General features: G+C 51.1%; 3 protein-coding genes and 2 non-coding genes across 5 annotated transcripts; 3 read left to right on the forward strand and 2 right to left on the reverse strand.

The window, feature by feature from the left end:
- Positions 1–9,007: 9,007 nt before the first annotated feature.
- On the forward strand, positions 9,008–38,621 carry LOC100898979 (QRFP-like peptide receptor). The gene is made up of 7 exons (XM_003741594.1): positions 9,008–9,371; positions 21,542–21,729; positions 31,769–32,038; positions 34,818–34,919; positions 37,329–37,488; positions 38,098–38,220; positions 38,500–38,621. The coding sequence occupies exons 1-7, from the start codon at positions 9,008–9,010 to the stop codon at positions 38,619–38,621; spliced, it is 1,329 nt and encodes a 442-aa protein (XP_003741642.1).
- A 3,389-nt stretch (positions 38,622–42,010) lies between these two features.
- On the forward strand, positions 42,011–42,112 carry LOC114828122 (U6 spliceosomal RNA). The gene has a single exon (XR_003777092.1). It is a non-coding gene; the product is annotated as a U6 spliceosomal RNA (small nuclear RNA).
- Positions 42,113–43,029: 917 nt separating this feature from the next.
- LOC114828123 (U6 spliceosomal RNA) lies at positions 43,030–43,131 on the forward strand. Its single transcript, XR_003777093.1, has one exon. It is a non-coding gene; the product is annotated as a U6 spliceosomal RNA (small nuclear RNA).
- Positions 43,132–54,355: 11,224 nt separating this feature from the next.
- On the reverse strand, positions 54,356–58,773 carry LOC100899266 (nose resistant to fluoxetine protein 6). Its single transcript, XM_003741596.1, has 17 exons — positions 58,762–58,773; positions 58,271–58,358; positions 58,053–58,180; positions 57,862–57,963; positions 57,637–57,743; positions 57,403–57,523; positions 57,049–57,234; positions 56,772–56,948; positions 56,533–56,678; positions 56,203–56,314; positions 55,949–56,069; positions 55,741–55,849; positions 55,570–55,659; positions 55,340–55,442; positions 55,031–55,111; positions 54,823–54,951; positions 54,356–54,711 (listed from the first exon to the last, which is right to left on the reverse strand). Exons 2-17 carry the CDS (start codon positions 58,276–58,278, stop codon positions 54,356–54,358), a joined length of 2,076 nt encoding a protein of 691 aa, XP_003741644.1. The 5' UTR covers positions 58,279–58,358; positions 58,762–58,773.
- Positions 58,774–62,895: 4,122 nt separating this feature from the next.
- LOC100899410 (nose resistant to fluoxetine protein 6) lies at positions 62,896–69,734 on the reverse strand. The gene is made up of 13 exons (XM_029110975.1): positions 69,686–69,734; positions 69,476–69,579; positions 68,283–68,416; positions 66,278–66,411; positions 66,040–66,185; positions 65,781–65,886; positions 65,240–65,357; positions 64,795–64,903; positions 64,591–64,677; positions 64,363–64,468; positions 64,166–64,246; positions 63,360–63,488; positions 62,896–63,176 (listed from the first exon to the last, which is right to left on the reverse strand). Exons 1-13 carry the CDS (start codon positions 69,732–69,734, stop codon positions 62,896–62,898), a joined length of 1,584 nt encoding a protein of 527 aa, XP_028966808.1.
- Positions 69,735–70,353: the final 619 nt, after the last annotated feature.

A 70,353-nucleotide genomic window follows, 5' to 3' on the forward strand; every position in this document is an offset into this window, starting at 1 on the left:
CTCACTTCCGATAGGTGTGCCGACTCGATTATGCTCCAGACAGGAAGAAGTCTGTCTAATCAAGAGCTCACCGCTGTTCCGGAACGAAACGCGACGGGCGGGTGAGGTCATTCGTCTCGGAGAGAACTTTTTCTAAATAGATGATGTCCGTACTGTCAGGAAAACCAGGTCGAGCTCGACTGACTCCGACGAAATCACCGAGTGGGGATCGACGGCCTCCGAGTTGGGAGCCTGCGATCCTGCAAGCCAATCTCATCTCACGGAGTATTGCCGTGATTGTTCCCGCTCCTCAGCCCTTTTACAAATGCTCGAAGCATTCGGAACCGAACGTCTCCACACGCTGCTAAGCAGGCGACGGGCAGAATCATACGTGGGAAGCCTCTCTAGCTGAGGGCTCCTTCCTGTCTTAGTATCCACAATAGCCAGTGATCATACAGCACATGTTGGCCGCTAGGTCGAAATCAGCGTCTAGTCCGATAGTCTCGCGCCCATCGGAACGTGTTTGCTACTGTTGAGCGAGCTACCTCGTTCTGCGATGGTTGGGAGATGCGTCTCGACCACTGCTCCCATGAGCCAATCGACTCTTTCTCCCCCGTCACGTCGGAGACCACTCCGGAATTCTCTAGAATTCTGATAATAATCGGTGAATGGACTCGCTACTCTCTATTGTCTCGCTGAAACTGATAGGAATCGGAGGCCATTATGTTCGACCAGCAAAGCTCGTGTGTCATAGTCATAACGTCATGACCTCCCGTCGCACGTGATTCCCGAGATGGAGCAAACTCCCATGTACACGGGAATAATTCACCGGTCACGTCCGATCATTTTTCTTCCAACAAGCGGGAAGTGTTTAATCTTGGTTGTGGAGCTTTCTCCGCATGACCGAAATACCGTCTGCAAAGAGTTCCTGGACTAGCTCGAGTCGCTCGAGTACTAATTGTTCGTGATTATTTCTTCCCGTTGACTTTGCTCTCGAGGGAATCCGAAGAAAAACCTCTAAAGAAGCCTGATGTCCGTGAGGTTGCTTTTTTCCCCGGAATTCGTCCATGCGCACCACCTCTTCGACTCTGGTCTCGGGAACGACCACGGCGAGGCCCGAAACGACCTCAAGAGTATAGTTTCGATGTCATTGAATGGGATCCGTCCACCTGGGATTGCAGGCTAAAACCCCCGCTCTCAGCTCCGAACGACACGGGGTCCTCTCGAGCCAGATTTGGTAGAAATATTCGAATCTCACCCATGAGCTCAAGCTTGTCCGCTCGAATTCCTTGACCGTCTGTGCGTACCTGACATATTCATTCGGTGCGCTCCCGTGTCGCCACTCGCTCGGGGTCTCTGAAGCGGGATTCGCTGCCCGATGGCATTTTTACCCACCTCTGTATCCATACCGCTGAATCCCGACGGAGTATTCACGATGGAGGCCCCTACGAGGTTCGCGGCGATCTCCAGGGTACACCAATCATCTGTCTCGGCGGCGGAACTATATTCGGATACGGATACGGGATTTTCCGAACCTTGTCCTTCAGAACAGAGTGTAGGATGCTTCTATCCACCGCGTTTCTTCAATTCTTCTTCTCAGAACGGTTTTGGATGGCTGCTACTCCCAGTCCTCCCCGGTTCGATCAACGGGACTCACCGTCGGTAGGAGCGTCCTCACGGCCGACATGATAACCCTGAGTCTCAGGGCTTGAAACTCCGAGTAGAGATCTGTTCAATCAATCGGGGCAACCGTTTCCGTCGGCAGTCAGCGGTGATACCGCATCTCTCTGGAATCGATGACAGTACCGATTCTGGGAGCTTGATTCCACCTTGTATTTTCCATGACGCCGAAGTTTCATAGGTACGCCGAAATCGGGAAATTCGGTCGCCGCCGGTCCTCCGGCCTCTTGGCAGAGACGAAAGACTCATTTTGAGGCGACCCTACTCACGACCTCTACTGAATTTTATTCGATGAGGAGATAAACCTTTCGGAGACGATAATTCAATCAGCTCACTCTCACAGTCGGTTCGCGGACGAGAGAAACTGTTATGACGGAGAGAAGAAGCTCATCCAGTCTCATTTTGAGGATGCACATTGACAAAGTGCAGAAGTCTTCTTCAAAGATTTGAAGCGTTGACAGTTGTTCAATCGAAGAGCTCCATCGCACGGACAAAAGCAGCAAAAAAACTCTGATCCCTCGCCACTCCGGAGATTAAAGGATCAGACATGACGCCATCAACTTCCTGGAAATCTCCGATGATAATTGTCTCCTGTCACCGGAAACTCCCGGAGACGCATGTCGGTTTCCGGGAAATCTCATCTCGAGAGAAATTCGAATCCTCCGAACCTACACGGAGAGAGAGTTCGAAAGTTCTCCGACACCTCAAGATTCCTCCCCCTACGGCGCTCCTTCACATTTCTCAGAGTCAGCTCTTCCCGGAATTGCATTTCGGGCGAAGGATCCTTCGACACCGAGATCTTCGCAAGCCGTGACCCTCAAGGAAGATCACGGCGCGTTCCCCTTCAGGATCATGGCTGAAATTCTCTGATGAGCCAACGTGATCGATGCCCCTGTCTAGATTCCGTCACAGTTCTACTCACATTGTGAGTGAGCGAAGAGTAGCGGGGGAGCCAGCGAGGCTGCGTCGATGGAGGGACGAGATCCCCCACAGCGGGTGAGGATCGTCGTTCGAGGTAGCGGCTAGCAATTCTTGGTCTCCGGTAGAGCAGGACCGCAATTCAGAGCATCAAATTGTTGATGCTTGCAGACATAGATCGGATGCTAAATCAGCTCTGATTGAAGGGAAATATTCTAACCATCCTTGAAATTCCAGAGAATTGTCGGTGAGGCTAATTTTAAGGCAATTGCTGACCCCAGGAGTTCCCTTGCCCAGCAGCCCGGTCGCGGCACACAGGGTCAGAAGCGAGCAGAGATATACAATACGTCCAAATGTGTTCCCGCATCTGGCTCTCGCATCCGCATTGTGTCTTTGTTTGGCTTTCGGCTGTCGTTTATCGAATTTCTTTCGTTTACTTGTTTGCTCTAGGATTCGAGATACCTATGTATGCTCGAGCTGCAGTAGGAGGCTTCTAGGATGTGTATGATATTATCAACCACATACCGTGTAAACCCGAACATAAACTCAGGCCTATATTCTCCGACACTTCGGACACGACACGAGAGCCTAGGTGAGGTGAGCGGAGCTGAAAAATCTGTCATGGCAGGTATTAGGTTCCCATCTTATTTACCATATCCATTCCTTCACTCAACAAATGATACTTCGTGTTTTTCTCTGGGACGGGAAATACCTCGAACACCATCCTAAATTGTTTCTTCTCCAGTCGATTCCCTCTCCTGAGACATCAACGTTTTGGGAGCAGATTATTGGGTCGAGACTGGTTCCAAAAAGACTGGTTCCTTTGAGCGAATTCTCTCGCGGGAGTGGCCCATCGAGGTCGACCTCCGAAAATTGACACTAGCCGTGGACCCACGGTCGGTCGGCGGTATTCCTCTTACCGCCCTATCAGTTGTTGTCGGTAGTTCGAGGAGGAATCGATCCTCTCTGCGTTCCCCGAAACGAACTCCCGGTCCGGGTGGAAGGCCCGGACCTATAGAGACCTGTCGCAGTGGGCAGGGCAGGTTCTTCGGTTCAAGAAGACTCGCTATCTCAACCGAGTAGTCCGAGAATAGGCCCTTAACCAACTTCGAATGCTTAACGGATCGGAATACAGGGGGGAACTGCGGTCGCACCCCACAGAACCGAGAGGCACTGCCATAAAGAAGAACAGAAGAGGGCGATATCGATTTATAGGAGCCCGGCATTGGTCGTTCGGTGCGCGGACTCGATGAATGCGGAGCGACTTCAGTTGCGCCCTCTCATAATCTCGACCCACAATGAACACAAGTCGAGACCCACGCAAAACGCAAAAATGCGGTTCAGCCTGCAGAAACTCTCCATGTCGAACCAGTCGATCGTTGTGTTGAAGCCAATGATATTTCCCTCCATCCTCGAGAGTCTGACATCCGCGGATGGATCCGTTTTCCCCCCACGTCCTTTGAAAGGTGCGAAATATCCGTTTTTTTTCTTCTCACCGCCAAGGTCTTTCAAAAAGTTTTGGATTTCCTCTTGTTTGGGTTCGTAACGAGCTTCTGACAAAATTCCATTCTCGAAGAAGCTGTTGATTGTCGCGCTCACCCTCAGGGGATTCAGGGGCAATTGTCCCGCACCGTTAGAATCACAACTCGTGGATTCGTGATGCATGTACCAAAACTTCCTCGGAATAGCGGACACCACATCCAAATACTTATTCGCACGACGCAACGGTCTTCCAGCCAGCGCTCGCTGTGCGTGATTGAGGTTGCAAAGGCAGCGCTCTTCATCCAGCTTCGCCACGACGGCCTCACGAGAATAGCAGAAGAGCGATATCCGACAATCGATGGGCTTGCCACACGGAACGTACTGTTGCGGATTGAGAAACGATATTGTCATAAGGTTGAGATAGACTTGCGAGAAGATGAAACACAAGGCAAGCGCGGATCCTGTTGCGAGAATTTGAGAGTACCTTCGAACACTGGATATAATTTCAGTCGCCGAAATGAAATTGATCACGACTTTGATCAATGTGTCCTTGAAACTGGTCCTGCTCGACCTCGATATCGCTCCCGCGATTATCGATACGCTGATCAGATTCAGAACCCAGACACCTGAGTCTATAGGCTCGATTAGAGCCATGACTTCCTTCTTTCGCCAACGAATATAGGTGTAGCATACAGCTGCGGTTTGACCGACCGTGGTGAATCGCATAGGCAAGAGCTGTGGATATCCTCGGGAGGACGCCGTGAGAGGTCTAGCTCTAGATAGTTCGAAGCGGATTCCAATCATGGTCCCATTACATTGGACATGACCATCGAGTGAGACGTGAGACACTTTTTCATCATATGCAACCTTCCTCGTGATACTGACTCCTCCCACGGAGCACTCCGTCGAGCTTGAGTCACAGGTCTCAAAAGGCGCGTCAACCTTGAAAGTGACCAAGTTTCTGAAGTTTTTCACACACGAGAATCTTCGGGTTCGGTCGTGACTCAACCAGAGCGTACTGAATCTTCCGGAATTACGTACACGGCTTCCGTCCCAAACCGCGATGTGCAGGATCAAATTGTGACGGAAGTTCTCGAATGGCCACCAGTAGCTCTCCAAAGGTGGTGAGATTGCGACAACCTTCAGGTTTGCCTGGAGCGCTCCTAGAAACAGCAGATTCGGGCTTATAATCATGGATTTCGCCGGAGGCGAGGATACAATCAAAGTTGCTCCGACTTCGACCCTTTCGAAGAACTTGAAACCCATCAGCACTATGAGCAGTTTTCGCGGCGGGACTCCGCGCTCCAATGCGGAATCCTCTGCCAACGTGAAGACCTCTGCGAGAAGCAGCTCTTCTGACTTCAATCTGAAGCGCGCACTACACTCCGAGAGTCCCAAGATCACCAAGAGCCAACACGATAACATTGCGTCGAAATAACGTTCGTTTTCCCTACGTTAGCCCCTAAGAAACTGAGGCAGGAACGACTCCATACGAAGACAAGAATATGAGCGGAAATCGCTCGCTGAGGTAGATGACCACTCTCAATCGAGACGTTCTTTGAGATTCATCCGAGAGACCAGATCGCAGCACGCGATTGCCTTGAGAGACCCATCAAAGAGCATATCCTCGGAATTCGCCCGAGGGTTAGCGATGCGCATCCATTCGAAAACGACAACGATCGTCAGTGAGAACTCCAGAAATGCTCCAGGACTCCCTCGATTCTCCTCGCGCAGTCTCGGCTGCTGCTCGTCGGGGGTCGATACGGGAAATGAATTCAGCAGCCGGAGCATTCTTTCAATTCCACGAGCGCTAGCTCCGCGTCTTACCATGATCGCATTTTCCTTTCTTCCTGTTCGATTCCACGTCACATTGACGACCAGGCGGGGAGTCGGTTAGTTTCTGACTTCACCTGTCACATCAGGACCATTTTTACTGCATTCCCTCAGAGAATATGACTCACGTAGGTTGCGGCGAGTTTCGGGCAGATTTCTTCCGATCGACAACCCTAATCACTCATCGATGATAAGTGTACGGTCACAATGGCTAAGGACCAATCGCCCGAGTCATTTCACGCGTAGGTGTATCTGATTCCGCGCAGCATGGATCGGCTCGGATAATTCGCCGCTAGGACAATTCACAGAAATCAATTTTAGTGAAAGATACCATGAACCTGCTGATTTTTTCCCTGACCCACGCGCCTGATAGCTCGGTGTGGAAAGATTCGACTGAAAATTGATGAGGAGAAATGTTTCGCATTTGAAACCATGTACCCTCCTCGCCCACCGCCGGAGGGTGTACACTCCTGGTGCGATCAGCTTGAAAATCTGGCAACGTATGCGAGCCTGATCCCGGAATGGTGAAATCTGAAATTAAAGTGGCCTAGCTCGTATCACGAGCGAAGTAACAAGTTCGAAGCTCCCCACTCGACCCCTGAGGCACGCGTCGAAAACCTCAATTCTGAGACGACACCTTGGAAGTGAGCTTCCTCTTGGCGGAGATCGTAGGTCCGGTTCGGACTCGTTCAATCCGACGCGCTTTCAGAAGTCACGATCGATTAGCGAACTTTGCTGAGCTGAGCTTTGCAAAAGCGCCGAAAACACCTACAAGCTGAAGTTCTAGTCTAGTCTCAAAGGCTAGAGTAGTCCTTCGCAGGGCTAATATCAGCAAAGTACACCGAAGTGAGCTCGAAACGAAAAATCGACGGAGATCGAAGTGTCACCGTACATCTGAGATTCCCTGTTCCTCTCTGAAGTTTTTCGAGTTTGGCTCCATCTTCAATTACATGCTGAGACAGATAGGATGGAAGGAGTCTGTCGGGTCTGAGATCATCCTGAGAAAATTGAAGCCTCAGCCGTCAGTCACAAGATGGGAGTCCAGGATGCCCCGTCTCGTTCTCACCGTCTAGAGGAGAAATATTCCAGGATGCAGACGTACCACTTGTAAGGGAGATCCAGTGTCTCCGATTCCCGTACAGAAAAGGACAACTGAAACGATTTCTGGAAGCTTCGACGTCGATTGAAACATCCGATCCGAAAATGGGAGGGCGAGGAGATTCTCGGCATCGATCGCTCCTCCCTATCTGGAAGAACTTCTCTGAGCATCCTGCTTCTCCGAAGTCGAATTCGATTTGACTCCGACTGCAGCAACGGGATGGCGTGGGGCGTTTGAAGAAACGACAATACTCATTGGTCTGCTCCTAAGATCCATCCGCCAATATCATTCTCGATGGAGGTGAGGCTTGCGAGACGCGGGAGAACCTCTCGTTCAGGTCCGCGGATTCATTCCTGATAAAAATAAAGTCAATCCTTGTTGGAACGGAGCCGGAGCAGATCAGTCGCAAATGAAACCTCAATGCTCCAACACGGTGCGCTCATGATGTTCAGGTCAGATGCCATCTATAATACATCGAGTCATGATTCCGCGGACAAGCGGTCGGAGAGAAATTGAAAACCGATGAGGCACGTGAAGCCTAGTTTCGTTTGAAATATGAACCATCTAATGATTGTCGGAGTCGTCCTTCGAACAGCGTACCACTGGTCCTGAAACGTGGGCCGATCGATTCGGAGTTCCACGGAGCAAGGGGTCGAATTCCAGCAATTCACTTTGATTCCTCCGACTACGAGTGAGGGTGCTCAAAGATTGTCCTTGGTTCCGATGTCTCCCATATGCAAGGCACCTTCGTTTGGAATAAAATCGTAAAAGCATTAGAATGGCTCCGGGATTAGTATCTGGGCTTTTATCGATCTGTTGCCGATTCGTTGGTCTTGGTTCAGGCGCAGGCTGGAGAATTTCTGAACGTCAACGTTCAGAGTTTCTCCGGGAAAACCTGGCCAATTGGTGTCCATCTGCGATCGAAAGCGGCGCGGCAGCTCCAAGGCTTCTGCATTCATGTCTCTCGCGTCGATTCGGAAACTTTTGCGAATCATTCGATGCAGACGAGCTCCGGGGGCTCGCACGATTCGATTGCTTTTTTCTAGCCCCTCTCCCCCCCCCCTCCCCCCCCCCTCGAGATTGGCGAAACTCGTCACTAAACGCCATAATGGAATCATCTCACTCAGGGATGGGCTGATCGTCCAATTATTTGAGAAAGTTCCCGAAAGGGGTTTCCCAGCTAGGCGGACTTGTTTCCTTTGAATCTCCGCGAGAAGTTCAAATCCGATTTCTGGACGATTACACAGGCAAGCCTCGAATTTGATTGAATCGCTCGGAAATGCAAATCGATCACGCGCCTCGGAAATAACGGGAAAAGCCGCCCTCCACATTCATTGATTCAATAACGCGGAAGAGTGGAGTAAGGAAAAGAGCTTCTCAGCCGCCGGAATCGAGTATCATCTCGACGTATAGGGGAGTTTTCCGGCAATCCGAAAAGGAAATCCCTCACCCGCACGGAGTGGCACCGGACAGTGACAGAAATATTCGTTCTCCCTCCTCGCGTCGCGTCAGCCCGGAGATGATGGCTTCGGGGAGAACACCGGTGACTTCCGTTAGTTCAACCTTTGCCTCCTCTCTGAGGGAATGCGGAGAGGTGATTGAAGTGAAGCTTCCGCGGTGTGAACATTACGAAGGGTATTAAAAAAAAAGCTATCAGGTCCTAGTTTTGGCTTATCGCAACCTCGCATGACACGAAGCCGCAAAAGGGCCCCTCACGACCGTGGGGAAGCCTCACGTAATCCCGAGGTCCGAACATTCGACCTTTCAATCGCTCCATTCTGAGTTTCGCAACCAGGTAGTCAACTTCTCCAGGTGGGCGAGGCCGGTCGCTTGCGACGGAAAACCGTCGCAGATGGTCGACGTACACCGTTTATATAGGGTGAGTGGGTAAGGGACGCATGTGAGAGGGGACAGCCGGTTTGCCTCTCTCTCAGAGCTTGGGCGCGAAACCGTCAAGTTCACTTCGAGACTGGCCCAACAACATCCGAAAGCCCATGACGGAGGCCCGGCTAAAGTATGGAGCTTCCTCAATCAGAGGTTAATTGGAGTGAATGTGTTATGCCGGAGCATGCTCCGCACTATGTTTATAATCTCAGCTATTATGAGTTCGGCGAAACGGACCCCCAGGAGAAGATGGGCCTCCTGTGCGTGATGATCTACGTGGTGACTCTGATCGCGTCTCTCGTTGGGAATTGGGGTGTAGTTCTCACGGTGCTGCTGAATCGCTCGATGCGAACTACGGTGAATTTCTACTTATCGAATCTAGCATTCGCCGATGCGCTCATTGCAATGTTCTGCATGTGGACCTACCTGGTGAAACATTTTAACGACTCCTACGTGCTAGGAGGCTTCATGTGTCGTGTCGAAGGATTTGTTCAGAGTGAGTTATCTCGCATCGAAGGAGAAGAACTTAACGGATTTATCAAGTGATATATCATGGAGAATCCACGCGAGGTGCTGCGTGGATATATCCTCTCTCGAGTATTTTTTTAACGCAGAAGATCGCTCAGCATCTCTCCTGTGGAATTCTTGAAAGCTTGACGAACCTGCGATGAAGTCATCGGGCGCATTTTCGGGAAGGCGATGCGGTCCGGACCGATGCGAGAGAGGACCGATTCACGACGTCGAACGGAGAAATATCGAAAAATCCTAATAGCTCGCCATCCCTCTCTTGTTGAGATATCTCATCGAGAGTCGGCCCGTATCGGGAGCTTCTTTTGTCGCTCTTGTGAAGCGTCTTCAGTGAGATTTGCTTGATGGGGATTGATGCGAAGTTCTTTGTCATTGAGCCCCTCAGAGGAACACCCACCATTGCTTTGTTGGGTGTTCTTCGCTTCCACTGATTTTGACGAACGAGTGCGGAGCCCCGAGTAGCGAAACAACTCGTTCGCGTGATCCTCATGCAGGACTTTCAAATCCGGAGGAATTCCTTGTTCATAGTCCTGTCACGACGATTTTACACCGATTCTAGTCACGCGCATCCCGCAGGAGAATGGGGTTCCTGAATTGGAGTGAAAATCGCGAGCTCCGTGACCTCTACTTCTGGGCCTAATTCGATTACGGGGCTACTTTCCTCGTCAGAAAGAGTGGAATTACGGCCGACCTGTTCATTCGAGGCCCTAGTACAGAGAACGAGGACGCTCATTTGAGTACATGATGTCAATACCTACTTCTTCTGTGTGAGACAAGATTTTCCATCAGACTCGTCCGCCTGGATGACTCGCCGGATGTCGAAAGCAAATAAGCGCACCCTGCCATGGCCGACGCTGAGAACTGTGGCGATGTGAAGAATGGAGAAAACTAGCGATGCTCACAACTGTCACCCCTGGAGCGATTTACAACTGTCTCTAGCAGCAATCATCTCGGATCTCATTCCGACGATCGCGAAAGGGTGGCGGCCTTGTCGTGATGCTTCATCCTGTCCTGCGTAGGATTTCTTACCGAGTCCCCTATTTCACGGTCCACCAAATTCTGATAGGTCTGACGTGATAATGTCGGACAAGTATCGCAATGAATAAAATGTATGCCCTCTCTGCGCGAGTTCCAGTCTCGATACAAGCGAAAACCCAATATGTTAAGCCATCCGATATCGTGAACGTATGGAGTTCGAGGTCAACGCTTATCTGTAACATCGGCTGCGAGCGAAGAACATGGACACGACGTGCCGGCTGAGCGATAAGTTTTATTGAGTCATTCGCTGGCAAGGGGGCTATGATCGAGCTCAAGTTTGCCACGGACTGAGGAGAAGAGAGTCCGAGGCCAGTACACAGACGTGATTCGCGGGGCGCTCCACCTCATTTGACCGTTTCGCGAAACGCTTTCCCCTATGCTCGTTGGCTCATTGAAGATGCCGTTCTATATCAGCTCCTGAATACACATACGCAGGACGTGATTCCTTGCCAGGCTGTTTGTTCCTGAGGATCCGCGAGAGCTCATGATCACGTAAAGCCACGATCCGCCTCTACATCCGGCTGACAACGGAATCCGTTGTTCGACCTTGGTAGACTGCGCGAAAAATCGAACAGAGGCTGGGACCGTAGTTCGGAGGTGTCTCCATGAGGGGAATGGAGCTAGGCTTCTCACAATCACCGGGCTCTTCCGAGTGACGCAACGATGCGCGAGGGGTCCGGAGCTCCCGTGAGAGGGGTAAGGGCTACTGTCCAGTGGAGCTGGGAACCGTCTTCTCGTTCAGCGATTTTCTAAGAAAAAACTAAAGTTGCACCGCTCCGAGACGAGAGAACCTGAATATTTTCCCCAAGGTAGGAGACTCCACTCCGACGAGCCTCTCTATCAACGTAATACTCATGGGTTCAGTGAAACCGTCGCAGATGGATTGGGCGAGGGTAGACCCAGCATCTCCGGTTCTTCCTTTCATGCAACGTCCCTTCGCCCCCGTTCATATAGACGACCGAGAGGAGGTCTATCCTCAAGTTGAATAGGTCTCAGGATTACCTCCGTGCGTGGCTTGAATCCTGAACGGAGGGTTCTGGAGTGCCTCATTTGGATAAAATGCGATTGGCTTGCCACGGTCGCCGTGGAACAATTGCTTGGTCGGGTCGGTAGTTATGCCGTTGCTTTAGGAAAATACTCGGAATGAGAACGGCGTCGGGCCACGAGTCTCCTCAGAGAGAGTTGCTTTGCCTAGATCGCCCCCCCTCTCTCTGGAAAATTGAGGAGACGAAACATAATTAGCGGAAGAGACTCACGAAGCGCTGGAGATAGACGAGAGGAACTCACTCGAAGAACGTGCCTGTTCTCCATGTATGGAGTTCCTGAACGTGATCTGAGGTAGTTCTATCTCCTTGCGTGCTTACCTTTACTTCTGTGATGTTATGAACAATAGGAACCAGAATGTTAGGCCGAAGTCCAGCAGCTCAGTGGAGGGGATTAGACGGGAGAACATTGTCAACGCAGAATTCGAAGAGCCCGATATTTGTTGCTCGTTTCACGTTCCCCTCACCATGGCCGGGGCTCACCTTCATGAATTTGGATTTCTTGTAGTGATTGGCGGCAATCGGTTGTTTTCTGTTTCGCAACTTGCCGAAAAGGGTTACGATGTCCGCATGTTGTGATTCGAGATCAGATCGTCAGCGCCCTCTCTCGGAACGATCGGGATCCCAGGATGCGTCCTATCGGAGTTTCCCCCTGCGGCTCCATGCTCATCTGACTTGATGAGGTTATATGGGCTGCTCTGGATCTCAGCCCGTCGTACCCAACCTCCATCGAGCGACGGGAGGTCTCATGGTAGTTCTAGAATCGCTGGGGAATTCTCTCGTGTAAGTCCTTTTCCTTCAGCCGCTACGGTCACGATCCCTTCGTATGGATGCCTGATACTCGCGAATCTTACGACAGGTGTCACTAAAGGCTGCCAATCTGCGCAAAGATCCCCGCTAATTGTTTCCACGGTGCGGCTTGATGCAAGAGGGAATGACCGAGCGGGCGGGCGGTCTGACATGAGACGCGTGAGCTGCATACAGACCCCTCCGTGGGAATTCCTCGATCCCGATGGAGACGCGTCAGGCCCGGCGCCTCGAATCGTATGACTCGAGGTGAGTCGGAAACCTTCCGCGGCAACTCGTGACTCCGCTCCGCTCATCGTAAACAAGGGCTCGAGCGCGGAAGGGGATGGCGATACACCCCGAGCGTGACGTTTTCCAGAATCCCCCAGCACGATCTCCGGCATGTCATTCCGGCGTCACTGTTCGGTAGAATATGGGACTGATAGAAACGCGGATTCCGGACAGGATCTCGAAACAGGACAGGAAAGCTCTGAATTGAAAGTCTTCTTGCCTCACAGCACAAAAGTCGGAGAGTCTCGGAGGGGAAAGTCTCGGCATACAATGCTCAACCGATAGCATTTTCCCTTCCCAATCCGAGTCTTTACAATACATATACATACCGGAAGCTGTTGCTTGTTGGAGTTCTGGAAGATGAAGCGCTCCCCATTCTGGTGGGCTTCTTTTGTGATGATATTCGAAGCGCAGCGTCGACTATCGGCGACGAGTATCGTCGGTTACCAAAATCGGAAGTCGTCGGAGAGATGCTCTCCGAAAAAGCTCTCGAATGCGGAACTCCCAAAGGAGCACTAGATTTTGGAGGGCGCCCGGGAACTCGGGAATGAATTTCCTGGGATCTCGACGCCTTGATCGATGATTACTCAGTGAGAGGCATGGGAACAATCACCGGCGTATAGAAGAACTCCATGAGTTTCCCTGCTCCTGGTGGTAAGTGATACCCACACTCGGGGAGGGGCTGACCTCATTCATTCTCCGCCGCGTGTTGTTCACCGGAGCGTGTCACGAAGCGTGACTTAATGATAAGTAAAAGCATCATCCTCGGGTTCTGATAAATGGATGTCATGTATGTAGAACTTCGCAGACTGGGAAAACACAAGCATCCCCGAGAGTCGGCCTGGCGAACTCAATTACGCATCTGTACATAAGCCATCCTATTATTCCTCGCGCGGAGAAAGTTTCCGAATCGATGGCTCCGTGATGATCCTTTTGATAATTTTTCGAGTATACCCCACAGTCTAGAGACACATGGAGTTTTTGGAGTCGGGAGGTGTATGGTCTGTGTGGATGAGATACGATTCCGGAACCGGAGTAAAATCCTCTTTCTTGAGGGACGATGCTGCTGTCCTGCCCTAAGGACGAGTCGGTAGATTTAGTGAGCGAGAATTATGTACTCATGATGTCCGCGTATCTCCTTCAAGAGAATCCTCTCATTTCCGCCGTGCTTCCGCCATTTCTCTTGCACTTCGTATCTAACGCATTCTCCACCGTTTCCCCGTATTCTAAGAATGCTCTGTATCAGCTCGTCGTCGTATCGGAAGCTACCATTAGTGGGACCGTCCAGCGCCACGACTTTCAGATACACGCCTGCGAGCTCGATCGCTATCGGCGTCACCGGATCCGCATGGGAGCGAAGATCGATATCTAGATCAGGATACGCTGCATGGCCGGTTTTCGGTTTCGTTCCTCACCGCAGCATGCTTGCAGCTGACGGTCGACCGTTAGAATGAAACTCCCTCTTTGGAGAATCTTGGATGGATTCGACTCGCGAGGATTCACACGAGTCTCGGAGAACGGAGCCGGATTCCCTTCTGTTCGAGCTTGGGAAAGTTCTTGACGCCAACAATGAGGCGCTTCCTCTGGGAAGTTTCGTCAGAATCGTTTTGCCGTCATGGTTCGTCTGACCGCTTGGCCTGGGCAGTCATCGAGAGCACTCGAACGATCCGGGGAGGACCTTAGAAAAACACTACATCGGACCGTAAATAAGAGCTTGAATCATTGAGCCAGAGAAGCGTTCTGACAGCTGGTAAAAAGGTATGGTTTGTTTTTATGCCTGTCACGGACCTTTCTATTCTCGTGTCGGAACTTGGGGGTCTAGAAATCCTTTTCATGACTCCATGAACGTCTACAAGAAAGCCCGTGGTCGTCTTCGGTCTCGTTCCCGCTGCCTAAGCTTCCTCTTCTGGGCCTCGCCGTTTTTGGTCATTGTTATAATACGAGCTTCCGGTCATGGGGAGCTGTTTGCGTCCGCCCTAGAAGGGAAGCCGCGCATAAAATACACAAAGACCGACTCGATGGTCAGATGTTGGTAATTTGAGGTCACTTCATTGTTGAGCCAACGTCTGACGATTCATTACGACTCCGACTCCTCGAAAATATCGATGTCGAACTCGATATCCGAGCTCATTAGGATATCGGGGCTGCGATTTTGAGATTAAATTCGACCACGCATTTCCGAAGGGAGGCGAGCGGCGCCGGGGCCCGCCAGAAAACCCTTGCCAGGCTCGGCGGCCGTCAGTGCATTCGAATCGCGGCATGTTTGCGTGCGAACGTGCCCCCATTAAATTCGGCGGTGTCTGGCAGCCATACGTGATTTCTCCGGGGAACTGGTTTCTCTCGAGTCAGTTTTCTCCTTTTTTCCGTCTCCATTCCACCGGGTAATAAGGAGGCAGCAACCAAAAATTATTGAGCCCAAGAAGAGAGCTGCAGACCGGTAGACGAACTTACGACGAGACCTGATACTCGGCGACCAATCCCAACATGGGGTAAATTGACTGATTTTGGCTCTCGATCACTTCCGATCGCTATCCCGCAGGCGCCAAGGAAATGTACGCCCCTAACACGGAAGGATCATATGCTCGATCCCACGGGAAAGATCACTCGCTCAACAAAGAATCTCGACGGAGGTTGTTCTTCCCAGAGAGTCCCTTGGGTCCTCCAGGTAACTGTGCGTCGATAAGCTAGCGACTCCTGCTTTGATCCAAGGACAGCTGGTGGAACGGAAACCTCTCTCGGAGCTAGATCCCGTGTTGCACTATGGTCTAGCCATTGAATCGGGAACTAAGTTCCTAGAAGTAACCTCGTATCATCGTGGTCTCTCCGGATCTCGCCCTACTTCACTCACTTTACCACCGAACATATAAATTCCGCTAGCGCTCACAAAATCCTCACTTTCGCTCCCTACCGCACCAGCTTGGAGCGCTGTAAGATCCAGCTGTAAAATTTCTTCGCTCATGTTCGGAACTTGTGAAGTCGATTTCCAGGTCGCTCCCGTCTCGGTGAGACTCGGAGCGCGTCTCGAGTCACTCAGGTTGATGTGGACTCGAGTCGAGCTCCGTCGTGCAATAACCTGTCGGGGAGATTTTCGAATTCTGGGCATATCTTGAAACTCTACATGGACTCCGCGATGAGGTTTCTCCCTCGTTGAAACACCCGAAACCTAGCATAACTGCCCGGAAAGGATCCAGTAACTTCCAGTGGATTCCCGCCGAGCCGATCATATCGTTCCGGAGGAATTCATGGAATTCTCCCCGAGTTTCCCCACAGGAGACTTGATAACGGAAAAATTATTCTCCTCAACCTCCCGGAAGCCATCTGATACGCACCTACAGATACACAAATATGTACGATTATTTGAAGTCACAGGATTCATCCTTATCAGCCGAGGTTTCTCTCGGGGGGCTCCCTGTCTGCATTGATCGAATCGAAATCCATGTCCCTGTTATTCAATAATACATACAATAAAGGGAGAGTGTCTCCCGAGAGAGGATTCTTGAAGAACAGCGACTTCGACCGGTGAAAACGGGAAGGGTAACTTGTCGAAGAGCTTATGCAAATGTTTATGTTCGACGGACACCGTCTCGAACTCTTCCTTCCCGCAAAAGACGGCCGACACATGTCGGAAACTTACGAGTGGCTCTCATCTGCTTCACCCAGGCCTTTCGAGCCGACACGCTCTCTGAAAGGAAAAGTGGTTGTTTTCACATTATGTCTGGATCATTGGGAAAAAAACTCGCAGAAATTTTGAGGCGGACGCTCGGTGCCTCGCTGTGCTTTGTGGTCATTCTCTGCGATCAATCATCCCGCGCGTCATCAAGCGATATATCCTGAAAGACTAGAGGAGCAAGAAATCACGAGATCACTAATCCTGAACACCGAACCGAAGACATAGCCTCTGCCGATTTCTCGAAGGGCCGAGAGGGTTTGGGAAGATATTTCATGGTCGTCGGTTGAATTTTCCCATGCATTCCGAGTCAAATAAGTCCAGAGAAGAAGCTCGAACTGAGTTCGGGAGAGGATCCCCGTGAAGGACTTTCGTCGCGAATGATTACATGAGCCGCAATGAAAATTCGGAATATGCGGGCCCGTCAGTGAACCAACGAGGCCATCGCGCTCCGCCTTGGTAGCTCCCTTCCTTTGATAAGATCCGATGAATAGAGGTTTCTCTCTCTTCCTTCGTAGTATCCATTCAATGGAGGTACCATGCGAAAGCTTCGGTAGCTTGTTTCCTTCCGGGAATGCGTCACCGAATCATGTTGCAGCTCGGCGCCGCGCTCGATATAGGGGTACACAATTCGCCACCTCAGACGAGGGAGGAAAAAGCATTCGCACTTGTTTCCCTCGTCCATCCGAAAACGGGAAACCCTCCTAAAGTTTATGAGGCAGCTAGCAGAGTGGATATACACCCACTTGGTGTATATTCACTCCGCTCCGCACCAGTACCGGAGTGCTTCGCTCTCTGTCTCCCGAGGGGAGATCTCGTTTACGACGTCAGAAGGCGAGGCCAGACGTGTCCTCTTACCATGTCCTGCGCCAATCGATGAAGGCTCAATTCTGTTCGGGCATACGGGAGACTCCCTCGTCGCGACGTTTCAGGCGTCTCGAACAGAGATCGTCTCGTTTTCTGGCAGCGAAAACTATCAATCTTGGAGACTCTTTGTTCAGCGAAAATCAAGACGCTCCCAGACGTCGCGGGAGGCGGCTCGTGGCCTTAATGAATCGTCTCGAGAGATGACAATGGTTCGGGAGTCATACACGATTAAGATCGAGCTTCCTCGCAGTCGGCGCGTCAGTCAATCAGGACCATCTTCAGAAGTCATCTGCAGATCGTGAGGAGTCTCAATGACCCTCATACGTTCACGCAAATCAACAGGACGTATTTGAAATGAATGAAGCTCCTAATCAGACTTGAAGTTTCTCGTCCGTGAGAATAATTCTATGCGGCAATCGTAATAGCATCGTGGGATCCGAATCCTTGAGTCCTAGCTGAAGAAGACATTTCAAAGCGTGTTCTCTCGATGCGCCTCGACGACTCGCTCCAAGCAATACCTCGTCACACAGAGCACAGTCGACGGATGAGGTCCTGTTGAAGTCTGAAAGCAGAAAGCCAGAGATCGCAGCGAGGAACTCGAGCTGTCTGAAGGTCTCCGGGGTGCGATTCGTTTATCGAATACTGGCACTACAGCTTCGAAGAATTCAATACCGGATTCTAGACGACGAAAAAAGTTAATCCCAAGCCGAGAATAGAACTTCACTCTATCCGAATCCGCAAGCCTCGAACTTTGTTTGCGTCTCGGAATCCGCTCGGCTGTTCGAGAGACACTCCGACGCTAGTTCGCTGCTGAAGTTCAAGTTGAGCGACGTTCTAAGAAACTTTGTCCCTGGAAGGATCGAAAGACGCTTTTTCCCTCCGTGGAACATGGGATCTCGCGCTCGTTCGGCCTATCAGCTGATCTCAAGAGGGAATGGAGCAAGCATCGCGCAGCTGGTTCGCGGGTTTGTGTCGTACAGCTGCTACCCGAACCGTATCGTTCCGCAGTCGCGGCACCGTGTGTTGCGCCGCAGAAAACTTCCGCTCGGCTGAGCTCCTAATTATTCGCAACAAGTGCTCCGGTTCCTGTGTGAGGCGCGAGTATTCCTCCCCGTGACGCAGCCACACGGAACAATACGATGAGGATCTAAGGTAGAAGAGCATCAAGTATCTGCATGAGCCCAGCTAAATACCGCGACAACTTTCTCGAAGCCTGAGTCCGAGGAAATTCAGGGCCGAGCAAGGTGAAACATCTGTCAAAAAAAACTTCATCGCTGCGGAACGCCTTGGATTCCTCACGAGGTCTCGCCCTTCAGATGATAAAGCCCTTCTAGGACGCAGGGCGGAATTTCGTCCATCATCCGATTCATAGAATGCTTGTAATTCCGATCCTCGCGACCGGACAGCTGTATCGGCGACCACCCATCACCGGAAACCTGCGAGCAGTCCTTGCGGGTTCATGATCCGCATCCCGTGAGACGAATCGCTCTCGCAGGTGTGGAATCTTGAGAGTCTGGCCTCCTATTCGACCAGGCGCAAAACTTGCAGAGCACAAAGTTAACGCGACGGAAGTTTGGCGCGTTGAGTCGATGATTGGAGCCAACATTCACGCTAGAACTGAGTGCGAATTAGCGACCTGCGGCGTGAGCGCTAATAACGGTCAAGCCAGCATATTGAATCGGGCGGGCGGCTCCGCCCTGCCTATTTCGGCTGATTCAGAAATTCCCTCTGAATCTAATATCTCGATGGTTCCGACTTTGCTCAATATAGACGGTGGCATTTGCCCTACAAAGGAAGCACGGACCCTGCCCTCGACTCAATATTCCACATCCTCCTAATGCATATTGAGCTGACAAAACTGTGGTCCCTGACAGGTGAATTATGCTCAGCTGCTGCATCCTTCCCATCCGTCCTTTTAGTGAGACCTTGTTCCGGTCGCCTGGACTTGCATCGAGACATCGCAATTCTTGTTCCTGGAGTTGGAGGCATCGAAGTTTTCCGATGAGCAACAAGCGCCGGGTGGAGTGTCCGGCGATAGCAAGCGTATCCGGTGCAGAGTTTCAAGAAGTTCGTCCTACGATTGCTGCGACTTCGGAGTCCACCGCGATCGAGCGAGTTCGATCGGTGTTCGGCTCCAGTGGAGTCATACCCCGCAGAGACCTAGACCCTGGCCGGCTTAGGAGCTCGGCGAAGTCCTCCTGCGTGTTTGCGCGTCCCGACATGTTTGCGTCACGCTATTCGAATCTGATTCGTTCGCATCTTGCGCGAGAGCTCCTCCTGTCAATCGATATTTACCCCTGGACTTCTGGTGTCTTCTCCTGTCGGACGTGTTTGTCTCTTTTCTGAGAAGCTCTGAGCCTCTCTTCTCGAATATGATGTCATTGAGATCCACCGGAATTGGGCCCTTGCTCGGAAAAGGGCAAGTTCTCTCGAGGAGGGGGCACACGAGGAGAAATAATTCCTCCAGGGGTTCCGCGATACAGTGTCCCAGGTTTCGGAGACGAAAAATCCACTTGGCGCTCCTTGGAATTTTCCTTCCGGGAGAGCTCGATGACGATTTGTGGAGCAGGATACCTTCATCGAAGAATCGGAATCAGTCAGCGGGGCTCCGAATATGACTGGGACTTGGAACCGACTGAGCTTAGCGAGAAATCGAGAAACACGACTAAAGCATCTCCGAGGGATCCGTGTGCAGCGGAAATGGCCCACTGGCTTCCTTCGAGATCGCAGCGGAGGCTTCCAGAAATATCGAATCGAAGAGTGATTCCGTTGTGAATGATATCTGCGGGATATCGAGTCAGCGATTCACCCACCCATCCGATCACATCCCACGTTCTCACATTGTCACCGATTTCGATGGATCGTGTACGGGCGGAATCGATCGAGATCTACCTCCCACTATGGGACTCACTCAACACATACGTACGCACCATGAAAGGAATCCGCTGGATCCCGCTCACCATCTTGCTCGATATCGAGACTTGAGCGTCTGGTGACTTTCGGGGAGAATCGTCGAACACACGCTCAGAGATTATGAGAAGTCGATTCGAATAGGATCACAAGCCCCTATCGGAAATCGTGGAATCAGAGAGATTGTATTGAGTGCAGCCTTGTTTCTGTGTGCCTTGAGATTGTGGTGCCTTTCCTGAGCGTTTCGAGTAGGCTGCGGTTCGAACGCTCAATAGAGGAATCAGTTAACGAGCCAGAAGAATAAATGAACCGTTGCGAGCTTGCTATCAGAGAAAAATGAGCAAGGGATTCCGAGATAGAGCGTTGGAGCGGAGCAATGCTCTCTTGGTGCGGCAAATGTCGTTGACGTGTCGCTTGCTCCCAAAAAGCAATTTCTCGTTTGGCATTGCCGACGTAAGACCGACACCGCGACCCTGAAGCTCGTTTCTCGCCGGATTTTGCGTTTGTATAACTCATTGTCCTGCCGCTCCGTGGCTGAGGATACAGCAGGGGCCTTCAATCACCTATTGGGCTCCTCATGAGTCTGAATTAATTAGCATTGGGGAGCGTTTTTCCCGGGTTTGGATGAGGATCCGCAGCGTATTATTCGAGCCCTCGTGCTCGGTTCGCGCTCGATCTATCTCGTTCTGTAGAGCCGATTCTGGAGAGTAGAAGAAAAATCAATCGAATAAAGTCGTCCTCGCCACGAAGGATTCCGGTCGAGAGTCGTGGAGCAACGGAGCCCCGGACGGGGGGCGTTGCGTAACACGACTCCGCTCCCGGGCTTCGTAGCGATTCGTGAAGTATCTTATTCTAGACTTCTACTCCGTCATCTCAACGTTCCCCGACGATAGCCTGCTTAGCAAAGATCGGAATCCTGAAAGTGTTCTTCGGTCGATTGCGTCCGCGTTTTATTCCTCCTCTCTTGTCCATTGGACGACGGCTCGAACTTGATTCCAGCAGGACTTTTGAGAAATTCTTGGGGAGGAAACTCGCGAATTTCCGCGGAATTAATCGAATTCGCTCGGCATGGGAGCATCAAAGAACAGTCGAGAAGGAAATCATTCCTGCGTTTGAGCGTTAGAGAAGTAGCGTCGCTCAGTTCTGTGTCCCCGCCCCCCCCCCTGTTGGAGCAACCTCGCGACGATTGTTCTCCGGCTATACTGATTTGCTCTGAATGAAAAATATTAATGTCATTTATTAGAGTTCCTCGGTCGAGTCGACGGCAGCCCCCAGAATTTTGATTCCCCGCGAAACGAGCGAGATACGGTATACTTTCAGTCAATTGCTGCATCGTCTTACGAACGATTCCAGCCGGGCTTGGCTCGATTTTGTCAGGTTTATCCGAACACGTTAGATTCGCCATTTGTAAGCCAGAAGGGTTCGTCTCGATGCGACGAGTCTCGCTCGTAGGTGTCTTCCACGCACCTCTCCACAAGAATATCAGAGAGTTTCCTGATCTGCACTCTGCTCTAAATCGAAAACTTTTCTTTGCAGTGACTGCCGTAACGAGCAGCGTTCTCACGCTCTCGGCGATAGCTTGCGACAGATTTGTCGCTACCCTGTTCCCGTTCCATGTGAGAACGACGGAGCGGAGAACGAATTTCGTTCTCGCTTCCATTTGGATGCTCTCAGCGGCGGCAGCGTCTCCGCTCCTTATCTACACGACACCGATCGTCGTTCAGGTCAGTTGCGTCTTGAAGAATTTAATTTTAAATCCCATTGAGGAGACTTCGGGAAAAAATCGAGGATGCGCTTCTCGCGGATACCCACCCTCCGCTCACCGATCGGAATGAGTTCTTTTGGGACAAGAATCGATTTCATTCCTAGAACAAAGGGGATCAAATATTGTTCCGATCCTTCTCACGGAATTTTCCGACGAGGACCGACAGAGACGGCTTGAGAGTCCAAGATGCCGAAATTTCAAAGATGAGAGAACATTCTATCGGACGTCACGCCTTCCTCAAGGAAAAATCTCATTCGAGAGCAATGTTGAATTCATTTGAATCAAGCAGCATGATTTCGCTTTCCGCTGCTCCAAGGCCGGTCTCGTCGAAGTACAGCTGTCACGGCGTTTGGAGAGAGTCACTGTGAGGCGTTGAGCGGGGCAAGGGGCCGCTGGCATCTCAATCGGCTTCCCGACGTCTGACACGTTCTTCCAGCGTACTTCTTGACGCATGCAAGAATCGTTTACGCTAGTCGACGGAATCGGAATGGCGCGCGGTAAGACTGGAGACGTCTGGCAAGGAGACACCTCATAGGAAGAACGAATTATCACGTTTGTGCTGACAGCCGGTGGTAAGGATGAATCATTGGAGCTTCGAAGGAGCCGATAAGTCTCTGATTATCTCCGGGGGAATCCTCTAAGTGTAAAATCCTTCAGAGCATGAGCCCGTCCTCGGCCTATCTTCTAAACTATAGATACGCAATATCGGCAAGCGATCACGGGATTCCTTTCGTTGATCCTCGGGCACGGGATTCCTTTCGTTTGATCCTCGGGCACGGGATTCCTTTCGTTTGATCCTCGGGCACGGGATAGTAGGCGGAATTGCTCTCTACCGGGACTCTACCAGGACAAATGCCTTGGCTATGAATTCCACCTTACAGCGGGGAGCTGAATTTGATATTCAACGTCACGTGTATTATTCATCGTATATGCGGCACAAAGGGAAGGTGGAGGTTTTGTCGCGTTCTGCGTGGAAATCCAGAGTAATAAGAGTGTTCGTGTCCGGGCACTTGCAGTGTCCGGTGCTCATTTGCGTGCCATTTCGGGAACGATCGCCCCATAAATTCCGAGCAGGTGGAAAGCCGAGTCGAAGTCATATCATTCCTGATAGGTCTCTCATCCGCTCGGATCACCTCATGTCCAAGAGGAATTATCATCAGACACGGAAGGATTTCCCCATCAGGGATCGAACTCCCTTATTTTATCCTCTCGAGTTAATCCTCCGAGGTTCTGATTAGCTAAAAGTCCTCGCCATTTTTAGGCTGACGGGTTTCCGACCCCGACAGTCGACTCCGCGCTGCTGAGCCGGCATCGTTGTCTCGGTCTCATGGGGTAGGATCGGATTTTCGGCGATTATACGGCTCTTGGCAATTATCTGCCGCCGAATAGCATGGCTACGATTTACGATTACGAGCCTTCAGAGGTCGGCCTCGGAGCGCTCACTCGTCCACCTGATCGTCTCCCACGGTAGGTGGTTGTTCCGAGCAAGCAACGAGCACTTCCTGCTCTTTGTTGGGAACTTTCTGACTTTCGGTCACTCCGCCCAAGTCAATATTGGCTCTGCGGTTGAGTGTTAAGGTATTTTATGGCTTTCCCGACGAAGCAGTCTGACCGGTGGCCAAACAGCGCCGACGGTAGCAGCTGTTGCGGTGAGAGCTCCGTGAGCCCGAGGCCGGAAGGGAACGATGCCGTGCCCGAGCAAGATGGAATAAACGTTAGTTTTCTGCACACGATCATCGCACAGATTTGCAGAACGCTCCCAGAGGCCAAATTATCCTATTTCCATGCCGCAAATACCTCAAGCACACTCCGGGGACCTACGTCACGTCATGGTCGTGCGACCATCGTAGAAGCCACCGGTGGGCCTTGCCGACGGATATCCCGCGCATGATCATCTATCACTTTGTCAATGTGGGGACTAACGCAATTATTTTCCTCGGGGAACAACGATTGACCCTAGAGAAAGTGGTTCCCGGAGAAGTTTTTGCGACGTCAATCGTACTTTTGCGTTTCTTCGTTTCGGTCCCCCGCGAATATTCTTCCGGAGGAGCGGTCCGGCGAAGGGGTTCTCCTAAGCTGCTGGACCTCACCCAGCCAGCGGAAACATGTCTCTCGAAGTCGTTCGAAACAGCGAGCGTCTTCCGTTTCGCTGCACGATGCCTCAGCTCTACTTCCGATCATTCATTTTCGGGAATTCGCGAGGCGTAGTTGTGACCGACAATCTTCGGCTTCTGTCTTTCGGTGCACTCCGCGCTGTCTCTCAACGAGAATCGCTATTGCTCTTATGGTGGCTGGACTGGACAGGTGTGAGAGTTCTCGACGAAAAATCGACGGTGTCACATTGTCCACCGTCAGGAAGACTTGTTTGTACAACGGCGCGGCGGCGGTTTGAGTTGTTGGGCTCGGTTCTAAAGGGAAGACTTCACCCGTAATCTTCTTGAGTCTCCTCGAACCTTCAGCGGAGACTCGAAGTACCTGATAGATGTGGAATTACTCGGGGCGGCTTATTCGGCGCAAGTTGAAGCATTCTGGGAAAAAGTCTGTGGTAGACTTTCCTCTGGTCCGGCCCGAGCTACGGCTCTTTCCCGAAGTACTCTTTTGATAAACTATGAGAGCTTCGATACCTCAAATGCGAGGAGCGCGCGTGACTTCGTCCTCCCTACCAGGTCTTGGCTCCGAATTTGAGTATCCACAAACAGGCATCGTGCGCAGCATATGTTCGCAGACGTATGTTAACGTATTGCAAAAGGTGTCGAATGAGTCGTGGGCATCTACTGTATGTTACGTGTGCGCACATCTAACCGCAGCAGAGCGGCACCGGAAGGCTCGGTCGAATCTTCGGGACCCTTCCATGAAACCATTTAATAATCCTTCCGCAGCCTCGATCCGCACGACATCGCCGTATCAGCTCTTGTCGATAGAAGGCTCCCTCAGTGTGACAAATCGATCGCGCCATCGTGGAATGACCATACGGAGGAATATGTAGAGCAGAAGTGGGATCGAAGCTTCCTCTATTCCCTGACGAATAATAATCGATCGATGATTCGGTCCGATCAGACGAAAACTCTCCTCGTCAGTGTTTCATGATGAGCTCGCGTCGGGGTCGAGGATTCCCTTGGGTAGAAGCGCACTCAGTCTGACACTGGATATTTTTCCGGAATACTTTCAGTCAGTCTTGAGGCCTCTCGCTTCAGCAGCACCCGCATCAGAGCCCTCCGAGGCTCGGAAAAACCTCGGGGGTGCCTGAACGCTTTCTTGCACCTCATCGGTCGGCGTGGTATCTCCGAGAAGCATGGAGCATGTTGACGCTGCTGTGCGACTCGAAGAGTCAACGTGGGACGAGCGGGGGGGGGAAACATATTGTTACAGCACCGAAGACTTTGGAGCACTGATGGCTGATGGCTTCCCTGCGGGCTTCTCTCCACGATCATTAGCAAGTCATAGTGGCAGGCATTGAGGACAAGCTGCTTTTACGAAAAAAAATGAAACATCGCTCGCAAGATGATGTCGTTCGAACTAATGACACTCTGACAGGCGAGAAGCTGCATGATGGAATGAACACAAACACGCGGTCGCGATTATCGATAACGAGCTCCCAAAATCAGGGAGTTCACACGACCGAACTTGCTCCGTACAAGCTGGAAGGGAAGGAACAGCTCCGCATCATCACATCAGGACGCCGGCGGTGGCAGCTCCGGCTAGTTACTCTGAATATCGGAGCGGAGGATCTCCGTCATGCCAGAAGAACTTACGAAGCAGAACTGTCTCGGGATTCGGATAGAGCTGACATCCAATCAGTCTACGCTCGATGGAGCTTCACGTCGCGAAGATCTGCAGCGACGCAGCGCGGATGATCCCGTCGTGGTCGTCCGGAAACGTCTAGCTCGTTGTCAGAGCCTTCGTATCGAGGAGCATTCTGCGAGCAAGACCTCGGAGTCGATCCTTCCAGTGAGCCATTGCGGCGAGATATCGTCGCCCGAACCATCCGATGTGACAAGAAGTGATGGTCGCAACTCCTTCTCATAACTCAGTTATATCCTCGTATAATGATAACAAAAGTAGTCGGCTTCGAATCTCTGGGAGGTGAAGAAAGGAACCGCAGCAGCAATGTTAGGGATCGCTTCTGGAAAACCCATTTCGTCGCAACTCGAGATGCAGTCAGCGGCAGAGCGGGGAAGCGAACCGAGCCATTCGGAACAGTACTCTCGCTTTTCCCGCACGCTTCGGAGTTCGCAGCGATTGTCGTTGTTGTCGTCGTCGTGTCCCATGAAGGTCACGCGGCTGATGATGATGGTGGTGGTGGTGGCGGCGGCGGGGTCGTCTCCGATGTGGCAGGCACGCCTCGCTTAGCGGCTCTTATTTTTTGTTCTATGACATTGAAACGGGAATCTTATGGGGCATGTCGAAAACGTTCGCTCGTTGTCTTCTGGTCTCGGACGCAGGAAGTAGACAGTGAGTACAGAGCAAAACAATCAATTCTCGGGGATGGCAATCCTCCCGGACCCGAGCACTCGTTGTTAACAATCGCTTACTGTTTCCTCGTGTCTGGACGTCCGCCGATTGGATTAGGACTCTCAGCGAGAATAACTAGAGTGTACTTAAGCTCCCTGTTCGTCTTCCAAACGTCTGGGATGTCTTCGGACGTCATTACGGAAAACCGTCGCGCCGTTCTTCCACCTTTCTCGGGATCTCACAGAGATTCGCGATTGTCGTCTCGCCTACACACGTCATATTTTCCTCGGGAAATGAGATCACAAAGAGAACAAAGTTCGCGCAAACTCTTCGTTCAACAGGTTATTTATAGCTTATCAATCCTTGTCCGCAAATTGAAGAATCTCCTCTGATCCCGTTTGATGGACAATCTTATTGACCTTCCCGATTAGCTATCTACGTGATGTCTTCTTTTGAGCCACGGGAGGTCGCAAGCTCGGGAACCTTCCAACTTCCTGGTGGGATGCTCCGCCTAAGTCGGGCCCAGAAACTCAATTGCAGAAAATTTTCATAGTTCGCCTGTAATCACTTTCTCCGCGGCTTCGTTAGTTTCAACCCGATGCTTGCAGCTTCCCTCAACCGCTCGACCATCCCGACGTAGCTCGGTTGCGCTGGACGATGGGACGTCCCCTATACGCCTGTCGCATGCGACGGCGTGGCGTGGCAAGACGGCGGTGCGGGGCTGGATCCCTTGATCATAATCCGGACGTCTCTCACCGAGCACGCCTGCGATGATGTAGATGAGCATAACGACGCCGCCAGCGAGAACGATGAGGGTGACGACCCTCCACGACACTGCAAGATTCGTTTTCGCCCTGCCTACGCATCCCATTTCTTTGGCTCGGAGGTGGCTGAGGACACGATCACAGCGATATGTCACGGTCTTGTCGACGGCAACAAGATCAAAGGTCCCCCCATGGCTGGGATATGCAATAAGTGATCGCATGTCGACGAATATTCGTCTATGTTGTCTGCGAGAGTAGACGGGTCGTCTGAGTTGCGGAGGGCACCAGAAATTAGTACAGAGAAGAGAATTTTGGGGACGGTTCCGAGCTGCTCGGAGGTCAGAACAATGAACTTGGCTTCGAGGGTGTCGCGGTGCAAACTTTGATCGAGATCGCGACAGCTGGTCCCAACCTCAAACGCCCACGCTGGCTGTTGGAGCAAGGTGATACCCCACTTGACGACAAACGAATTTTCCTCGCGGGATAATTTCTCCCGAGTTTGTTTGGCGCTTCGATCCTCGCCGATGAGACGAACGGCTTGCTCCGATGTCCGATATGTTTGATCAGTATCCGCTCCGCCACTGACTGCGTGAGATTCTATGCCACGGATAGTCCTGCAGGAATCTTTCAGAAGGACTGGATCATGCAGCGAACTCTCACGACTTTGGAAACCCCTGGAGCTGTACAATATTGTCCCGGAAAGTTGTCCATCACACGAGCGAAAAACTTACACCGGTGCAAGGCTTCTATCTTGAGGGAAATGAGGTGCTGAATTTTTATGTTTCTACTTTGCCCAAGCCTCCAATCAATCCTCGCTTCTATAGTTTTCCGTCTTTCGCCTACCACGCCAGCAGACTACAGGAGGATTTCATTCCACAGGGGATACCTTGTCCGGATATCCCTCCAAATTAGTAGTTGAGTCCTGGATCCGGGCCTGGCGCGCTCTTTGGTCAAATTTAGGGAATGGGAGTCGCTCCGCGGAAATCCCGGGGAGGACGAAGCGGGATCCGTTAAGTTTTCCACCCGCCTTAGGGAAACATATTCTGGATTCGATCGAGAGTTAATCGATGGCTTTCTCGGCCAAAGTCTCCCGCTCGAGCGAGGGGCGATCCGTCGACAGTATCGGCGGATCGCGGCCGGGAGCCCGGGGAAAGTATCGACTCCCCGAAGGGCAGGCGCGAGAACGACGACAATAAGGTCTAGCTCGGCTCGGAAGGCATGAGAAGAAGGGAGCGCGAATCGGGGCGCAGCGAAAGTGAGAGCAGAGGAGCAAAGTCTGTTTCCTCCAAGTTCCAGAGTGCGTTCTTCCATTAAATGTCCATGTCCCGCAACTATTCAATTGGAGGGGCAAACGAACCTTTCGTGGAGCAGGAGACAACCACAGACGCCGGATAGAGGAGACCACGGACCGTTCGGTGAACGGGGACGAGGGGGGAATCGACTTCGGATAATTCCAATCGTATCTCGCAACGTGGGCCCGCTTTCGCTCGATGAGTTTCGGATCTACGCTAGTCGCCGATAAACAAGCACGGTTTGGAATCGACAAATAAAGTTCGATTCCCGTTTCGAGAAGGTTTGTGATTGAATCCCAGCGACCATCAGGAGGATATTGGGCTGGTATGGGACGTCAAGAATTTTCACGAATGATTCGAGTCCGGTGATTTCAAGGTCGAACTTATTTCCCGCAACCGACACGAAGAGAGACCACATCAAGTTTCGCCGGTTCCGATCCTGCTTTGGCAACGAAACCCAACTCCGAGTATAGAAAGGACACGGCGCTTGCCGGAGCGGCGTTCCCATGGAATATCCTCACTGCTGCAATGCTAATCATAATCATGGACGAAACACTCTCGGTCATTACCGGGATAAGATCGGGCGGCAGAAGAAGTTTGCACAATGTAGCGGTAAATCCAGCACGCATTCATGGCAAGTCCTTGTCTTAACGTGCCATGATCGAGCGGCATTGCTTAGGAGGGCTTATCGCTCTTAAGGCAACTCTGTCTGTTTGTCCCATGGTCTCCGTGGCGAAGTCTTTGTCGGCACGTTCTTCTTTTGTGTCCCGATTCCTCGAGTGAGAAGAAAAGGTCCTCTGCTCCCGGCTTATTGTAGCTGCTAGAGCTGGCCGGCTGCGACTTGTTTTAATCTCGATCCTTGCGAGAGCGGTCTCGCCAGACAATGGAGCTCATCCGATACGAAGACCGCACTTACTGCGACGGGGGAGAAGGAGCAGACGATCCGGACGCTTTTACTATATTATTAGATCGAGCACCTAGAACTGCTTCCAATGTCCCGGCTCGCTACCCTGCAATCTACATCCTCCTCTCTCGATATCGTCGTCCTCGCGTGAAATGCCAGACAAACCTCCTGAGTTGCGGTAGCCACCTACGAACGGAATCGGTGAAGCTGGGAGGAACGCTGGAAGCAATTGCATTCCTTGATTCCGAGTTTCGTTACCCTTGAGTAGATTCAGTGCGAATCAGAACCCAGGTCCGAAACGGGGACCAAAGAGTGAATGATGTTCATTCCGGCGGAGGATACGTCCCAGAGGAGCTCTCCCGCACAATTGAGATCCTTGTCTCGCCATTTATGTTATGCGATAGGATCCGGAAGTCAAATAAAAATTCAGATAAGCTCCCGGGGTCGCTTCAGATCCCGAATGGTTTCCACCGGAGAGGCGGCGCTGCTTGGGAGTGATTTCATTTGCCGTGAGACCGTCCCGGATGCTTCCCAACTCAAAGTCAAAGGGTCTCGCAGGATTTGTGCCCCTTTTCGAAAATCGCTTCGGCGACCTTCTTCAGAAAGCTGTATCCCCGGAAAGGAGGCTCGCAGAGCGACGATAAAAACGCGTTTGGAAGCTGAGTCTCAGAGCTTTCATTTGCGCAGATCAGATCTAATGGCTCTGATCAGCCATTTGATCAGATGGCTGATCAGAGGGAGCGAATTAAGACTCTGTACGGAGTTTCAGAGTGGCTGCTCAACTTTCAGTATGTTTGAATGCCCGAAAACTTTTTTTCATTGGATAAGCCCAATAATTGGATTCTACCAGCATTCGGATCGGCATGCGCGGGACCTTCCGTTGATCCCAAGTCCTGCGGAGGAGCTCTCGAATCTCTTCTTGCGGAGGGATAGTGACACGGAATTGTCGGCAGAAGAGACGGATCAAGACTAGAGGCTGAGCGATGTCCCATAGAGTTGAACGAATCTAGCTACAAATAAATCAATACTCTCGCTTCTCCGGCAGACTCGGAGCGTGAATATCCCGTGACTCATGGCATCCTCCAATACCTAACGCGATCTTTAGGGGGAAGTCCCCGTTGCGATTCCCAAGGGAGTTTTCTCGGCTCTGTACGACCAACCGTTCTGTAGATATTCGAGATAGAGCCTCCGCAAACCGACTCGAGTGGTGGTAGAATACACTTGGGCTCATTCGATGAAAAAAGAATTTTCGGGCATTTAAACATATGTACTTACAGTTAATCAGCAACTCTGAAACTCCGTACAGAGTCTTATCTCAAGGGAAAAAGGTCCGCAAAAAAAATCGTCGCTCTGCGACCAACCGTTCCGGAGATACAGCTTCCTGAAAAAGGACGCCGAAGCGATTTTCGAAAAAGGGCTCAAATCCTGCGAGACCCTATTCGGTTCTGAGTTCTGACTGACCCTGAGCTTGGTGCAGTTGGACCCCTCGAACTCGATTTGAGAGCGCTGCGGTCAAGTGGTTTTCCGCGCTTCAAGTGCTTCATTAGAAAGCGATTCTGGAGCCAAAACACGCCGCTAATGAGAGCAGGGGTGTGCTTCGGGAATCGGGGTCAAAGGCCACCGGCCTGGCCTCCGTTCCCACGAATGACTTCCAATGGGACATTCTCCACATCGAGTTCATCCTCCCGGGATGAACCCAGCCGAGCATGATCCCTATAGGTCGCTCCTCCAAATTAGCTACAGTGGAAATCCACCAATATCTGCGATGAGTAATATCAGAGTCTCCATGAGAGCCGATGCTTGACGAAAATGATCTTGTCGAACGAACGAGCTCAAGTCTCGTTGCGAGCTCTCTCAATCGATGGCGGCGCACGAATGGGAGTGTCGCTCGTTCCAAGAGCGAGACTGAAGTTTAAGTTGAGTTTGCACAGACTCTGAATTCAGACCATCTCCACCGACTCCTACAACATCGACTCAGCAATCGGACTTCCATCTACCGTGTCTGAGAATCGTGTTTCGGGAAGCGATTATGTTGCTGAAGCCTTTCTCGATGACGGCTCCACAATTATATTTTAGGCAGGCGAGGAGGGATTCGATGCAGCCCACCAGGAAAAAGCCTCGCGATGTGGTCAGGTTCCGACCCTGGATCGACCCAGAAGGCTCCGGCGGCTCACAGAATCCTGATGAGAGATACATCACGCGGGTCGCCGCAACGAACTTCGGGACGTCAGGCTCGGCTTCCACATGTCTCGGATCGCGCCTGAGAGCTCAGCTTGCACAAACGAGACCTCGGACGGGCTCGGTTCGAAACTTCTTGCAATAGCGCATGGCATTAAAGATCCGAGACCGAATCGAGTCGGAGCCTTGCTGTTTTCTTTTTAATGAATTTAATCGAGCGCTATAGGGACTTCGGTCCGACAGCACGGGTTTATCCGCGGTTAATTGGAGTTTCATTACGGCTCGCCTTGCAGCCAAACTATTGCCTCGCGGCGGCACGCTTGCAGTTTACCTTCACGGCGAGGTCCATGACCTTTGATTCGATTTCGGAGAAACATCGAATAACACATTGATTTCTTCTCATTTCAGTGGACTGATGCAGCTCGGACGTATTGTGGGGACTCATGGCCTCAGGAAAGTGTTTGGAGCCCGGACCTCAATCGATGCGTTGTCTCGTCGCCTCATAAAACTCTCTACTACATCGGTGTGACCGTCACGCTGTTTTTCGTGCCGGTTCTGATTATGACGATTTCCTATTCAATGATAGTATATTTCCTCTGGAGGGGTCGACCAGACATCACGCTGAACTCGAATGGCAACTCGACAGCGGCCACGATTCATTATCGGGCTCGGAAACGGGTGAGTCGCGAGTCTCAAACTCTCCACCAATATGTAGCATCGAGTTATAATTTTCTCGTCTTCCATGCTGGTGCCCAGCCCCACCCCCCCCCCTCCATAGGCTCTGCAATGATCAAGAGAATACAATGGGCCGATGGGAGAACTTTCTCATGGAATATTCGCTGATTCGCACTCAGTTCATGAGCGCAAATTATTAGGATAGAGCTTCTCACGGGGGGCTCTCCGGGGCATCATTGAAGATCCGATCGGCTCGCTGTTCCCTACCAGCGAGCTCACCCTATGGCGTCCGGGAATTCGATGACGATGTACGAAGTATCATCAGTCGTGGTGTATGTACAATACGTCATAGCATGGAGGTACATCCGAGAATCATTTCATTCATGAAATCATCGCTTGATTTCGGGAAGATCTTCGTCGTCTTCGGTCCTTACGACGTCGATATTAGTCGGATATTGACAGACTATGGAATTACCGGATATTTGAGAGAAGTTGCTGTAGCTCCAACCTGAGAGGAAGCCATTGTGACGGACGGGGAACTCTTTCTCATGTTTCCGGAGCTCCGTGAAAAGAACAGAGTTTGCTCATGTGCTGTCCTGCGACGACATCCCCGGCGCGGCGTGCCGAAATGGCAGGGGCTGATGGCAAGGAACGCAGCTGCGCGAGGGGGGGGGGAAATGTACTCTCATGCAGGCTCATTGTTCGAATCGAATAACTTCCTCAGGGCGAAATTCTATCTGCGATCGAATTGGAAGAAGATTCACTCACTTAGGCTAGCGATCATAGCTAGACAAACTAGAGTGCTCTGAGCGTGACCTTTTCCCCTTTGAGCTCCGCCGGTCAACTCCATTTCTCGAATCTTGTCTGTGATCGGGCGCACCTGGCTCCGCGAGCGTAAAGAAAGCCTTAGAGACGTCACGACAATGAACGATATCCTCGACGTCATGAGTCCCTCCGCCTATAAACAAATACTACTCCGTCGTGCTGAATGTGAGAGTGATATCTGGATCACCATTCTCCCCTCGTATGACATCGACGATTTCAAGTCCGGGCGTGCTACGAAAAGTTAATTCGTTCCTCCACGAGCTATCTTCGTTGGTGTGTTCCACGTTTTCATCTCGACAGTGTGTTCTACTCACTGTGTAGCTCCGTCCTCTCCGGGGGGCGTACGCCCGTCATGACTACCGAGAGAGCAGGAGATGGAACAGACCAGGTCCTGGGCGTCTTGGAGTGTGTCAGCTCTGAAACTATAGATATACAAGCTCATCAAATCGCATTCGTCTTGACGAACTACATATTCTCATTTAAGTGATTGAACCGGGACGGCTCCGCATTTCAGAACGATCCTTTCCTATTGTCTCTGCGGATCGAAACGACGAGGTGACCTAGGAATTGGAACGAGTCCTACTTAGCGGTTCGATCGAATAGAGCCCCATGACATGATCATCGATCGGGAAGCCTGTGAGACGAGACATCGAGGTTATGAAAACAAGAGCGAAGATGAGGCCCCGGGTCAGGCCGAAGGAAGTAGATTGATATCTCGCTTTCCGCGCGACGACAGCGAAGCCATAAGCATTCAACCAATGAGCAAAAGACGCTTTCACCGCGCCAGGTCCAGTTGGCAGCTACATATGCTGAAAACGGACAAGGCCCCCGGAAGCGAGCTCATTCCGAAGCCACTCGACGAATAGAATCAAGTTACATCTCCACCTCCTTGTCCTCTCATCATGAGTGATTCTTCCGGGGCGGCGGCGCAGTGTTGAGTGTTGACCGATGCTGCTCGACTGGGAATGGACGCAGAGCTCAAGGGCAGACGCGGGGCTTTCGGTGAGGTCTTTGAGCAACCTGAGGAAAGCCTTTCCTGGAGGCCCCCATCTCGGGGGGAAATCAATGATCCGGGGTAGGTATGATATCAAGGAATACTAGGGTCCCCCGGACTTGGTTCACTTCCCAAGCTCGAATCACTACTCTATTTGTCGAAGTCCTTGCTCGGCGAATCGAGGTCGAGAGCTTCTCACCTGAGACCTTATCTTCCCAAGAAAAAGGAACGAACGAGTCCTCGAGTCTCTAGGCGCTGGGCATCCGTAGCCTGATCATCGGGAACCGGCTTCCAGGTTCCACTTCATTCCGAGAATTCGGTCCTCCACAAATTGCGCTATTGTGATGCAGTACTTGTCGTGCCGCCTCATGTTCAATAGCCGCAGGCGAAGAAGCGTGATCCCTGATCGGGAAATGCTTGCCACTGACTATTGATGAGAACGATTCGCATCATCCTCCATCTCTCGGTGTTTATCCATGTGGACATTCATCAGGCATTCAATCGATCTTCTCTTCTACTGGTTGAGAGGCTTTCAGGGAATCGGTTCAATGAGCATATCCCGAATGGATCGCTTCCATGAAGAGGTCTCTTACATTTAATGGAATTGGCTCGAGTGACGTGATAAATTATGCGCATAGATCATGCTCGTTGTAGAACACGCTGCTCCGCGTATCCTCATCGAACTAAGCTGGTCGGGTCGGCTCTGACTTCCACTTCTTCGCTTCTATTCTCGAAGCCCACGAATATGGCGTCAAGCCTCAAGAGAGCCTAGTGAGCGTCTCCCAGGCAAAAACTACCATGGGGAACCTTTCGGGAGGCCCAACCCGAACTCTGCTCTATGAGTTAAGACCCGGGGAAAGGGAACGGGATGCCTCCGATGCTCCGTGACTCGGACCCAGAGGTGGAGGGCCTCTTCGAGAGCTTCGGTTGAAGCGGAAAGTCACTAGATCCTTGCCCTTACAGGTGGTGAAAATGGCTTGCGTCGTTCTTGGAGCCTTCATCATCTGCTGGTGCCCTTTCCAAGTGATGGTTCTATTCACTAGGCTCCGCGAGGGAAACATGCCGGTGAGTATCGAGCTTGAGGAGGTCTAGGGAGGGGCTCTACACGAATTTTTGAGCGACTGCACGAAATGCCGCGGCGGTAACACAGCTGTCTGACATATCGTTCACGTCGCATTCAAATGGATAAATTATGAAATTTTGAAATCATACAGAGCATAGGAGTGATCCTACGATCTCTTGACCTCATTGCTTCTCCTATGGAGAGACAGCATATCTAACACGACATATACGGCCGGTCTGGGTAGCAGGAATGAGGCTTTTCCCCCTGTGACTCCGGCGCTGCGGAATGCGGAGCCTCACTCCAGATTCACGGCGTCGTCTTTTGCGCGCGATGATTCCACTGCGTCAGCATGCGGGATATGCATAGAGCGCCTCTGAATCCTCACCAGTGATAGCGCTCACGCTTAGCCAGAGACACTCCCGTATCTAGAGCGGTACCCTGTAGCGAAACCTGCACAGGTGGAGTGTCGAGCAGCAGAACCTCCCTTATCGCTCTTGCCTGAATCCAGGCCGCGGAATCATCCGGCTTATGCAGAGCAGCAGTGGCAGCAGGCCCGAATGCGAAGCCCGAGGCTTACGAGAGAATCACTCCAGCGTAGATATTCTCGTTTTGAAGTCCGACCCGGTTCCTGAGTCTCAAAATTGAATTATTCCTTTGCGGAGTTTCTTCCTGAAAGAAAAAATTCAAAGTCTCGAAATTCATCTGAGCTCTCCGGACGATCACTGGTATCCGCCGCAAAGGCTTGAGTTCACTCTAATGCATCACTGGGTCGACCCACGCATGACTCCCAATGTCCAGGCGCTCACTGAGCTCAGGGATTCGAAAAGTTTCCAGGGAAAGCGCGAGAGGAAACCTTCAAGCAGCCTTCAACCTTCAAACCCTGAAGCAGTAGCGGTCAAACTGATCTTCCGGAGTTTTCAGTTTCGTTCCGAGCTCAACAGCCGCGGGAGTCGCTAGCGGAAAGAAATACAGCTTTCGGCTGTAATCGCAGAAGTTTCCGATGGGTCCGAAACTCGCCGAAAGTATTAGAGGCTTACGTGGCGGCAGGCGTCATTGTGAAGCACAGTCCGATTCGGGACAAGAGTTCCCCTGTTCAAAGAAGATGTCCAGAACCTCACTAGGAGCGCGAGTGACTTTCTCGGATAAGCTTGTCCGGTTGCTGGTTGTCGCGTCTTGACAAATAAACGGAAATGAGGAAAGAGCAAATATCGAAGTCTCGAAATACGCATGGCTCGACGAACGGCTCTGACTCAATATCTGGAAAAGCGTGCGGGGGCAGGAGCTGACGCTGCCACGATATGTTGTCAAGAATCTGAATGCCGGGAGGTTCCGTGGGAGTCATTGAATACGTGCCTACTCAACCAAACAACTCCTGAATCCTCAGCATGCACCTGAATCATCACGCCTCCGACGACAGCGATTCCGTTATTGATTTAGCTCCTTTCACTCACATGAGACGAGAGACGGGATGGAAATCGAAACCGAACGTTTCACCTGACTTATCGAAAAGCGTGGTCGACGCATTGGTTTGAGTGGATGCTTGTCGAGAATCTCAGCGCGTGTGAGCCATCACGATGTCAGGACCTGCCGCATCGATCTAAGCATGCCCTCCTGTATTAGTTTTGGGCGCGGGTCTGGCCGCTTCCTATCGGTCGCTGAAGAGGGTCTTCTTTATTTTCAAACGATGTCCTCCCAGAGCGGTAGGGAGAGTTCTGAAGGGTCCTCAGGAATTTTTCAGGGACCTTCAATGGATGGCCACGATTCGTTCCTCTCTCTCTCTCTAGACTTGGCTGCAAGCTGGTTCCTTGATTCAATCCAAGGATTCTTTGACTTCCCTATTACCTTGCCGGACCCACTCATGAACACTCCCTCCCTTCCTCTTGGGGGAAGACGAGTGACCGCAGAGTCCCGCGCTGAAAATTTAGGGTGGAACTGCAATCGCGCAGCCTTTTCCGTCGCTTCATTTGGAAGAGTCGTCTCTTCCTGGGACACCACGATGAAGGCTCTTTGAAGGCCACTGTACATTTACGACGTCCTCCTGAATGAATGAGTGGCCTGGTCGCCTGTGGAATACTAGGTCAGCGGACAAGATCGCGGCTCACTGTAATATTAATGAACGCTCCGTGGATCGAGACCCGTTTTTCCTGGCATCGATCTCTCAGCAAAAATCGTTCACCCGGTGCGATGGAGGATCTTCCTGAAAAATTAATTTCCGCAAAGTCTTCGACTTGCGATGCTCGAGGGATTGATTGGATATTCGATGGTTCGGAAATCTTAGGCGTCGTTCCGAATCAATGTATCTCTGTGCGTGCGTCGGGCGTGGTGCGGGAGCCAAAATTCAGAGTCGACCTCGAGCTGAGCGTAATAATTGCAGGGATGAATAACGCATACTCACTCCATTTTTATTGCAGCTCCCGGACTGGTTTCCCACGTTTTCATTTTGGTGTACATACCTCGCATACGCCAACAGTGCCATCAACCCGTTGATTTATGGTGGCATGAGCCACAATTTTAGGCAGGCTTTTGTGAAAATCCTACGATGCGGCCGAGTCGACCACAGTCGGAAGCAAAGTAAGTCAGAACCCCGCTCCGTCTATCTTGGCTCCCCCCAATCCGAGAGCGGATTTTCACCCAGTGGACTATCCCCGTCGATGTCACCTTCAAAACTTCCACGAATGCAATTTTATGAAGAGCCGGGTGCAACCTCCAGGTCATTCCACGCATGCTCGAACCTCCTCCTGTTTTCTAACTCTGTCCTCCGACGTGCGCAAGAATGTTCTGTTCAAGCTCATGCATCTAGCCTGTATGCTGATATTGTCTATTGAGCTCGAGTTCCACAGTCTCAGTAATACAGTCGATAATCAGTTTTGTCGGCATGTAATCTTCAACCCATTATTTCGCGCAGACAGGGCCCAGCGATTAGATTTCCCTGCATCGTTCATTCATGACTCCTCCCGATATATGATGCGGAGCCATAAAAAAGAGTGCGACATCGAGCATTGGTTGCCTTCTATCGGATCCCGATCGCTGGGCTCGACTCCCACAGGGACCAGCCGCACCGCTTATCATTACTTTTCTCTCAGTCTACGTAAAACGCCGTCGACATTTGGCTTCTGGTAGATCTCTCACCGTACGGGTTCTAGTGTCGTTGATACGTTTCATCTAATTTGTTCTTTGCAGAATTGCCAAATGAAGACGGCGTGGCGTTGCGCGCGAACAGAGCTCATGTAAATGAGATGGACAGAGCGAAGCACGCTTCAATCAAAACAAAAAATGCGAGCATCTGCGATAAGTACAAAATAGGTGGGTGGTGATCTCACTCCGGATTGGGACGTCGCCTGCGAGTGATCCAAATGCCGCCCGACGGCCGGGAGTATCGCTCCCATTCAGCTCGATTATCGCATGCCGTTTTGCTCCACCTGAGTCGTAGTTGTGCTCTGCGTTAATCCCGCACAGTTGACAACCAGTTCCCCCTCGTCTTATTCCGTTCGCTTATGCACGAAATGCTCCCAACTGTGAATATTTTCCACCTAGAGCGATCATCCATCGGAGCCATCCATCTAAAGGGGAAATTTTCCACAGCTTGCTGGGCCCGCCACACGGTCACGACGCACAGTGCGGTGAACTCTAGCCCGCCCTGCCGTTGCTCACGGGCAAACCATATCACCAGGAACGGAGAGGCTTATCAGGGTACAGACGTCTGATTTCGTTATCGGAGAGGATGAACTCCCCCTCCTAAATCAGCTCGATATATTCTACTGCGGAAATCACGATTCCACGGAAGGCCGGGACCTGCGAGCTCCGAATTTTCACGAAAGGGTCCGACTGTGGACCTCAGCAGAGTCGACGATGTCCGGATGACTTGCATCGGCTGGGGAGAGAGGCCGGGACAGATCTCCGACATGGTTCTCTCAACACTGTGTCATGAAAGATATATGGCGGGTGGATATTCGGGGGTTAAAGTCAATGTATAGGCTTCAATAGGCGAAAGCTTGTCATGTATACTCTGTTCATACACCCACGAAAAGAATTTGAAGCGTACAATTGCCCTTGGAGTTGGAGAACTTTCCCCGGCCTCCGGGATGATCCAGGTGATATCTAGGGCTGCTGTACTGTCTTCACGGAAGGAATTGTTCCCCGAGACAGCGATCTCCTATTGTACATAAAATGCTCAAAAGTCTCGGGCTAGGTGGGTATGGGTATGTATGGGATGCGCAAAATGAAAATTCGCTCCGAAGTCGACGGGGTAAGCTTAGGAATGAGACTCTCAGAAATCAATGTTGGAGGATTGAAGTCGATGTACCGGAAATTATATTCTTGAAAACCTTACGAAGGACCTGTACCTTGCTGGAATGTAGAGGAATATCACACGGAGTTGCTCATTGTCAGATGGCAGAGTTCGATCCATGGAAAGCATAGCTCGCAGGGATCGAAAGAAGAGATCTCGGTCCCCAAAGATGAGAGACTTATTAAAAAAATTATCACAAAAAATGTCTCATTCTTCTCCGAAAATCTTCGCCAGATCTGAGTCCCCCCAGATTCCACGAGGAGCGGACCCTAGTCTCCGTTCACCCGACCTGCAAGGTGGCAGGAAAGCTGGTGCGCTCGAGTACATCTGTCGGGTATAAATGGTTCGTCTTCCTTCCTCAGAGTTTTTTCAGCTGAGATATCTCGGTCTGCTGACACTATCAATTTGCACGATCCCTTTGTTCCATTCGATGACCAACTTTCCGATAAACTCCGGCATGGCGTCATCCCGTCGCCTGTAAGTTATCAGACGGCTGCCAAAAGTCCTTGACACTACTTCTCTATCGGCAATATCTCCTTTTCCTAGGGAGCAGAGAAATTCTGAATAATCTTCTAGCGCCGGAAAAAGACTACTTCCACATAGAAGGGATCCGAGAAATCGTCGGAACACGACCTCCTCGAATCCTCGATCCTCGCGAAAATCAAGCCCCCCAGAAAAAATTGCCGAGAAGCTCGAAATCTCTCAATTCAAGAGGCACATCCGGGGGCTCGTCGAAAATGCAGTCCAATACATGGGGAATTATCTGTGGCAGTGACTTCCCTATGTTTCCTACGAGATCCGATCGGGATTATTCATTTCTCTTTAACGCCGACGCATCGAATACGGTTCTCCATCTGGATACCAGACTATATTCTGCTCTAGTTCCCCGATACGGCAAATGGAGCATGATCCATCCCGGCCTCTGTTGATCTCAATTTCTACGAACAGGGTCCAAGCACAGTGATGGCCGCTGAGAGAGGCACAGGATCCCGTCTCCCGTGAGCCGAACCCTGCCCTCAAGGGCCGGCTCTCCATCGATTATCGGGTCGCCTCTGGCCGATCACGCGCCTTTTCTGATCGGGTTATGCCCCTCCAGAGTCGACAGCTCTCGAGATCACCCCTCCCAGCAATGACCATCAATCGTCTTTAGAGCGATCAAGGGCCCCCTCCACATTAATCTAGGCATTCTCTGAAGGTCCACAGAGAGGACAGTTGGTGTATGGACGACTCACCCCCATTAAAGAAAGGCATGAGGAAAAATACCCGGAATTATATAAACCACTCGGTACACTCGAGCACCGCGAGGCCGCAAACCTCACCTCCGGAGTCCAAACGGTGCAGTCGCGGTAAGGAGTCCACCGTCATCCCGGGACGAAGATCTATGAGCTTCGACCAAGGACTCGCCGCACGCAGATATTCAATTATGCATCTGAGAGCTCAATGCTCTCGCAACTCCAGTGGCACCTAAGAAGCATATCTGATCTCAGAGGCGTTCCGCATTCTCGAGGATGCTCCGGCGAAAGGGCACGCTGAAGCGACAACCTCAAATCATTGCTTATCCCAAACTTACCCAAGTAGCGTCGACTTGCAGCTTGTATTCACCGAAGTCGCCTCAGTGATGAATGAGGCTCCTGCCTCCAATAAAGTCCATCGGAAGCGATACGAGGCACATGATCAACGATAAGCTCTTCGCTGATGGGGACGCGTACCCTCGCGCAATGCCGCGGATCCCCTGAGGCTCCTTGATCTACCTTCATTCTGTGACGCTGCCGACTTCGAATTCCTACTTACACGGAAAACTCCGCGCTCAATAGCCGTCGCGCCCCATTTCGCTAAGCAAGGAACTTACGTCGTTTTTCATACGCGGTGGAAGGGCCCGGAGGAAAACCTTTCCGCGCCACCGTTGAGAGGATCTCAGAGAGTGCTATCAAGTGCCGTCGACATCTCAATTTTCATTTTAGGGGGCGAATTCCAATCTAATGCTGTTTCAAGCTACGAGTCATGGGGCATTTTTCTGTAGACTGGAACAAGCTTCCTGCCGCCCCTGAGCATAACGGTGAAGCGATTCCCTGTACTTTCGGTGTATCGCTGGACTGAATTCGATCAAATCCCCTGAGATAAAGATAAGATCCCCAGTGGCCCTCAGAGCTGCATGGGGCGATAGCCTCCGCAGGCCTCAGGGCTCCCCTTCGTACGAAGCCCATTACGAAGCAGCTGGTCGCCTATTTGGATTTCCAGGCCTCTAGACTCTACAAGATCACATCCCCCCTCTCCAGGAAAAAAATCGCGGTTGTTCTCCTCTTGCCTCCTCGGATTAGTGAGTCAATGCCGACGTGATGCTCGACGGAGTGAGTCGGGGGGAAATATCACGGGGGCAATTATCGCTACGGTCGATTCGACCATAGCATAATCAATGATAACCCTAAATCCTCTGAATATGCTCTATATCGCACAGGGAGACAAGTCAAACACTTTTTCTCATTCATGGTACAAATGCTTCCCAAAAGAAAGGTACGCGGAGCTCCCCGCAACGCGACGCCGACCTGCTCTTCGCTAGACGGATTGCTCGAGAGCGATGAAGAACAGGGGCGCGAATTCGGACTATTGGAGTCAGATTTGGCAGAGATGAATCATCGAGCCCTTATAGAACTAGCGTCGAAGCAGGAACGCGTGAGCGCTGCTCAGGCTCGAGCGAGAAGTCGCACGAACCAGATGTAGGAAGCCAATGAAGACCGCTTGAGTAGCAAGAACGTCCCATAAGAGCTCGGGGCCGGTATATAAGCGTGGGGTGCATCTCGTACAGTTGTACCTTCGGGTACACATACTAAAATTGGAACGATACAGAGAAGATTAGCATGGCCCCTGCGCAAGGATGACACGCAAAATCGTGAAGCGTTCCACATTTTCGGTTTGGATAATTCTGTATGCAGACCTTCTCTTGATTTCGTTTTCAATAGAAGCAATAAAGTCTCTAATTAGAAGCGGTTCCCTGTGGACGTCCGGACACCTCCCCAATCTTTTAGCCGGAAATTGAGTCGCCATGATATACCTACAGTGAGGGCGGGTCGCTGTCACAGGCGTTGCCTTCGAGTGTTCCTCTGCCGGTAGGTTGAATTATGTTGAACTTCCCCTCCGGAGAGAACTTCCTTAATGAGAACGGAGTCCAGACGCAGGAAGCAAGGGTATGGTAGCTCGCATCAGTTTCTGTATTGAGAGGAAAGGACGGTGGAATTTCCGCTTGAATCGATTCCTTGCTCCCGAGAAGCACGTATGTAGCGCATCCCAAGGAAGACTTCGATCATTCGCACCAATGTCGTCCGAGTAGCTGAAGCCATCATGAGGCATTACCGATGAAGTTCAGGGAAGAATCAATAGCCATAAAAGGCTTAAAATTGAAGAGTTGGGACTCAGATAGGCGCTCACTTACGGAGAGACGATTGAACCCTCTGTAGCCAGCTCTTCACGAGACCTTCACCACGGTCAGAAAGAGCGACGGCAGCGCCCGCGCTCCCCTCTTTCGTATGGGATCCGTCCTCGCTTCGAAACCCCCATGCCAGGCCGCTGCTTCACCCTGGGAGGATTGCTCGAGAGCTTTGAAGAAGGAGGATGTGATTTGTGACCATTGCAGCGAGATCTGAGGATTGAGAGCTAATTCGCCCTTATGGAACGAGCCCTCGCGCGGGAAAAAGGGACTCGCTGTGCAAGTTCGAGCACTAGGCTACTCCAGACAGATGGAATTATCGATTGAATACCGTTCGAGGACCAAGGACGTCCCATGGTAGCTCACGATCGGTATATTAGCCCAGAACGCACCTCTTATACCTGTACCTTCGGGTACACATACTAAAATTGGAACGATACAGAGAAGATTAGCATGGCCCCTGCGCAAGGATGACACGCAAAATCGTGAAGCGTTCCACATTTTGTTCTGGGATGCCACGCAGAGATGGACTCAGGACTACTTCTTCGGATAGAGCTTAGAAAATTGGTTCTCAAAATGGTCCACAGGGACCCCTGGGGGTCCATGGCGATTTTGGGCTCCCCATAGGATCCTATTGGAGGGCGTCCACAGGATCCTTCAATCTAATGCTAGAAATCCTTAGGGGAGTCCACGGGGGTCCACAGCCCGTAAAAGTTTGAGAACCACTGGCTTAGAAGATTCGGGACTAACATGGGAACGGGATGATGCCGCGCCTAACCAGAGACCATAGCATTAAGTCTCGAAGGATATCAGAGGGCTGGCCTCATTGTCCGGATCATCCACCACTTCCATATAAGTCTGAGGTCCCTGAGAGGCGGAGTGGAATGTGTTTCCTGAACCCGTCTCAGGAGAAATGGTGGAATAAGGCCCGGATATTTGAAGCTCATCTCGGGAGCGCGACGCATGGTTTGATTAGGAGAAAGTGGTCTGAGAATTCCTTAAAGAGTTCCACCTAATAGGGGGGGGGCGAACTCCCGATCGCTTCCTCCTGGCTAAGCAAGTGAGCGTGCGTCGGATTGCCAGCCCTCCCCCCGAGCGAGGGAACACTCGACGAGCACAAAATACCCCTCAGGGCGACTTCCCAGATAAAAGGAGACTTTTCTTACTCAGAGAGTTAGCGCACATGATGTCGCAGTCGGGAGCTCTAGTGCTTCTCTTTCGAGCCGTGTGTAAGCGTTCATGTCCACTCAGCTTCTCCTACATCAGAAGCTCGGGAGTCAGATGCGATCCGGGATCCTCGCTCAGATCACTCATTACTCGACTGACGCGGTAGTCGAATTGTAGAATCATGGCGACGACGGTCACGCTCGTCCCCAGGAAGCTCAAGAAACCTCTCTTCTCGAGTGCATAACATCCGCAGCGCAACAGGTCCCATTCCTCGCGAAATGCCATCGCGGAATGCAGCTCCTTACTCATATTCGTGTTCAACCTCGGATCTTTTCCGAGAAACCTCTCCTCAATCTCCAAACAGCCGGTTTTGATCGCTGAGCTTTTCTTGGCCAAGTCCAGGAGTCGAACCAAAGCGAGAACTTTGTATGTCACTAGGATGCTTCGGTCGAAAGGAAACAAATTCCGGTCTATTTGTTCTCTGACTACGAAAACGACCGCTATGAGTTCCGCGGCATGATGGGTCGCTAAAATGTAAGCTAAAAATTTGTTCGCATCCCGTATCCGATCTCGAAATTTCCACCTCCACTCTCGAATTTTCTCCGCGTTCGCACTCACATCTTCCGTGAACTCAAATGTTTGGCGGAGGATCCTCCTCAAATTAACGACTATATCGCTGTAGACTAAAAAGAAGGTCATCAGTATCCAGTGAAGCAGAACAAAGTAGATTTCCTTCAGCGAACATTTGAGGTTCCCCAAAATTATCGCTTTACGGTATCCCACCATGATGACGGGGGAAAAGTAGCAGAACTGTACCAAAAACTCATCGAAACGCCTCCCGTATCTCCGAAGGAGCTGTTCTATCTCGTCGTGATTTGAGATTATCCGAGCGTGGAATGACATAATTGTTACGATGAAGACGAATTCCATCGAAAAAACAGCGTAGAACGTCAAGCTCCTGGTCTCACTACCTGAAATTTTGTGGCGTGAGTTCTCTATGGTGAATAGGATTCCAGAGAGATGGATGATTAACAGGATGGCGAAGGCTGCGCGGCGGAGGTGAAATATTCTCCTGGAGCCTATGTGCAGGCCGATGATGGCATAGATGATCCGGAATAAAAAATCAGTACGAGTCTCGAGTTCGCGAATTTCCAAAATCGAAATGTCCTTTCTCCCCCGTCTGTCGTCATCTACCTCATCGCAGCGTGAAGTCTTTGAGGAAGCGGTGACGCCTGTGATGCTGTCTTGCGACATCGTCGATACTTGCTCGAATGGGAGCAGGCTACAAGGCCCCGCTCAATCGGATCATGTCTCCGTTCCAGGGTTCATGACGCTGTTGTCGATCGACCTCCTGAATTTCTCGATCGAATTTTACTTCAGGAGCTTCGCTCGCCAAGTAAGGCAGTCTAATACTCTATAGTCTAATACATACAGTCCTTCCGAGTGACATTTGAAAGCTCTCGGACAATAGGTTTCTGAGACGCCACGGACAATAAGACTGAGAAATGGATCAATAGTCTCTTACGACGCATCCCTCCACGACGGGCTCTCCGTACGGCGAAAAGAGTCTCGCACTACGGTAGTTTCTCGATGTCGAGAGTCGCCGATTTTATTAGGCTCCAGGAGTGAGTTGGTCCGCTGACCTTCGAAATTGAGTGCGTCAATAGTCTAGTAGGCCGTGAAATGCTGTCGGCCGTGAAATGCTGTCGGCCGAGAAAATGGACCCTTGGATCGGCAGAATCTGATTTTTATTATCTTTCACTCCCTTCTGGAGTCAGCGTCAAGCGTTGGAGTCATATGCTCATCGAGCGACAGGTCAGACGAATCGCGAGACCTCACCATTAGGTTGGAAGTTACGCATCATCGAAGGGGTCGAAAGCATCGATTTCCTCGTATCTCCTGCGACACACCGCTCTCAAGGCTTCCATTATGCTGCTCTCTCCGGGAAAAGCGGTGTTTGTGATCCACCGATAGGCACTGATAGACGGCGGCACCGACCTGAGAGGAAGCAGCGCCGTATCTTTCAAAGTGAGAGCGGTTACCTGATGGTGATTTTCCAAAATTTTCTCCATGATGTCGGTGCTGGGAGTCCAAGTCTTGATGCTCATGCCATTCTTCGCCAGAGTGTCAAGGAAAGTATTCTCCTGCAGGCCGAAGAGCTGCGATACGTCGCTTGAGAGGATGAAGATGCTTCCATCGCGTTTGACGGCAGTCACGGTTCCGAAAGTGCCGATGACCTCCTTCTGCGGGATTGTAAGACACTTTCTAGAGTCTGAGTCAGATAAGTGCGGTCTCCTAATGATGAGGGGAATAGGATGAGAACCTGATCGATTCGGTGGACAATTTCAATCAGACGTACCTTGAAGGATATTCGGCTCAATTCCTCGCTTCCTTCGGTTTGACGGGGGTCGGTCTCGGGAGGCGCGACCTGGATCGACACCAAGCCTTTTCGCTGCAGCTCCTCGGCTTTGCTCCCCAGATCAATTTCGTACCTGCGCTCTTTCCCAGAGAAGCTGTCCGGATAAGATAGGAGTTAGCTCAAGGGAAGGAATCCGCGGAACGAATCTCGATACACGGCGCACACTTCGACTCGTTTTACCTGATGACTCGGCCTTTCACTTCGGCGGACTCCAAATCCATCTTGATATGTTGCAGAGTTAGGAGTTTGAAATGCGTATCTCCGTCGGTTGGGCAGATGTTCCCGAATTTCCCGGGATATGAGAACACTTCCGCTTCCAGGAACTCGTTTGGGATCTTGTAGAGATCGGTGGCCGGAAGCAGCATCCTCGTTCCGAAATCGACGAGAAATACCTCCACTTCGACCACGCCTCTCGTCCTCACGATTGCAGCCCGATGGACGGTCGATTCTCCGCCTCGCTTGACGAGACAAGATCCGCGCTCGAAGTCTTCCTCCTCTAAGGGCTCCAAGTGTAGCTCGCTCAGACGATGCATCAAATCCGACCGCCGTTGCAAGTCACCGAGCGGTGTGAAATAGACATTGCTGGATTCGAGATCGAGATAATTTATCTCGAAGTCCAGGCTGTCGATCGGAAGTCGACTCATTTTGAACGAGGTCGGATGAGCTGACTCGAATCGCACACCTGTCAGGTCATTGACCCTGACCACACCCGAAGAACCTGCCGAGCTGGAGCTCTGGCTCTCCGGAGATCGAGAAGACATGACGTAAGAACGGATATCGGATGCGCTCACTCTAGGTCACTGAGTGATGCCGAAAACTTCTGAAACCTCAATGCACAGAAGTCGTCGTGAAGGCATCCACCACCTGCACCTGGAGAGAGCGTTCACCGAGAGAGGAGCATGATAAATGATTTCTTCAGACAACCCACCCGAAGAATTTGGAATCTCTTCGGTGCCACGCGGAACTCCGCGGAGCGCCATCGGCGGCTGAGCCTACCTGCGGAGGGTCGAGACCATACTGCGATGCCGCTCTGCCGCAGGCTACATAATATTCTGTTTCCACAGACACAAGCCAACGAAGAATTTCTTGAAACACTCTGGGATTGACTCTACAATGAGGGCGTTGAACCAGCCGGATATCGCCGGGGACAAAGATCGCCATGCTTGAAAGTCGTCCTGTCTCTGGTCGATTCGCGTTGAAGAGCTCAGACTACGTTGCTCCCGATAGCAGCAGCATAGGTAACAAGGCTGCTCCGAACAACGATCGCTTTTTCAAGCCTTGTACAGAAATCTTTCGTGTATTCGCTTGGTTCATCGGACTCGAAGGCGGTGTACCGAGCCTTCATTTCCGAGACTCATGCTCAGAATCGAATATCTATCTCCCCATTCCATAAGGAAGCTGTTTTCCTCGTGAGTGCCGGTGTGTTCAACAAAGTGTACTTGGCCCAAGGAAGTTGTGAGGGATAGAATACTCGTACCCCGGAGAATATCATCATTATAGGCATTGATATTCTCGTTTTTCACAGAAGTGCGAGCCCGCGAAAGGTGATCCGGGTTCTCCGTGGATTCCGAATCGCGTCTAAACTTCGAGCGCGGTGCCATGCCGGTGACGATAGCTTTCTTGATAAGGTCCTTCGATTTGCAGCGCAAATAGATTCGAAACCGATTGGTCTCAGAGTATTGTGTCTTTCGTGTTGCTGTCATTAGTGTGTCATCAGTGAGAAAGCTCGAACACCCAACTCTCAGGACTCCCAGGGGCGAAGAGATCAGAGATCCGCGCCAACTGTGGGTCTTCGCTCCCGCTGTAACCGCCGGGGCAGATCTTCTCGTGAGGGTCCGGCGGAATGGGCGAGAAGCTCGACTTGGACTGAAGTCGATTCTGAGTCCGTCTAGCGAGTCCAGAAAGAGAGTGACTACGATTACTCATTGACGAGCCGAGAGCTTTCGAGCTCATCTAGCATAGCTTCATGGGGTGCCTACCTCTGATCGGCTCCTGACGGCTTCGAAATCGACGGTCGATGGTGACTGAGCGGCGGGCGTTGCGCGCCAGGAGAGCGAACTGCCCCGGTCACTAATTGAAATTTCAGTAGCTTGGTGAACCGCTCAGCGATTGGGTCGCATATGATGATGCCGCTCAAGGAAGACAGCTGGACCCCTCTTCATGTCCTTGACGGTAGACTGCACTTATGATATACTCTTGGTTCGCAGCTTCGGGGTCCACGAACGGAGTCTTCGAGCGGTCATCCCATAAATCGATCTTTCTCTTTGGATGTACCCAATCTCGCGGTCGCCACCGCTTTCAGACCGATTCCGATGGAATCTCGTTCGGAAACACTCTCGCTCCATGGGAGGACAGGGCAGCGGTTCTCAACCTGGGTTCCGCGGAACTCCAGGGTTCCGCGAGCCCCTGCTCGGCTGCTCAGACTTTCATTCATATTATCGAATTGGAATGAATTTTCTAAGCTCTAATGCATGCAGGATACTTCATGCGATCGTGGTCGAAGGTTTTGATGTGATTAGGGGGAAAATTTGGAAAGATTGAGTCCGAAACCAATAACAAGGGTTCCGCGGAACCCCATCAGGGTTCCGCAGGGCAAAAAAGGTTGGGAACCCCTGGGATAGGGGGATCGTCACACCGCGAGCGCTCCATCAATGTCGTGAGGAAAGGGGTCTTGTTTTCACTTGAATCAATTTATTTTTAATGGAGTCGGCTGACTCCATCCAATCACCATATACATACTCGCTGACGTTCCTTACATACATTTCGAATAAATTTTACCGGGGTTCAGATGCTTAAATTTATTTTAAATGTCGCCCATCTCCACTTTCACAAATTTTGATCGGGCACTTGGGATAACATCAGTCCTGAGAATTCACACGAACGTATTCATATACTTCGAAGGCATAACTTCCCCCTATAGTATCGACCGATGATCACCTGAATAGGCACGGAGGCTCAGTCGTCATTTGAAGACCGTACAGGAACAAAATCACGGTAGAGCTCCAGACAGGCTGCTTCGATCTCGGAAATTTGAAATGCAGCTCCGCTTCATATTGTAACGGAACAAACGTTAATGAGGGATAGATTTATTCTGATCTCGAGCAACCTTTTATAGGAGGATACTCGACGTCAGCAGCGCCGCTTCAATACACACATACACACATCCTCACATACACATACACACATCCTCAGTGGTTACAACTCCCCGCGAGGACGTCTACAGCATAATCAATCCTATCACAGTTTCTTGACCGACGACGTAACGTGGAGAGACATCTCCCGAAGCTCGTACAGTCACCCTCTCACTGAAAGTCTCCGACGGCCCTCATCACGAATCACGACCCCATGCTTCACGGTGCCGGCGCCTCCAACGCTTTTAGAATATCCTTCTCATTACAGAAAGTGTTGGATGTGATCCACCGGTACGCCCTGATGGCGGGCGCAACCGCGCCAAGAGGAAGCAGCGCCTGATCCTTGGCGGTGAAGGTCGTCAGCCGATGATGGTTCTCCCGGAACTTTAGAAGTTCCTTGTAATCTGGAGCCCAAGTAGCGATGCAGATCCCGTTCTCGACGAGAGTTTGCAAGAAGGTATTCTGCTTCAGGCCGAGCAGTTGGGAGATGTCGCTCGAACATACGTAGTAGCTTCCTTCACGATTGACCATCGTGACGGACCCCCAGTCCCCAACGACCTTCCTCTGCAAAAGCATAGAGCGAGCGTGAGACTATGAAATCGATATATAATATCATAACCTCCTTTTGACGATGAACGTGCGATTGGTGAACTCGCCCCGGATCCTCCGATAGATCAATAACAGGCATACCTTGAAGATCAAGTCCTTGGGTTCCTCCTTGGGTCTGATCGGCCGGGACTTCGACTTCTTTTCTTTGATGGGAACCAGAGAGCAGAGCGTCACCAAGCCCATGTGGTACAGCTCTACGGCTTTCCGGCCCACGTCAAATCTGTACTTCCGCTCCTCGTCGGAGAAGCTTTCGGGCAGGAGGGAGAAGACGCCGTTAGACGAGCGAAAATACAATCGAATTTCAGAATTCCGACATTGGATTCATAATTCAATCATACCTGATAACTTGTCCTTTCACTCTGGAGGACTCTAACTCGATTTTCAGATGTTGCAGCGTCACGAGTTTGAAACGCATCTGACAATTAGGCGGAGTCACTCTCGCCAGCTCACCGGGATAGGAGTAGACCTCCTCGTCGAGGAACTCTTCCGGAATCCGGAAGAGATCCGTGACCGGGAGAAGTTCCCATCTCCCGTAATCGACGAGGAACACTTCCACATCCATCCGGCTCCTGGCCCTGACAATGGCCGCTCGATAGACGGAGGAGCCTCCGTCTCGCACGGCAAGGCAGGATCTGCTGTCGAGATCCGCTCGATCCATCTTCTCAAGCTCGCAGTATCGCAGGCGCTTCATCAAGTTCGAGCGCCGCGGCAAGTCTTCGACGGGCGTGACGCGGATGACTTGCGAGATTTTTGATTTTTCGAACTCGAATTGATTTATTTCGAATTCGAGACTGTCGATGGAAAGTCGTCTGAGCTTGAAGGCGGTCGGATTGATTGGATCGAATTCGCCGCCCGTCAGATCGCAGAGCCTGGCGGCCCTCAGGGGACTCGCTGAGGTTACCTCGGGCTGGCTCATTCCAGAGCTTGTCTGTTCGACTGCACCCTCCTGAACATTTTGACGCACTGCAGACATGATTCGGACCGGGGGTTGCACTGGAGTGTTCGAAAAGATTGCGGATCAACGCCACAGAAACTATCTCAAGGTGCGCACTGCCTGTCGTTCGTCCGAGGGCATCGTATATACCTAAGTTATGGAGAGGGTTCTCTAGATTTCACTTCTCCCACCAACATGAAGTCACGAGCGCCTCAAGGTCTGCCGGTCCAATGCTCACGAAGCTGCGATCCGTTATCGCGCTCAGACCTGGACGCTCTCCTCGATTCTTGGGATGTCTCCTATCCGCTCACTACGAGCTCAAATCCCAACAGCAATTCATGCCGATCATGCCGCTAATGGCGAGATCAGAGGTGCTCTCAATAAATCGGTACCGAGTACGAGTTAATGAGAGTTGGAGAGCTGCTGCGAGAATTGATTGTCTTCATCCAACGGAACCTTTCGAGTGCAGCGAGTGGTTCTTCTTCCAGATGACGAGCGTTTCACGAATTTTCGTTTCTGGCTCCTAGTACCAGCTTCGGGACTCCAGAGCGGGTTGCAGAATTCCGAAGGTCCGCTTCTTCTGTTCTCGAGGCCCCGAGAATATGAGATCAGAAGATTCCAGAGAGAGTTCACTGACGATGTGCTCAATTGCAGGTCCTGCAGCTAGCCTCGAACTCAATAACGGAGCTGTCTTCGGAAACTGAGAAAAACACGTTGAGGCCGCGAGCTTCTCTTGGGTCTTGAGTGGAGCAAAAGTGGGACTAGTGATGATTGTGATCTTTGTCCAGCGCGACCGTCCAAGAGAGCCCATGCTAGACTGCAGCTCCGCGGTCATTCGGCCCGAGTCGGTCCCGGGCATCATGCCGGACAATCATCACCGGGCGGATCGGAATGGGGAATCTCAGTTTAAGCACCAGAGGGGAGATGCGCGTGAAACCGAGCATCAGTGCCGAGGTGAACGGTGACTCAGCTGAACAACAACTCATGGCAATTCAGGCGACGTCGTCCTCTCCTTTCGTCTCGAACAATCTCAGTCCCTACGCACTCCGGATTCCGAAAGACGGAACGGTGCCCGAGAGGATGGAATCGCTCGATGGATCTTCCTGGGATCGAGCATTGTGTAATTATCATTCTCCGGGCTGGGGAGAAGCTTATCAACCCTGACTGTCGAAGATCGGGTTGTCACAAAGACATGGTCCAAATTGTTGACATGCCGGACGGAGGCTGGTGCGCATTTCGGCTTCCTGTCTTGAACAGATGAGCCTGATGTCCCGCATGTGAGGCACTCCTGAACTCATCACACAAGGGACTTCCACATCCGTCGCTGAGAAATCCGTTCTCAATGACATGGGACCTCTGGGGAACATGTGACATAAGGTCCCTCTGGCGTGGCACTTGAGCATACTGTGAATTCTTGGGACATTCAGAGGGAACAGAGCTCGAACCTGAATGCAGACCTCATATCGGGCCTATCATTTTATCACGGAGCCGTTTCCGTCCGAGGGAGACTCCGGCCGTTCTCTGGAACGGTGGAGTGGGTGGATGCCCCCACCCGGATCAGTCTCTTCAAGGAAACCATCGGACTAGCCGGGTTCGATCCTTCGGCATGCGCGTAGTCAACCGAAATACGGGCATACTCTCCGAGGCCGAGCGGAAGCACCTGTCTCGTGGAGCTTCGTCTCGGCTTTCCGACCCACGTCGACTTTCTTTCGCAAGAGCATAGGGAGGGATTTGAGGAATCCGAGTTCCCTCACGACTCAGCAAAGAAACCGCGACCAATCAAGAAATCCGCATCCATCCTCTGGATCATAGGAGTCTGAGACATCTCGAAAGATATTCAGCTCCGGTCTTCGATACCTTCATCTTCCGGAAGTTTGCTCGGGGCACCGCGGCTCTTATAACTCACATGAGCACACCCGGCAGCTTTCCGGCTTCCGTCCCTGATGTCGATCGAAAGTCCACTATTTTCCGGAGGGAAACCATCGAGCATCATTTCGAGACTCCCATGCAGCTAATGGGGCGGAAGATTCCCAAGTCGGGGATTGAGAAATTGAGGAGTCCATGGATCGGAATTCACGAATGGACATCACGCATGGCATTGATCATGTCATGAGCCACAATTAATCGAATGCCTGATTCAAGTAAAAATACCCGAATTCGAATAGGGACATTGATTCATTCAGTAAGTCTGCTATGATGTAGGACAAAAGCTCTTAGCCGCGGCGCAGCGTGGCAGGCGACGCTAATCAGGAATAAAGAGCGGAAGAAATTCGATATGATTATCGGGCGGAGTTCGAGAGAATGAGATACGGGACCTGCAGCTTCAGCGTTTCTACCGGTGAGTCTTGCTACGCAGCACAAAGAGACTTTCTCAATGGCGTTCGCGACAATCTCGACTGGACGACGTCGTGCCTCTCTCACTACCATCGAAAGTCGGGACGATATTCTCCCGTGCCTACATTCAGCAGGCCGTGTCTGTCTCGCTAGCACGAGAACATTTGGTGTAGTTGGGAGCATTCCTTAAGATCTATGGGTGACGACACGTGAGCGAACATTCCGAATCATACTCACTTTTCTTGCGACGCATCACATTTCAGACGCAGTAACAACACGAGGGAAACAAGTTTGGGGAGACCCCATGCAGCTAGTTCCCATGACTGAGAAATGTAGCTCGAAAGCGGATCGATGTTCACATTCCGGAACAATGCTGGCGTCTCATGCTCAATGTCCGAAGTTGGATATACCGTGGACTTATCAATCACTTTGTTTCGATACGCCTCACATCGCACCTCTTCTAAGAGTCCGGAGACGGGATCGCTCGGGTACTAAGAAGCATACGTCCTGATTCGTTTAGTTACTTGGTATCGTCCGAGCCTCAGAACACTTCGGTGCCTCTGAGTACCGCTCCCGATCCCGGGGTGTCCACGCATTGTTTTCTCATTCTTGAAAGTAAACGAAGGGAGCTGGGCACAGCGGCCAGGGAGCTGCTCTCTGGCGAAGCTCATCCCGGGAGGAGTCATTCCCGTCATATTCATTATGTGTATTTATGTCCATGCCTTCCTTGAGATATTCCGACGCCTCGCAGAGCCTATGAATGTGACACGACGAAGAGACTATCTTCCAGACGAGCGGATCCAAAGGGCGCTTCCGGCCTCACTCATGTGGGCGACTGCTCATCGGCGACATCGTGGATCTTCATCTCTGAAGGTGGTCCTAGAGCTGGAAATATGAGGCTTCAGCCTCGGATCTCTCGGAATTTATTAGGCGAGCCTGTAGGATACCCCTCATGCTCAGCGAAAAGTGAAGAGATGTGGTAAAGTTCCTCGGAGGAGACACTGCCCCTCAGGCGACAAGGTCTCGTCATAGCGCAAACCGGATGCAGCGCGGTGGAGATCGACTTGAAGCGACCGCATTTCTCCGGTCGACAATGGAATGTCACAATAAATGAAACAAGGAAATGTGCCAGCCGCTAGGGACAATATCTGTCGAGCGGGATTTTATTTTGCTTCAGTTGGTTCTCGGAGTTTTTGGATAATTTTTCTGCCCCAGTATGTGGCAGTGACGATTCATCGTTTTTGCGGCGGAAAAGCTCCAGGAGATTGGCCACTGGATTCTCGACCAAGCTGTAGAATATAAATGCGCAGAAGATGGAGAGAAGAGTTAAGCCGAGAGCTGTTATAGTTTGTAGGTAATGCCCTGGCTCGTGGGTTCCTCTCATCTGCAGGAGCTTGACTTCTAACACTAGGATATGTATCAGGTAGATGCTGAAGGAGAGCCTCGATATAGGGACGAGTGCCCGCAGTGTGAGAATCCAATTGACTGCGCCTGTAAAATGTATGAGTCGGTAGTCTCCCGAACACGTATTCAAGCGTTCTGAATCGTATCCTCGAAGCTCCGCTTTTCTGTCGATTATTCCGCGGCTCGACTCGGACTCACCCCCGCAGCCCATAGCGCAAATGTAGATCAGCCAGCTTACGCCTAGGCTCCATATCCCTCGAACCAAGCCCGCGTATAGAGCGCTCCACACAGTCCAGGGGTCGCCGCCCAGCTGCCAGTAGTACGGCACTGACATGGGTGAAAGAAAATGAAGAGGTTACTCGTCGCACGTTAGATCGCTTCGGGTAGAACGTTCGAAAGAACTCACGGTAGAAGTTGATGACTGAGATCAAGGGTATTCCGATATGGAGCGACAGCATGACCGATCTCGGGAAGGCTTTCATTTTACCTGAAGACAAGAGCTCGGAGGCCTATCCAAAAATGTCGAGAACAAATCTGAGGGACATTCATGTGGAGGAGGAGCGAGCAGCAGCGTATCGGTAGATTTTAAACGTTTCCCTCATGTTTTTCTCGCGAGATAGATCACATGGGGCACACACGCTGAGTTATTCGGGTATAATTCTGCTTCGCTCAAGGTAATTGAAGATCTCCTCGGAAGGTGATCGGTGGAACTAACCGCTTCGCTGCTCTTCGATGACGAACATGACGCCAACTCCCAATGCGAAACTTGCCAAACGAGTGAAGGGCGTGGAGTGAACGTAGTAGTACATGTCAAGGAGCTGTGGGGAGAATTCCGAAATTGAGATGCCAATAGAGGCGGACACTTCTCTGTTCCTGATGCACACATCTGGTCGTGAAAGAGTCCAGCATTCAGGGAATGAGCAGAGTTTGCGGGTTTCATCTCACATGGGGGAGTAATCTCGGCGAAGGTATAGCTGCCGGAATAATCTTGTTGTAGTACGTGGTAAGTGATACGTAAAGCACAGATGCGAGGCCCTTAAAGAGAATGAGTTGCCGTGAGACCCAGATCCAGATGATGATGGAACTCTGTCATGAAAGTGTCGAACTTCGCCTGACCATTGCTCCTGCGAAGACGATTCCGACAGCTCTGAACTTGGATCTCGATGCGATGGCGATCACAGGAAGGATGAAGAGAACCCTCAGCTGGAAATCCGCTCCGACGTACCTTCGAGGAACGGTCATCATTCAGCAAAAATTGAACTCTCAGTCAATGATCGAGCCTCCCGTTATTTTTTTTACGAATGAGAGCCGTTGCGTAGCGCACCAGAGGTGTAGGAGGCACGAATCCTCAACTCGATTGACATTGCTGAGCATTGTTGGGATCGTCCACCAAATTTCTTCGCAACGTCCCCAGAAGAAAGGTTCTGCGAAATCCTTCAGTGGACCTAGAATGAAGATCTTTCCAGTTTCTCTGTTTGACAGCACCGGAAGTCGGGACGGAACATTAATTCTCAGAACTATGCACGATAGGTGAACACTCCGTTATCGAAAACAGGTCCTTGATGAGAACTCACTGACCGGAGACAATGAAGAACATCATCGTGTACAAGCCGATGATTGCGACCGAGGGAATCGCCAGCCGGATCCAACGGCGCAACAGATCTGAGCAAATAGTTGCGAGGAGAGACCCCTGCGGACGGAAAGTCTATCAGTATAGCCAACGCACAGTATTCCCCTGGTTCGGAGAAAATATTCATGCACTGACTTCCGCGGACCGCTCCTCGGCGATTTCCCTCGCCGCCGTTATTTCTATGGATATCTTAAAATGCGGACGATCGCGCTCGCCGTTCCCACCAAGATGTGGATAAATTCTTGGGAGACCATGAGGTCCTCGTTGCGTCGACTCACCTTTTTCTTCTGGGACCCCTTGTAGAAGGTCCGTAGCGTCATGGCTCCAGAAATGCAGAAGAACGTATCGACAGTCAGAACTCCCATATACACGGGCACGAAGGAGATATCGTACCTCGACCACCTGATCAAGAGCGCGCCGTTTTCTGCAAGGATCGATTCCGGGTTTATTCTCATTACAGCTCAGAGCTCAGTGATCTCGCTCCGGGATTCTGCGCGAGACCACGGAAATTACTCACGGATGCTGAGCGGATCAACGACACTGTATACATGGCACCAGATTATGTAGATAGCGGTCAGGGCCCTGATCCCGTGGACGCAGGCTAAATACTTGTCGTTCGGCCGCACTTCGAAGTCAAAGACTGATGTCCAACTGCTTTGAATTGAAAAACAGCGAACGATCTCCCTGGCTCTGCCTGGAAGCGATTTGATCTCACTCTTCCCGATGAATGGTATAAATAAATCATCTCGTATTCCCTCCCGTTATTTTTTCTCCTCATCGAATGCGCAACTCACTGGACATGCCTCCTTTGCACTCTGTATAAGCGCCCTCCTGGGCATCGAAGAAACTCCCGAGAACACAAAGGGCCACCAGAATCAATATGACAGCACTGCGGAACAGACTTCCCGAATTACCGTCCTTCCGAAAATCCTGAGAATATTTGAGACATCGAATGTCAGAATGCCTCACATAACACTTTGCTGAAGAGGAGTAAGAGGAGGATCTTCTGCTGCGGCCCGACAGCCCAGAACCCAGGGTTCAATTCCGTATTCCCCACCGACTGAAAGGGGAACGATCTCGAGAAGTCAAGGCACGTCATCAACGCGACCACCGTCCGCAGGTTGCTCGTATTGGAATTGATCAATTACGTTTCTCGACGGCGTATTCGATATTTTCGCCACGACAGGTCGATGGGATGCAAATTCCGATGCGAAGATACTGGTTTTCGGAAAACTCAACGAAGTGGTCGGTATTGTTGAAGAAGAGATCCTGGAGAGCATCGTCATCTCTTTATCGGAACAGATGCTAGGCTGCATATCCTGAGGCTAGTCTGAGCGGCCCATCATACGAACAGAGTGGTGGTCGACAAGATTGAAACAAACCGAAATGTGGGGTTGAGTCTCCGCCGCGTTGATGAGAATTTTCTCGAGAAGAGGATTGTAAACATTCAGCAGGAGAGTACAGTATCGTCCTGTGAAGGCGATTTCTCCTGGAATCCAGATCACTATCATAGATCGTCATCGCTCGAAAAATTCCGAACGATAGCGAATCGACTGAAGAGCGCTTGCGGAAGGCAATCGTCAAAATCGGACCCTCCGATCGCTCACCCTCTGAATCTCTTGCTGTGGAGCTTACACACGCATCGTAGTTCCCAAGGTCCGCGTAATTGCCTTCGAGGAATGACGGCAGTCCCCCTGAAGATCCCGCAACTGAATTGCAAGAGAAGATAAATCGTCAAGTGGTCGTCGTCAGAAGCCACAGTGAGAGATAGAGCAATAAATTCCCATCAGGTCCTCACACGAAATGGCCCAATATTCCAGATTTTGCAGACCGATCATGATTTTCTGGAAAGCAGCACCACACTCCTGCGGGATTTCGGCGTCGAAGATGAGATCCTCGACGAGCGGATACAGTTCCCTCTGAGCCCTCGGATACCAATTCCATCATTAGCTCCAAAAGTAGAGAGTGAGAAGAACCTTTTGATGACTGTCATGGATCATCCTTCATTTCAGGTACCTTTTCATTATTTGGCGGACTGCGGGTTCCAGGCTCCTGAAGTGCGAGGTATTCGTCTTCGGACGGTTACGTCCACCGAAAATCGCTCCTTGAAATAAAACGGCTCTAAATGAGCTGCACGAGACCCGCTTCAATCTCGCGTGCACCGAGAAGCGTTTAATCTTGTTTAATAATGTTTAATCTTGAGGTCCAACCCGCATTCTTGAATCCATCTCGAATGTCGGAGATGGATCCAATGCAAGTGAGGTGGGTTGTTCAACCGGTTACCGCAAGAGCGGCGCCAATCTGCCTGATGAGGTACACGTCGGAACTTCGTTCAGGGACCCGCGTCGGCGTCGATTTGATCATCTCCCGTGTTTCTCGATCAGTGACTCATTGACTAATCTTGATCTCCTACGATTCAAGTATTCCTCGTATACTACTGTCAACCGAGGAGACAGCGACTCCCTCAGCTAGTTCTGAGACATAGAGGGACGAGAGCGAAACATTACCTCTCTTTCCGGATCCTGTTCCATGACCGGTACTCAAGACACAGCTGATTGCCGAGAGGGTACAGACTTGAACAAGAACACGCATTTTCTGTGGCTACGGTACACAGCGCGCAATTGAAAACGGAACAAGTCCAGTCTGGAGCCGAGTTGGAAAGGCGCTCGTTCATTCCCTTTCAGCGATGGCTTTTCTCTCCCGAGCGTACTCTGTCTTCAGACAAATTCTCAACCAACTTCCCGATATATGTAGAGGCTCTCGATTGGATGAGACGAGTTGCTATCGCTTGCGTCGATCGTGAAGGCGATAAACCCACACCGAAAATAATTGTAGGCGAGAGCAGGGATTCGTTCGGATAATGTCGATAATTCCTACGCACGTGTGACGGATTCGGAAGCTCCGAGTGCACTATACATATCTATGTTTTCGATTTCAAATGGTTTATCCGGAAGTGCAAGTAAATCACAGGTTGAGTCACGAGTATACACAAGCTCGAAATCTTCATTTAATCAGGTACACTCGGCTGCCTCCGGACGACGGTCCTGCATCCATTCTACGGAAACCCGGCAGAGATTCGCACGAACGCCGAAACGCGATATTTCGACCCCGGACACTATGATCGAGATCTGAGAATAAGAGTCCTTAGGAGATATCCTGTTTGAAATGAATGGGATCGACGCAATGAATACCGACGGATACAGCTGATTTAAGTCAACCCCAAGGTAGCCTAGGCCATATGCCCACCCCCGAGGACACTTCTTAGGGATCGAACTCGAATGTGATGAAGTGATTCTGCGTGAGATCCACCATTGAATACTCTTTGATTATCGGGGAACTCTTCCATACTGGGGCGTCCTGCAAGAGCTCGAGAATATCGACGGGCTCCTCCGGGAAACGAACGCTCTCCAAAAGACCAGCATGCAACTCCATGGGACATGATTAGAATTTCTATTAAACCGGACACGTACGGTTCCTGTCTCTGAGGTCGGTTTCGCGCTGTCACGGGGAAAATGTCCGATTATTTAGTCTCTGGTGAAAAATATCCGATCCTGCTTTTTCTGGGGGAAAAATGTCCGGTTTTCCAAATTGAATTGGATGACATATCATTTGGGATTAGAGGGAAAACCCGGAATTGTGGCTCCGAGAAAGCACAAACGAATTCGAGCTCGTCCAAGTCCGTCTCGTTTGACACCCCGCTGAGGTTCCATTCGTTGACTGTCCGTCGTGAAATCGCGTGAAGTCCATGCTAGAATGAAGCCCGTCAGGTTTGGAAGAGTGCCCGGTAATTATAGCTAGCCCGTCAACGTAGAAACTCTCGAAGAATGTCCGTCAAATGAAGAGCATGTTGGGTGATCAGAGCATGCCCTCCCCGCGGCATTTGCCATCACAGTGTTTCAGTCTGAGCCCATGAAATTCAGTTGCGAGTGCAAGCGAGTCCCTGAGTAAGAATTCCCTGTTTCCGATCGACAGCTAGCCTCGAGTCAGACGCGATCGCTGCTTATCACTGTTTGGGGGTCAATTAGGAGCATCTGTGCAACGGAGAATTCCGTCTTCTCGAATGTATTCGGAAACTACCAGATGAGGTCCCCTAGGGATGACCCCCGCGGGAGCTTTTCAGAAGCGGTTTCTTTCACGTGGTCCGGTATCCCCTGGCACGTCAGTGACCCGTCGTTCACGAATGAATAGCATCGGCATAACCATTTCATTGCAAACTGGCGGTAACTCTCCGAGTGAGCCCATTTCGGACCGAATTGAAGTTGAAGAATTTGAGCCGACTCTGAGCCTAAGAATCCGATGGAGCGTGGTGAGAGCGGCTAAGTCGTTTTCCCTCGGAATACCGCATGACCCTTTCGTCCGCTTTCCTCGTCATCTTTCCTCATCCGGTTTCTTGTGTGATGCTGATCCGTTTCATGTCCGGTTCTCGGCGAAAGAATGCCCAGGTGAATAAAGTCTCCCGAGATAATCCAAGGACAGATTATCCTGGACTGAATCGAAAAAGGGACTTCAGCTCTCCACTGTGGGAACATTCTCTGATACAGGGCTCTGTTCTGTACGCTTGACACTTGTAGGGATATGCTTCGCTGTACCAACGCACCGTAAGAGAGAATACAGTGTGTACGATGAGAGCTATGTATGCGCCGCGGGGCTCGAGCTTCGAGTATTTGTCGAGTATGATCGTTGACGTCGACATCCGGCTACGAGGGGCGCGCAAAGAGTCGGCTAGTGCTTAATGATCGGGAAGTCTACCACAATGAGGGCCAGCTCCATGGAAAGTTCTCCTGTTACTCGACCAATGAAGCTTCCAGTCGAATCGTCCGTGCTTGTTGCCATGCCCACTCCCTTTTTTGGTATATAGTTGCACGCCTGAGACGGCCATTTTCATTCGTGACTCCGTGGTTGAGAACAGCGGTGAGCCTGGGAAAATTCTGGGCTCGAATTAATGATAATTTGACTTTACAAGGGAGTGGGATCGGAGATACCGCGTTAGTGTTCACTCGAAGTGAGGCGCAATATTGGTTGTCTGTCCTTGAACGGCTTTCTCGAGGTAAGAGGGCTTTCACCGAAGGACGATCGTTCAAGCTGCGTAGGTGAGATCGAATAAAAAGCCTTTAGCGGGGTGGTCGGTGGCAGTTTGCCGTCGGTCCCCCTTGCATGCCTCGTCCAGCGAAACCTCTCCGCTGGAATACATCGCGAATAGCAAAGGACTCCGGAATTTCCATCCAAGCTTCAACTTCATTGATATCGTAGATCGACAGAATCACCGGGAAGACATGATATTCATATTTTCGGTTAATTCGACATGAGATAATCCTCTCCTGAACAAACGAAATGGCGATTGGATGAGTGAGCCAGCCAGATGCTTGGAAGATGAATATGAAGGCAGAGAATTCGCGTGCTCACATGACGGCTTCCTTCAGGACAATTGATCGGGAGGCTCCACGCCAAAAACGTCTTCCAAGTCCATCCTCCAAGTTCAATGATATTTTTGATTAGCTCCATGAATAGGGGAGAATCGAACACGTGATCATAATGTGTATTCTTCATTTCTCTTAATCGGGAATCTACCTATGTACATTCCAGAAAAACATTCTTGGATAATTCTGTCTCTCGCGGAGAAAAAAGGAAAATTGTCTCTCGGACGTGGACAAGGAGGCATTTTCTGATCGAGGCATCGAAAAGCACCTCTCGAACGCACGCTCTCCGGTGGAGAGTGACGGCTTTGACGATCTCAATGGACCTCGGAAACGCTCGAAAACGTAGACAGCCCGGAGAAAACATGCTCTAGGGCGATTATTTTTCCGTTTTCAGAGAGAACTCCGTCGTTCGCGTAATGATCTTCTACACTTTTCTTCGCAGCGGTTTAACACAACGGAATTGACATTTTCTGGGACTGTAAACGAAAAATTCGGCAGCAAGAGTTATCACGCGAACACCGCCAGCAAGCTTCGATATTTTGATCGGTAAGTGCCGTCACGTGCTTGAATTGAATCGTGCTCTTCTCCATCCGAAACAACAAACCAGAGTCACTTTCGAACGCGTTCATGAAGGTCGACCGTACTTCAACATCGTAGTGCGAGTTGACGGTGTATCCCAGCTCAAATCGACTCATTCCGCTGGCAGAATCCCAAGCCGCTCGCATCGGCGGATGAACCGATAGTACGGCTTACGATCGATCTGGAAAACTTTGGAGAACCGTTGCAGCCGGGCACGATCGCCGACCGTGGTCGAGCTGCCCGGGCCGAGAACCACCAGGGGTCGGAAGCTTCTCCGTATCCAACAGAATCTCAACACCAAAGCTGTTCCTTTGGTTCTATTGGCATGGTACGAACAGGAAATATTGCAACCGGAATAAAAGTGAGCTACGTCCCATCCATTTCGGAGCATCCCATAGCCTGATTTATTCCGGAGCTCGTCGTGGGGGGATATACATTCGCATACGATATCAATTCGCCCATTCTATTGGTGAACGGTCGAGGGAAGGAGCACAGTCCAACACCCATAGAAAATCGAAACACGTGAATTTCCATTCCTCACCACAAATCCATCCCGTCATGGAGTCCCTCCATTCCGAGATCATGGAGGACGCTTCTTCGCACACGGCTGTGCTCTACTCCGGTTCCTAGATGTATTCAGAACTTTCAGAGACTACGTCTTGGGGAGACCAGTTTCGACTTCAAGAAAAGAGGCACGATATTGGACAGGGGGCTTTCAATGAGAGCGAAGAAAATGAAAGACCAAATCAGCGATATTATGCCGATGCCCCCAGTCGTCACGGCAAATGAGAAATGATCCGCTTCAATCAACTCTCTCCTCGACGCGTAAAGACGCCCCAGAACGATGCAATGCAGAAGATAGAAGGCGAAAGAGAGTCGCGAAATCGGGATGAACACTCGCAGGCTGAGAACCCAGTTCACGGGGCCTGCAAGGAAAGGACTGGAGTGAGCTTCAGTGTAGAGATTCTCTGTCCTCTCGGCCTGATAGCTTGATTGGAGACGGAGAGAAAATAAGTTCACATATTTATGTCCATGATCCGCCACATTTGTGACCCGTTGTTAGGGGGGTCACAGATTTCGGGCTTTATGTCACCACGAAGCAAGCTCACCTCCATGGCCCATCGCGCAGCAATAGATAATCGAGCTCAGGGCGATGCACCACAAAGTACGACCAAATCCTGAGAAGAGAATATTTCCCCAGGTCTCCGGATCGCCACCCGATTGCCATTGGAAAGGAACTGTGGAAGAAGGTTTCCTTCGAGATTTAGAAAGTCAATGCTATTCTCGGCTGTTTCTCAAAACACAGAATTCTTAAGTCGACTCCTGTCAATTGAGTCGACTTCTGCTACCCTCCCGCACCATCTGTGACTTCTCCGTCTGAATTCACATCCGGTGTCCAGGGTGTTCCTTTTCGAATCCAGTCCGTCAGCTGCCCGAGAAGAGTGCAGGTCATCGCATCATCGGGATCGACGAGGAATCGCCCCTCCACGACGGGTTTCCCAGACGCCAATTAGACGAATGATACATCTCAGCGTCGAGCACCGTATTCCAAATCGAGAGAGCGGCTGTGACGTGTCCAATGGACGCACTCTGGGGTGAGCACTCAGGTCGGCGAGGCAGGATGACATTCGAGTAATCGATTCACGTTCCGTACTTTATCCCTACCGCTTGAATGACATTTGATGGATTGAAGAACGTGGGAGAGGGAGAATTTCTCACAGCTTTCTCGAATATGCCGAATATTACGGTGGATATCAAAATATCTGGTGGAACACACGAGTAATTTCGATAGAAACTAGCGCTCCGACAATCCCGAGGTGCCCATCTCCGGAAAGGCGCCGACGCTGTCGATCGGAGCCCGACTGCCTGCGCACGATATCTGGAAAAAAGTATGAAGACAGCGGCGGATACTTACCGCTGATTATCATGAGTCCAATGATTATCGCAGTGATCCATAGCAGGATTATGACGGCTCTTGGGAATTTCCTCATTCTTCCTGTGGATGAATTACAACGTGTTTCGAGAAACTCCCATCGAAGAGTGAGTTTGGGTTTCTGATTGATACGGTCACCCATATGACAAGTAGCTCGATTCGGCGAATCCCTGACTCACCGCTCCTTTGTTCTTCGATGAAGTTCATCAAACACACACCTACCGCGAAACTCGCCATGTGAGACATGGGCGAGATAACTATTTTATAGAAGTAGGTTAATCCCACCTGAGAAAACCATTGCACCCAATGAGTGTACGACGATTCAGTCCGTCAGGATCTCATACGTGTCCCAAATCAATGCATATACTTTCAGGTCCTTTATCGAGCTTTTCTTGCTCGATTCCTACCGGTAGGAACTTCGGTGTGATGATGAAGATGGGTGGCAGCCGGTAAACGTAGGTGATAATCGCCACATAGAATATGGACACCAGGAGCTGCACGGAAGAGATCGAACATCAGGAGCAATTTGTCTCAAAATTGCAAGGATGGCAGATCTGCGAAACTTCATATCAGTCAGGATTCTGCGGAGTTTCATTCGGAAATGTGCTCACCATGGTACTCAGTAGCGAGAAACCCAAGACTCTTCGATTCGAATGAGATGCGATCGCTATGAGGGGGATCAGGAACAGAACCCTTAACTGATAGTCCACCGCAACGTACCTGGGAAAATAATTCGGTCTTTAGGCTCGGCAGAAGATCCCGGAGGACAAAGACCAGATAGATAAGACGTTTTTGTGGTAGAAACGGAGCCTGGGTTTTTTTTGCGGACCGCGATCATTTCTCTGACCACGATTGGGATCCCCCATGGGAGAAGAGACGCCTGCGGGAAATCGCCGGAAACTCTTCTGGATGTGCATTTATCGATGATTCAGTCATCCGAGGGGCGAAAGGCACTCTGAGGAAACACCGCCGAATATCTGTGCCCAGATTTTCATTTATAGGAACGCAGGAGGGAAAGCCCGCGTTTCCTTCGGAAGTGCGATTCTAACAACCCACCACAATTGCATCAGGCATGCGTCCTCGAAGTGCTTCGTATTCTCGAGCAGGAAGGCAGCACCCCAGATGCTGCTGCATCTGTCTGAAACGTGCTCGCTGATGATATCTTTGAAAGGACCTGGAAAACAACTTGTGGATTCGTCGCCTTTCTAGCTTCTCCGAGCTGCTTCCAGCCGTCCAGGCCACGAGAGTCCTCGATTGACAGAAAACTTATTTCTTGGGTGGGAGATCTCTTGACAGAAGATGATCGCTCGACACATTATTTCAGATCCTCTTGGACCCGGAGATGCGATCAAATCTCTTCCTCCCAATTTTGGGACTCCGGGCTCAAGAAACTGTCTGTCTGATGGTTCTCCGATCCTCAGACCTCTTTTGTCCTTCAGAGAGCACGGCATCCTCCGCGCATGAAATCCGCGGATGACGGTGAATTGTACGGCAATCATTCAGGGAGCTCCCATTTGGAGCTTTTCTTGATCTCGCCGGTGTCGTCGGTAATCGAGCGTGATATTATACTTATATTGAGTTGAAGCGCTGGACTTGCCGGTAGTGTAATGCAGCGTTAGCACGGCGACCCCTTGTGCTGCGATCGAAGGGACCGCCAGTCGAATCCAGCGTATGATCAAGTCAGCAGAAACAGCGGTCATTATCTGCGAGGTGAAAACTCAAAGAGAGTTCGATAACATAAACCGCATGCGCGGCGGTTGGATGGAATATGGAGTTGAAGAACCGATCCTACGGCGGCAGAGATCAATCGCCCGAATCCGGCGTCCTGGCGTAGGGACTCGAAGTAGTTCACTCACTTTGCCTTTTTGTAAAGTCCTCAGAGACGACCTCAATGCCATCGCTCCGGAAAGGCAGAAGAACGTGTCGACAACGTAAGATTTCGCGAGCAGGATAGTTGAGCTCCGATCGCGGCTCTCCCAATCGAGCAAACTCAATGTATTGTCTGGAACAGATGTTCTTTATGCGCTTTCTGGATGCTATTTGTAGCGTGGTAAGCATCGCGAAAGAGCGCCTCCGATTGAGGAGCGGACTCACAGAAGTTCCGGGGATCGTTCAAGCAGTAGACGTGAGCCCAGAGAACTTGCGAAGCTGCGATTGCGCGGATGCCGTGGAGGCAGGAGAGATATTTGTCGCTCTCCTTGGTGTCTTTGACGAAAATGGATTTCCAACTGCGTTGAATCGAGAAGCAGCGAAGAATTTCGCGGGCTGAGTCTGTGCAGAGCACAATAAAAGCATTTCATATCTACAAACTACTTGTGAGAGACTCGGGGGAGCTGGCGAAATCGATCTGGTCTCGATTGAAGATCTGTCTGATTCGAGAAGCATTCCGCTCCTCCCAGAGACTTTCCGGATGGAATGCCTAGTCATGACCCGAGTTATACAGTGGAAGCATTTAGGGAAGTGGCTGTGATTCGGTATCATCCGAAAGAACACAACCTTGCTTTTCTCCCTCTCTCGAGTGAGTTCGCGCACCTTCAAGCCCGCGGAAGAAGCCGGACTCCATCACGTCTCGGTCCGTGAAAACCGGTGAAGCCGCATGCCCGTCCGCGCGCATTCCTCCGAGGGGAAACCTTTGGATTTACTTCCGCTCGAGAAGCTCACGCTAGATCGGGACGGCGGAGCCCGGTGAAGCGATTTTTGTGTTCAAGCGGCGCACAGTGGGGCCAAATCGGATTTTAGGTGGACAAAAGTCCATGGAAATCGATTCCGGAATTTTGATCGGTTATGGGTTTGAAAATGTTCGTAAGACTCTGGGAGTCGCGGGGGAACCATGATACCGCATTTTCCGCATCCCCTAGCCACCCTGGCACCTGCGAGAATCAAATTGATCTTTTTATTTTTACGACGATTTTCATGAATTTCTCCCCCCAATCGGTGATGCTCGGAAATGAACATACTTCGTGCCCTCGCATCGGGGGAAATTTATTTTCTGCGCTCCCATCCTGATCTCGCAATCCCACATGATTCCGGTCGAGTCAGCCGGTTGTGGACTTGCTGGGAAGACTTTTTCGCCGAGACGAAAAAGTTCGGAAATTCGTTAAATTCTCGGTGTCAGAAATACGGTGTCCCCACGTGTCCCCCCTCTGTTTTCATTTCTTTTGGGGAGTTTCGGACCTCTACTGGCCGCAGGAAAAAAACTGAGGCGCGAAACCCAGCGGTTCTCGAATACTGTTCAGCCTTTGGGACCTGATCTCGTGGATCGGGACCATTCTCATGTAGTTTTTCGTATCCAAATCAGCACCAGCAGTTGGGAAACATTGTCGCTCTCTTTTCGCTCTCCACTTAACTCTGGGAACGAGTCAACGCCGCGCCAAGACGCGACGCCTACGTTTCGGAACGGAAAAAACGTCAATTGCCTCCGACATATGGACGTCAATCTCTTGGTGCTGATTTGGATTCGAAAAGCTACATGAGAATGGTCCCGATCCACGAGATCAGCTCCCAACTTTGGCTGGACAGCATTCGAGAACCGCTGGATTTCGCGCCTCAATTTTTCTCCTGCGGCCAGTAGAGGTCCGAAGATCCCCAAAAGGCAGAAAATCAGAGGGGGGACACGTGGGGACACCGCATTTCAGACATCGAGAATTTTAGAAACTCCGAACAAGTCCAGAATCGGCTGACTTGACCGGAATCATGTGGGACTGCGAGATCAGGGTGGGAGCTGAGCGCAGAAAATAGTTTTCCCCCAATGCGAGGGCACGAAGTGTGTTCATTTCCGAGCATCACCGATTGGGGGGAGAAAGTCATGAAAATCGTCGTAAAGATAAAAAAATCAATTTTATCCTCGCAGGTGCCAGGCTGGGTGGGGGATGCGGAAAATGTGGTAATCATGGTTCCCCCGCGACTTTCAGAGTCTTAAGAACATTTTCAAACCAATAACCGATCGAAATTCCGGGATCGATTCCATGGACTTTTGCCCACCTAAAATTCGATTAGGCCCTTCTGTGCGGCGTTTCAGACACCAGAGGCGGGGATTGTTCTGTCCCAGAGAGGACAAGGGACTCCGCACCGCGAAAGAATCGACGAGGAATACCGTCACCTGCTCCAGCATTCCGCGGCGCTCAGAATGGTGTGCTTGGGGAAACCTGGTCCGCCAACGGAACCGAACCTCCGTCCCCAATCCAAACCGCGTCGGGATTCCTCGTCGGGAGATTCGTACTGATGTGAGTACGGCTACGGATAAGAGGGAGAAGACTTCCGATTCTCGCCCATACAAATGAAGATACACTCTGTCGGCAGGGAGCCAGAGATGTAAGAGCTTTGAGCTCGTCAGAATCGGGAAATTCCGCTACCGTTCAAGGAAGGCTGGAAACCGGGACTTCTAACTTTCGAAGAATATTTTGAGCATCCTCCCTCTGAAACAATGGAACCGATGCGAACCCGTGGCCTCCATCAGAGTGCTGGTCGAGAATCATGGTCTCGCCAGCTGCGAACTAGGAACATCTGATCAGATCGGATAAACCGAGATATATCTGCTTGTTCGACAGAAGCTTCGAAATATGGTGAACGAAATCATACTGGTCTTCTGACAACTTCTCGAACATACTCCTCCTCTATCCACCTTTCATAGGCTTTAGGTGCGCGCTTGACTCAGGCAAAAGTCCTCCCTTAGATTCTCGCGGAGCAGGCGATTCGGCTTCGAAGAGGCTACCGACCGCACAGAGAGCCACCAAAGAGATGACGGCAAGCCTGAAACAGCGTGTTATTCTAATCCTCCCTTCGATAAGGTCATCTCCGCCCAGGCCAGATGAAATCAGATGTATCTCACATGGTCAGCCTCGGAGAACTCCTCATTGGTGTCGGATCCGATTCGGCCTTGCAGGCGAGAACCTCCGGCACGACTCCGTAGTCCCCGCCAACTGGAATTTGAATGCCTCGTTCAGGTTGTGCTCTGACGCTTTCCCGGTACTGCTCCGGAGACTCCTCCTTCGGACAATTAGCTTTGCCAAGGAAAGGAAGAGAGCCGACTGAGCGGAGTCCAAACGATAATTACGTATTTGAAGAACGTGTTCGAGTGTTTGCTTTTGACAGCTCGAAGGTAAGCAAACTCCGATCCGAAAACTTGGTCGGAACCTTCCACCAATCTCCGACTTGAACTTCGAGATATCCCCCAAGTCGCTGATCGACGGATGCTAGGAGGGAAAGGTCTCCTTAAGGATGCGGCCCAAAAGCGATGAGAAATCTCGTGCTCCAGATCGATGGATTGAGGAACCCAAAGTGAAAATCACGTACCTGAGCTCTCAAGTAGGGCAAGAGTGAGTTCATAGTCGTACCGACGTTCGTTCCATTGAAATAAAGGACCACAGTGCAGTATCTACCCGTGAAAGCGATCTCTCCTGTGCGAGAAATGCCGATTGTGAGTTTCAAACCCGGTCGAATTCCCAGTCGAACGAGACCCGCGAATGGGCGGGCATACGATTCCGATCAGACTCGATCACTTGCCTTCATCGTTCCTCACTTTCGTGTCGAGACAGACATCGTATTTTCCCATTTCCGAAGATTGGCCGCCCACCAAGGAGGGCAATCCACCAGATGACCTCAGAACTGTCGTCAATTAGAAATTAAGTCAAATTGAAATCTCTCGACAATGACAGCGCCTTCCGTCCGAGCCACGAAATAATTTTTCGTAGATTTTTCCGGGAAACACGTACAAGCGTATGCCCAAAACTCCATATGCTGCAATCCTGCTGCGATTTTCCTGAGATCCGCGCTGCATGCGGGCTGGATCTGCGGATCGAAGGCAAGTTCGATCGATTTTCGGAAGAGATCATCCCGAACCCTGGAAAGCAGCTAATTTAAATGCGTAACTCGCCAGATAAGTCTAACATGTTCGTCTCATCGTTCGATGGGAAAGAGTTTAGAATCAGTCCTCCCTACGACTAGGGTTCCGTGGACACTCTGGAATCGTAGAACGATGGAATCGATGGTCCATTCCCGACTCTACGCTAGGAACATTGCTATGAACGGTGCGAGCCGAGGGCCTCCAAATCCTTTCGTACGTATCTCCGGTAAATGAAGGGTGTTGAGAACTTTTTCACTCATTGACATCTGTCGACTATGAAGTGAAAGCGTCAAAGACGAAGCTCACGAGACTCACGGAGCTCCTCGTG

This window comes from Galendromus occidentalis, unplaced genomic scaffold (genome assembly GCF_000255335.2).
Source record: "Galendromus occidentalis unplaced genomic scaffold, Mocc_1.1 scf7180000077185, whole genome shotgun sequence".
Lineage (NCBI taxonomy): Eukaryota > Metazoa > Arthropoda > Arachnida > Mesostigmata > Phytoseiidae > Galendromus > Galendromus occidentalis.

Bases quoted from the DNA above. Each gene is read 5' to 3' on its own strand.
- LOC100898979 (XM_003741594.1), top strand. From the start codon at position 9,008: ATGGAGCTTCCTCAATCAGAGGTTAATTGGAGTGAATGTGTTATGCCG. The intron at 21,730-31,768 runs GTCAGTTGCGTC...TTCTCATTTCAG, and splicing joins CGACACCGATCGTCGTTCAG to TGGACTGATGCAGCTCGGAC. The intron at 38,221-38,499 runs GTGGGTGGTGAT...AATTTTCCACAG, and splicing joins CTGCGATAAGTACAAAATAG to CTTGCTGGGCCCGCCACACG.
- LOC100899266 (XM_003741596.1), bottom strand. The intron at 56,949-57,048 runs GTGAGTTGCGCA...AATCGCTTCCAG, and splicing joins GTGCAAAGGAGGCATGTCCA to GCAGAGCCAGGGAGATCGTT. The intron at 55,112-55,339 runs GTTAGTTCCACC...TCTTGTCTTCAG, and splicing joins CATCGAAGAGCAGCGAAGCG to GTAAAATGAAAGCCTTCCCG.
- LOC100899410 (XM_029110975.1), bottom strand. From the start codon at position 69,734: ATGGGAAAATACGATGTCTGTCTCGACACGAAAGTGAGGAACGATGAA. The intron at 69,580-69,685 runs GCAAGTGATCGA...TTTCTCGCACAG, and splicing joins GAAAGTGAGGAACGATGAAG to GAGAGATCGCTTTCACGGGT. The intron at 64,247-64,362 runs GTGAGTCAGGGA...ATTCATCCACAG, and splicing joins CATCGAAGAACAAAGGAGCG to GAAGAATGAGGAAATTCCCA.